This window comes from Melanostigma gelatinosum (assembly GCF_949748355.1).
Source record: "Melanostigma gelatinosum genome assembly, chromosome: 22".
Classification (NCBI taxonomy): domain Eukaryota; kingdom Metazoa; phylum Chordata; class Actinopteri; order Perciformes; family Zoarcidae; genus Melanostigma; species Melanostigma gelatinosum.
This window is the reverse complement of record NC_136655.1, coordinates 2,867,695-2,937,278: the sequence shown is the minus strand read 5'-3', so window position 1 is coordinate 2,937,278 and position 69,584 is coordinate 2,867,695. Positions and strand designations below refer to the sequence as shown.

At 42.9% G+C, this 69,584-nt stretch overlaps 5 protein-coding genes across 6 annotated transcripts; 3 read left to right on the top strand and 2 right to left on the bottom strand.

Moving 5' to 3' along the window:
* The first annotated feature begins 9,371 nt into the window (after window positions 1-9,371).
* tmem110l (transmembrane protein 110, like) lies at window positions 9,372-17,770 on the top strand. The gene is made up of 9 exons (XM_079294260.1): window positions 9,372-9,812; window positions 12,252-12,300; window positions 12,623-12,718; window positions 12,803-12,924; window positions 13,873-13,985; window positions 14,925-15,008; window positions 15,281-15,412; window positions 16,678-16,809; window positions 17,196-17,770. Exons 1-8 carry the CDS (start codon window positions 9,635-9,637, stop codon window positions 16,801-16,803), a joined length of 900 nt encoding a protein of 299 aa, XP_079150386.1. The 5' UTR covers window positions 9,372-9,634; the 3' UTR covers window positions 16,804-16,809; window positions 17,196-17,770.
* A 952-nt stretch (window positions 17,771-18,722) lies between these two features.
* itih5 (inter-alpha-trypsin inhibitor heavy chain 5) lies at window positions 18,723-28,403 on the bottom strand. The gene is made up of 14 exons (XM_079294059.1): window positions 28,145-28,403; window positions 28,026-28,070; window positions 27,202-27,365; window positions 26,500-26,601; window positions 25,919-26,178; window positions 25,585-25,754; window positions 25,214-25,330; window positions 23,669-23,840; window positions 23,221-23,530; window positions 21,122-21,804; window positions 20,714-20,767; window positions 19,813-19,929; window positions 19,352-19,729; window positions 18,723-19,181 (listed from the first exon to the last, which is right to left on the bottom strand). The coding sequence occupies exons 1-14, from the start codon at window positions 28,256-28,258 to the stop codon at window positions 18,922-18,924; spliced, it is 2,946 nt and encodes a 981-aa protein (XP_079150185.1). The 5' UTR covers window positions 28,259-28,403; the 3' UTR covers window positions 18,723-18,921.
* A 1,513-nt stretch (window positions 28,404-29,916) lies between these two features.
* Window positions 29,917-36,967, top strand: itih2 (inter-alpha-trypsin inhibitor heavy chain 2). The gene is made up of 21 exons (XM_079294050.1): window positions 29,917-30,014; window positions 30,441-30,473; window positions 30,735-30,773; window positions 31,186-31,358; window positions 31,434-31,538; window positions 31,617-31,779; window positions 31,858-31,965; window positions 32,076-32,204; window positions 32,293-32,409; window positions 32,576-32,744; window positions 32,834-32,959; window positions 33,077-33,258; window positions 33,591-33,776; window positions 33,863-34,002; window positions 34,216-34,388; window positions 34,810-34,965; window positions 35,078-35,191; window positions 35,287-35,485; window positions 35,572-35,744; window positions 36,613-36,724; window positions 36,802-36,967. The coding sequence occupies exons 1-21, from the start codon at window positions 29,919-29,921 to the stop codon at window positions 36,947-36,949; spliced, it is 2,841 nt and encodes a 946-aa protein (XP_079150176.1). The 5' UTR covers window positions 29,917-29,918; the 3' UTR covers window positions 36,950-36,967.
* A 257-nt stretch (window positions 36,968-37,224) lies between these two features.
* On the bottom strand, window positions 37,225-40,332 carry kin (Kin17 DNA and RNA binding protein). Its single transcript, XM_079294051.1, has 12 exons — window positions 40,102-40,332; window positions 39,933-40,027; window positions 39,794-39,837; window positions 39,578-39,700; window positions 39,012-39,196; window positions 38,868-38,916; window positions 38,736-38,787; window positions 38,527-38,653; window positions 38,318-38,443; window positions 38,133-38,232; window positions 37,916-38,016; window positions 37,225-37,361 (listed from the first exon to the last, which is right to left on the bottom strand). The coding sequence occupies exons 1-12, from the start codon at window positions 40,213-40,215 to the stop codon at window positions 37,302-37,304; spliced, it is 1,176 nt and encodes a 391-aa protein (XP_079150177.1). The 5' UTR covers window positions 40,216-40,332; the 3' UTR covers window positions 37,225-37,301.
* Window positions 40,333-40,726: 394 nt separating this feature from the next.
* Window positions 40,727-44,119, top strand: atp5f1c (ATP synthase F1 subunit gamma; the record flags this gene model as incomplete). 2 transcript variants are annotated; one of them, XM_079294681.1, is made up of 9 exons in its annotated part: window positions 40,727-40,808; window positions 41,335-41,369; window positions 41,766-41,897; window positions 42,013-42,220; window positions 42,445-42,588; window positions 42,679-42,743; window positions 42,839-42,994; window positions 43,490-43,586; window positions 43,989-44,119. In XM_079294681.1, the coding sequence occupies exons 1-9, from the start codon at window positions 40,768-40,770 to the stop codon at window positions 43,990-43,992; spliced, it is 882 nt and encodes a 293-aa protein (XP_079150807.1). In that variant the 5' UTR covers window positions 40,727-40,767. The 2 variants fall into 2 exon arrangements, with proteins under 2 accessions (XP_079150807.1, XP_079150808.1); XM_079294682.1 differs by lacking the exon at window positions 43,989-44,119 and having other exon boundaries at window positions 43,490-43,590.
* Window positions 44,120-69,584: the final 25,465 nt, after the last annotated feature.

Below are 69,584 nucleotides of genomic sequence, written 5' to 3'. Positions count from 1 at the left end.
TTCCTCCTCTTGATTCCTACAGTTTTCTTTTTTTTTAATGTGTACACAATGCAGCCTGTGTGCCTCATGCCCAATTACGACAGGCTGTGATGTTCACTGAGATCAGCTCGCTATAAAATGATGAAGTGCAAACAGCATAAAAAAACAAGGGGGGGGGGGGGGACTCCCTCGGCCCAAAGCGTTCTTATTTCAACATCAATGGCTGGAAACAACTTCCTACAAACACACACACACACACACACTTGTGTGTGTGCTCAACACTTAAAGCCGACCCAACCTGCAGCTTTGAGACTCTTTGTGTTTCACACACAGCAGAGGTCAAATCTGACATTTCAATAAGTCCTCCACCTTATTCAAATACATGAGGAGCTGGTTTGGTAGCTGAAAGACAGAGAGGAAGGAGAGAAAGACTGAGAGAGAGCGAGATAGATGGAGAAAGACAGAGAGAGAGACAGACATACAGACTGAAAGAAGGAGAGAAAAACAGAAACAGCGAAAGTGTCACGGGAGTTCACAGATAGGACCCAAACGCAAGACCACAGGAGACAGAAGTGAATGTTAAACAGGCTTTATTTATAGACAGGTGGGTGCAGGTGTGGAGCCCGTGGTCCGACACCCGAGTGGCAGATCGACAGTGTGATGTCCCGTGGCTCGACACTGGAGAGTTGACAGATCGACGGTGTGAGTCCCGTGGCTCGACACTGGAGGGCTGGTGAGTTGACGGCGTGAAGTCCCGTGGCTCGATACTGGAGTCGACAGAGTGTAATCCGTAGACCACAACGAGAGCAGAGCGGCAGAGCGCATCCACAAAACACAAGGAGGGCAGAGCGGCGAAGTGTAATCCACAGACACAAGGAGGGCAGAGGAGCGGAGTGTAATCCACAGACACAAGGCGGGCAGAGGAACCACGGGGTTTCAGCGGGAGAAGACGGTACGACCTGACACTCCCAGACTGCAGGACCAGAGTTTATATAGTGGCAGGCTACTCATTAAGGGGCCCTGAGTCTGGTGTGTCAGGCTGCAGGAGGTGATCAGCTTGAGTGTCCTCAGCCGTGCACGATTAAGGGTGCGGCCCTGGGAGGTGTCTGAAGGCAGAGGACAAACAGAGCACATGGCACACCACAACAGACAGGGGAATCCTGGATCCTGACAGTACCCCCCCCTTAAGGCACGGATTCCAGACGTAACACAAGACCCAACACAGGGCGGGTGGAGGGGGTCCGGAGGAGGGATGTCCCCACAGCTAGAAGGCCGACTAGGGTGGGCGGCGGGGGTCCGGAGGAGGGGTGACAGGATCTGACCCGCCACGGGGCCGCCGAAGAGCGTCGGCCCCCGGTGCTCCGGCGGACGGCCGGGAGGGCAGAAGGGCTCCGGACACGGGTGCTCCGGCGGACGGCCGGGAGGGCAGAAGGGCTCCGGACACGGGTGCTCCGGCGGACGGCCGGGAGGGCGGAAGGGCTCCGGCCCCGGGTGCTCCGGCGGGCGGCCGGGCGGGCGGAAGGGCTCTGGAGAATAGGATGCTGGTGCCGCAGTGGCAGGTACTGGAGGTCTCTGCTGCTCCGCGACGGCAGCGGGCACTGGAGGCCGCTGCTGCTCAGAGACGGCAGCGGGCACTGGAGGTCGCTGCTGCTCAGAGACGGCAGCGGGCACTGGAGGTCGCTGCCGCTCAGAGACGGCAACTGGAGGTCGTTGCGCCTCTGGGACGGCGGCCGGGTGTGGGAGAGGCTGCGGCACGGAGGCGGCGACAGGAACTGGAGCGGACTGCGGCGCTGAGGCGGCAGGAACTGGAGCGGGCTGCGGCGCTGAGGCGGCAGGAACTGAAGCGGGCTGCGGCGTAGAGGTGGCAGCGGCAGGAACTAGAGCTGGCGCTGCGGCGGCAGGAACTGGCGTAGAGGCGGCCGCGGCAGGAACTGGAGCTGGCGCTGCGGCGGGAACTGGGACTGCGGCGGCAGGAACTGGAGCTGCGGCGGCAGGAACTGGCGCTGCGGCGGCAGGAACTGGAGCTGGCCCTGCGGCGGCAGGAACTGGAGCTGCGGCGGCAGGAACTGGAGCTGCGGCGGCAGGAACTGGCGCTGGCCCTGCGGCGGCAGGAACTGGAGCTGCGGCGGCAGGAACTGGCGCTGGCCCTGCGGCGGCAGGAACTGGAGCTGCGGCGGCAGGAACTGGAGCTGCGGCGGCAGGAACTGGAGCTGCGGTGGCAGGACCAGCGAGCGGCTCTGGCTCCGCGGCCGCGAGGTCCGGGGATAGCTGCGGCTCCGAGACCACAGCTGGGACTGGAGGTCGCTGCTGCTCCGGGACGGCAGCGGCAGGACCTGGAGGTCGCTGCTGCTCCGGGACGGCAGCGGCGGGAACTGGAGGTCGCTGCTGCTCCGGGACGACAGCGGCGGGAACTGGAGGTGGCTGCTGCTCCGGGATGACAGCGGCGGGAGCTGGAGGTCGCTGCTGATCTGGGACGGCAGCGGCGGGAACTGGGGGTCGCTGCTGCACTGCGACGGCGGCGGCCGGGACTGGAGGTCGCTGCGGTACGGAGACGGCGGCGGCCGGGACTGGCGCAAGCTGTGCCGCAGAGGCGGTAGGAACCGGAGCTGGCTGTGGTGAAGAGGTGACAGGAACAGGAGCTGGCTGCAATGCAGTCTGACTACGGGGAGCCGGAGTCGGCCGGGCCACCGAGTGTTCCGCTACCCTTGCATGGCTCCGTCTCCGGCTGAGAAGGTGCTTGACCATATACTCAGAGTTCCCCAGAGGGTCAAAAACTCTCATCAGAGCAGTCACAAAGTCCACATACCCCACAGTATTAGGCTGGTCGCTGCTCACTGTGTACATGGCCCAGTCCAAAGCCCTTCCCCGCAGTAAGCAGACCACGTAAGACACCTTGGACCTGTCTGAGGCGAAAGTCAGGGGCTGTCGGTCAAACACCCGTTGGCATAGCAACAGGAAGCCTTGACACTTCCCCAGTGTTCCATCATAGGGACTCGGAACCGGCACGGGGGATTCCCAGACCGGCGGAGCGAGGACAGGCGGGAATAGTGCGGGTGCTGGAACTGGTGGAGACTTGACTGTCCGGGCTAGTTCCTGCAAGATGCGGCCAACCCCAGAGACCTCACCTGCCATGGATTGCAGGGCTTGACGCATCTCCATGAGCATCTGCTGGGGTGCCTCCAGCTGCGTGCTATGTCCGGCCAGCGTAGCTGCTCCTGTGGTTGCTGGGTCCATTATGGTCAGGTCGTTCTGTCACGGGAGTTCACAGATAGGACCCAAACGCAAGACCACAGGAGACAGAAGTGAATGTTAAACAGGCTTTATTTATAGACAGGTGGGTGCAGGTGTGGAGCCCGTGGTCCGACACCCGAGTGGCAGATCGACAGTGTGATGTCCCGTGGCTCGACACTGGAGAGTTGACAGATCGACGGTGTGAGTCCCGTGGCTCGACACTGGAGGGCTGGTGAGTTGACGGCGTGAAGTCCCGTGGCTCGATACTGGAGTCGACAGAGTGTAATCCGTAGACCACAACGAGAGCAGAGCGGCAGAGCGCATCCACAAAACACAAGGAGGGCAGAGCGGCGAAGTGTAATCCACAGACACAAGGAGGGCAGAGGAGCGGAGTGTAATCCACAGACACAAGGCGGGCAGAGGAACCACGGGGTTTCAGCGGGAGAAGACGGTACGACCTGACACTCCCAGACTGCAGGACCAGAGTTTATATAGTGGCAGGCTACTCATTAAGGGGCCCTGAGTCTGGTGTGTCAGGCTGCAGGAGGTGATCAGCTTGAGTGTCCTCAGCCGTGCACGATTAAGGGTGCGGCCCTGGGAGGTGTCTGAAGGCAGAGGACAAACAGAGCACATGGCACACCACAACAGACAGGGGAATCCTGGATCCTGACAGAAAGACAGACAGAAAGACAGAAAGAGAAAGACAGAACTGGTCCTGACCTCATAATTTCCTGTAAAGTGTCCTCTCTGTGTCTCTGTGGTTCCGTCTCTCTTTAATTCTTTGATTGTCTTTGAGTGGAAACATTCAGAACATTAACACACAATGCCTTCATCAAAAAAACTGATAAATGATCCAAAAAAAATGGCTGATGGGAGGTTCTTACAAAAAAAGGCAAACAGTCCAAACCATCAATAACGTATCAATACAGCAGGACTGTCATTGATCTCTCCTCGTGGAGGGAATAGATCCTATGTTTTACCACGCTTCCATTCATTCCCTTTAAAAGTGCTCTATTTTTGGGGGCAGGTTTTATTTGTCTTCACGCTGCCGCTCTCACATCTCCTCTCTCAGCTCCGTGGAAGAAATAAATGTATATTAGGACCAACAAGAAGTCTGAAAGCATGATTTATTCATTCAGCGTCGGCACCGTAACGCGCGGTCCTCATTGTTTCTCTTCATTATGATGACGAATTTAATCTGGAGGGACGGAATCCTCGAATAACGCAAAGCTGCATAAACCCCGGATTTGCAGACCGCCCCGCAAAAGAGAAATAATTAAACAGATATAAGCTACACACGCGCGGTTTCACCCAATTATCTCCGTAATCGTTGCAAATTGACCCAAAAGAGAAACAATAAACTGGTTGGAAAATAATAGCTGGTCCGACTGCGCAATCATCAACATTTTAATCTAAGATTACGCACCAAAACAAAGGTGGAATTAAACCATCTCGCTGTGTTTTGTTAGGAATAAAAACGATAAACGATATTAATCTGATATCATGCGCATGTGCTCGAGCATTTTTTTTGTTGTTGGATAAAAGTGAAAGAGGAAACGTTAAGTGCACATGAGGAAGATGAGGCTGTGAGGGGTGTAGCCGACCAGCAGGCTGGCTGACACTCCGCTCGTGTACTTTGCACACTCAAAAAACTGCAGCGGAAAAAAACTCCCACGGAAACGCCAAACGCACACTTTGGATTTAATTGATTACACCTCGTGTGTGTCCATCAAAAGAAACAGAACCGGGCGCGTTATCTGCCATAGTTTTATTTTTTCCTCGTTCAAAGATTTTGAAAGCGCAGTTTCTCTCCCCCCCCTCCCCACCACTCCTCTTCCTCCTCCTCCTCCTCCTCCTCCTCCTCCTGAACGCCATAACCCGCCATGTTGAAAGTGGCTTGACATTTTTTTGGCAGAGTCCGGTATTCTCCGATGGCTTTTACGCACCTTAGGGTGACGAAGGAAAAAGAAAATTCCCCCAAATGACTCATCTATATGTGAATGACTGCAATAAGTCACTGTGGAAACAACTTGGCGCGCGCATCAAACACACAATTATACACAAAAACACCTTAAAATAACGTGCCAACTGTCACTCTTGCAGATAATTTAAATTCACGTGATATTTAAAAACATGACAGACAAAAACACAACGCTATAAACCATAGAGTGCCACGAGACAGCGTCCTCTCAGCCCCAGGTGAAAGCTGTTAATTTACAGCGCGTGAGAGACACTTTGAGCAACTTGGGCTCGTGAACGAACGCTCGCGACTATCTTCTCGTTTCTACAGAAACCGCCTCGGGAGCACTTCGTGTTTTTTTTTTGATAAATTAACTCTCCCCGTGTTTATTCCGTCGACAGAACAAAAAACGCAGCAACCACGGGAAACCCTTCCAGGACCGCGCGTGCGAGCCGTCACCTGTCTTACCTGTCCAAGTTTTTTGTCGCCTCTCCGTCTCGAGACCCCCTCTGTTTTCTCTCTCTCTCGCGTGCTCGCTCTCTCTCGCTCGCTCTCTTCTCCTCGTTCGCGTGAGCCCGAGCACAGCAACGCGAGGGACGTCTTTCAGCTGCTGCCCCCGATTCAATATGGCATCTCGCTTCTGCGCATGTCCAAAAAAACCCCATCTACAGATATTTTTCAAGCCAACTCCTTCATGGACCTTTTTTTGTGTGTGGAGCAACAAAGAAAATGTCTCTTCATTTTGTTTTATATAAAATAAAAGGAAAGTAAAGTTCAGTCGCCAGTAAAACCCGGACAACTGTGATGCTCCAAAGATGCGTCATTTAGTTTTCTTATTAAAGGTTATTCTGATGCAATGTAAATATATATTTCAATCTAAATCAATTAGTCATTGTTGGCTGCTGAAATTAAATCTAATCTGTCACTTTGTGTGTTTACAGCTACTTCGTTGAGCCAATAACCACTAAAGTTGTATCATTAACAGGAGGAGAAACACTCCTAATCATCAACAAAACATGAAAGTGTTCATAAAATAAATATAACTATAGATGATTATAGCAGCAACACAACTGCCCCCTCATCTCAAGCTGCTTCGGTGCACCAATAACCCTGAAAAGTCAATAATTTATTATCTGTTTATAACCATTTGTCCTTTTGACTACTTCGTCTTGCTCCATTATTTTTTTTTTGGGGGGTTTTGGCAATCACTTTTCTCCAAACGGCTCTTGAGAAATACCCAAAGAGTTTGTTATATTAATGGGGCCATGTCTTATCAAAGTCAACAGTATCCTCTAGTGGTAGGAGCGCATTGCACCACGTTTAATAGTCATGCCGTGGGTTCAAAAGTCGCCACATATTTCCATAAACATAAGCCAGTCCCAGTGGGGCTGAACCACCCTGAACTCTCATGGAAATCTTTTTGGCTTCGAAAGTGAAACCTACATGATTACCGCCGGCACAACACGAGGTTTGTTTGGGGCATTTTCTAAAGGTTAAAGTTAAATAAAAGCATGTTCCTCTTAAAACATGGAAGTTGACTCTTGACATTTGAGAAACAGCATGTGTAACAAAATAAAAGCCAAAGGTTTATTGTCCACTAAACCTTTGAGTGTATATTGTTTTATTATTTTTCTGGGAATCCCCTGGAAACTTCACCAAAATCCCCCGACTTTCACCCTTATCTTCTTCTCTTAGGATCATGAAACTAAAAGGAAATATGTGACGCACTCATATTAATAAGTCAACAGAAATACCGTGATGCATTTCTGTCTGTTTGGCTTGATTTCACCTGGAATATAACGTGGCTACAACATATATGGATGTTGGAAAATACATGTCACGTATAAAAGTTAATTTTCTTTCGTGCATATTTCATAACTGAGAGTCTTTAGAGACATGGATGTTTGGCAAAATGGAAAACCTTAAACAGCGTTTGAAGATAAATAACATTACCTAAAAACTATTACAGCGAAATGAAAGAGGTCCCTGCGAGGTGTTTCTGATTATGGTTTTAAGAAAAAGCAGAAATCAATTCGTGGGTCAGCAAAATATGAGAGGTCGCCAGATGAATAAAATTAATATTTATTTTCCGCAAACTTCAGTTTATATTTTAAAGCTTTTCCCATTTTTTTGCTCTTTTCATGTGAAATACTGCATAAATTCAGCTTGAATAAACAACCTTCAAATTCAACAATATCAGAAGGATAAATGTGCTTCATTTTAAGGAAACAGGAGCCAAACAGGTTTAAGGAGAAAGTCGCCAAAGACTCCAACAAATAGGCTTCAAAACAAGTGTATAGGCTATGACACAGTGGTGCAATTTATTTGATCATAGCTGCAATACGGATTTTATTTTGAAACCTGTAACGGGAAGTCCAGCGTTGCATTTTGCGGCGGCGGATCTGAATCATAAAGACACAAAGGAACCATAAAGACCGGAGGAGAGGCGCTCGTGCCGGTGCGATGCCGCTGGAGGAACAGATGGTTGGAGCGTGCGCGCCCTGCTCCATTAATCTGCAGAGAAGAGGCTTTTCCAAGCACGCGCGAGAAAGGATTATGCCCCCCCCCTTTACACACACACACGCACACACACGCACACGGCGTGCAATTTGTGCATGAGACCGCAAACTGCACGACGCAGACAACCGGTTTTTCTTTTTTGTTTTGGCAATGATTCAAGTTTCAGAAGCAGGTTAAGCATCTTCTAAAGCTTCAAAGAACTATATAAAGCGGGAAACTAAAGATATTCTCATTCCTTTTATGTCGTTTTTGTAGTCAAATAAAGCAAGTCATTTATTAATTTAGGCCATCTATTTGTGCTTTAATCCCAAATCTCCAACAAATCTGGCGGAATAATGGTGATAATAATGGTGCATAAATTGCTAAATACAGCATGTGGAGTATTAAAAAAAGGTGTGAGGGTCAGTTAATAAATGAAATCATTGGATTTTAAGTTTCACTATGTCAAAGCGTTCTGTCTGCAGCTCAAGAGAATGTTAATGATGTTCATGTGAATAAATGCAGGTTTTTGAAAGTGTTTGCTTCTGCGCATGCGGCTGTGTTGTCATCTAAACAGTTGGATTTATATAAATCACATTTCAGAGCCAAACGCACTCCCATAAGAATGTATGTGGAATGATCCAAGTCAAAACTTTTTTTGACTTGGATCAAAACTATATTTTATACTTATTTAGTTAAATCAAAGCATTTGTCCGATCAATGAATAACCTTAATTGTCTTCTCTGAGTGACTGTTAGCCTCCACGTTGACTCACCTGCAAGGTTTCTAATCCTCTAAATTGACAATCAATTGATCATGTTGTGATTAATGATCCTCTACCTCTCTTCATTCATACATATAGCTTATTGACACACTTTGAATTGAAATATATCCTATATATTCACGTGAGGCAGAGATTGCCACAAACCAAAAAGGACCTCGCGCACTCTCAAGTGAATTCTGCTGCGAGATTCTGCGTCAAAGTAGACGAGCTAACAGGAAGTTAAGTCAACTTTACTTCAAAATAAAAAAGGGGGAAAACGCAGTCAAGATGGGAACAAAAGAATAGGAATGTGTGGATTATTTACTTTACTGTTTTTCATGTAAATCCCAAGCAAGACAGCAGCGTAAACACTTGAAATAAAAGGCAGCAGACAAAATAATACGCCTACTAAATCAGATAGTAAGAAGAAACAAGTATACAGTCAATTGAAATAGGAGTCATTTACCATAGAATTTACAAAAGTCTTGACTTTTGCCAGAAGTATCAGATTCCTCAATTTCTGTTGCAAACATAAGTGGCAGAAAACATGAAGGCTTTCTGTCCAATCTCTGGTCGTACATTTAGGCAGACAGCAGATGAACATATTTAGGGAAGAAATTAAAATATATATATAGGCTTTTGCCATCTTTATATTCAAGATTATTTTCAACAATCTTCCGCTATCTGCCCATAACTGTTTAAACTGAGTCCCTATGTTGCTGTCTGTCGTTATTTTACTTTGTTTATAACTATTTAATGATACAAAATGAATATAAATCAACTGAGCTCACATATCTAAACATGTTAAGGTTGTTTAAAAAAGTAGAAATTGTAATATGTAATATTTAGAGGACACATCGAGGAACAGATTGTCACAGTTTGTAATCCATCTCTTTGTTTTTCTGCCAAGCTGTTCCAAGAGAAACCGGAAGTTACTTTTATTTTTGAAATATTTAAACCGGAAGCAAGCACTTTTCTGCGTATCGTCGATGTCATAAACATGGGTGTGAGTCAGATCATCGATTCTCTTGTCCTCTTTTGCGTCACGAGATGGAGCATCAGCCTCTGGCAACATTGAAGAAAAACGTAACCTCGAATTAAAAACTGGAAATAGAAATCTGGCGGTTTGTTGTCCTCGAGTAAAGAAAGGTTAAGCTCGTCTTAGTGCTCCTTTTGTTGTTGTTGTTGTTTTATCCGTCAACATGGACATGTACGGATACAGCGGGGTGCTCCCGGTGAAAAGATTGGTGTTTGAAGTCACAAACATGTCCGACATCAACAAGGCGAGTCCTCGCGGCTGCGATAACGGAGCTCTGACGGACAAGTTCGGCGTCCTGATCCAGGGACTGCTGGCCATCGTCGCCTTCAGCACGCTGATGTGTGAGTACCTGAGGCGAACCTCTTTAACTTTAATATCACAGTCTTTATGTGTGTGTTATATGGGGAGAGTATGCATGAAACGCAACGTGCAGAAACGTGCTATTTAAAGGGCTGCTCGCGTCCACGTGGCGTTGTGTTGACGTTTGTTTCCTGCAGAGCTTCTGCGGCGTCGCACCAATTTCCATTGAAAAATATGACTTTATTATTGCTTTGCTTGTCGACTGAAAAATAAACCCACATTGAACACTTGTTAAACATAACTTGACTAATAAATCTTCTCCACTAACGTCGGCATGAATTGAAAACTGTAAACAAAACATTTTATGAGGAAAATGTATTTATTTTGTGACTTGAAATCGCTGCAAACATCTTCCACCTCCACAAAATAGACGCTATGCACGTTTCTTTAAGTACATATTGTAATACATTGACCCAAATTAAGCATACATGATAAGTTGCACACTGGTTTGTGAGGCTGAAAGCAAAGCAGCACCACAAATTGCCATATTTTGAAGGAAAGTGTCGTGATGGTCTCTCTCTATGGCGGGGTTTTGGTGACAGGGCTTCGTTGTTGATGCCCTTTAATGACCAAAACACCTGCTTACAACATGCATATTAAATCTCAGTGAAATTCAACATTGATTTGAACTCCAGATCTGTTTTCAGCCTCGTAGCATCACAGTGGAGAGAAGTTCAGCCCCTCACAGTGTTCTCGAGTGCCTTAACAGCAAAAACAAGCTGCTCCTTTCACAGCCACGGTGTGGATTTAATCTGAACAATGGCTGCTGACTGCCAAACAACTTGTGATTCTGAGGCAGCTGACTCTGAGAATGTCGGGCATCTGAACCACTTTTGGCACCACAGGCCATGTTCAACACTTCTGCAGCTGTCCCAGACTGGAAGGTGGGATTGAGTCAAGTAGGAACACTTGAGTCCTTTAGGAACTTATTGTGGTTTGCGTCAATGCACGTGCACTCAAATGCAACCTCTGATGATTTCCTGATGACTTCCTGGATTACATTTAAGAACACATTGACTTTATTCCAAAACCAGGTGTCTTGGCTCTCAGTTGATTGAAAAATATACGAATCAATTCACATATTTGAGCTAATTGTGTAACTATACGTGTTGTATATTCTTTCTTTTTATCTCAAATCAGAGCCAAAATGCAACATGAAAATGACATAAATGCAAACGCCTGTACATCGTGTGAAGCATGAACTTATTTCTTGAGTGTCGGCACATTATCTAATTATTAAAGTGTCGTTTAAAAAATGCAAGCAGCCAGTTTGAGAGCAGTAGAAGCCTCGGAGCAGTGCGGCGTTGCAGAATTAGGCCTCGAGTGTGACTGCGATCAATGAGCTCTAACCTCCACTCAGTTACTTATTAGAAGAGAAATCAATACCCCCTCCTCTTTCTTTCCCCTCCGCTCCTGTTCTCAGCATGCGTCTGTGTCATTCTTGGTCAAAGCACATGCGTCTGTTAATATTTATAGCACATTATTGGTGTGCAGCGGCGCATTCAGAGCCCTTCAGCTATGATCCCGGTGGCGGAGTCACAGCCGAGGCCGCCTCGTGCATCCCCGTCACTGACCTGTGTTTAGAGTCCTCAGAGCTGCTTCTGTGAGTTTCCTTCCATTGAGTCGTCACTAGTCCTGCACTCGCGTAATCCAGACGAAACGCTGAGCAACACAGTTCTTTCATCTTAAAAACAGTCCGATTTAAGCATTTTTAGTTTTATTAGTCGGCCTATTTTCAGAGCAAATGTTGAGAATCTTACTCTGATGTCTAATTTGTACAATGACTGCTTTTCCAAAGACTTCTGAGATCAATTTGACACACTTTAAATCCACTTCATTTGTGTGTCCAACATCCTCAACCTCTAAAGCTTTAAAAAATGTTTTACTTGTAAGCGATATAGGGCTGCAAACACAAATCCGATTCATAGATACATCGGTTATTCTGGAAAAAATAATAAAAAATGCCCGTCACATTTTCCCAAAGCCTTAAAGGACTTCTTCGTGGAACAAAACTCCCAAAATATTTCATTTACAATGACATAAATCAGGGAAAAGCTTAACTCTTAACTATTTTTGAGGAGCTGGGATCAGTGAATGCTGAGCTTGTGCTCGCTCCTGCCTTCACATGCCCAGTCCCGTTCTCTGACCTTGTTAGACGAGATGGAGGAACGGCGGGCGTCTGTTCGCCCTGAGCCCGGTGGGGAGGAGCCGAGTGTTGTGGCTACGTGAGAAAAAACACAATATGTCAACGTCTGTGTTTCGTCTGTCCTGCAGAGGGATGAGGCTCACGACGAAGATCAAACGAACCGCAGAGAAACTGCATTACATGTGTTGTTTAAAGTCTAGTTATAGTCTAGTTTAAAGTCTAGTTTAAAGTCTAGTTATTGATTCGTTGATTGACTTCCTCTATTTGTTTGCAGTGAAGAGGTTCCACGAGCCTGTAGGGATCAGACGACCGTGGAGGATCTGGTCAGACATGTTTCTTCTTCTCTTTTCTCTCCTCCTACGTCATCCTGTCCTTCATTCCTACATGTGACACACTTACGTAGACGAGTAAAGTCCCTTAAAGTAAAGAAAATGTTGGTTGAACCCTTAATTCCTCTCAAGGATTCATCAAAAGAACCAATCCGGACAATAAGAACCTTCACATTTCTCCTCCTATATTATCCTGCTGTCTAGTCTGTGACTATCATCCTCGGGGTTTCTGGGCTTTAAAATGTTGAGAAAGATAGAACGCAGTGGAATAAAGAAGTCAAATTCATTTTCAACACGGTCCATCTTCCTTTTCCAGGTTTTTTGACACGTCCAAGCAGGCCATCGGTGCTCTGTTCATCCACTTTGCCAACGTCTTCCTGTCCACGCTGACTGAAGAGGACCCGTGCTCCCTGTGAGTTGTTGATCAGCACAAACCAGTCGCGATACGACGTGAAGGGGTGCCTCACTGAGAACCTTTCCTTTTCTTTACTCCAAGGTACCTGATGAACTTCCTGCTGGACGCCACGTTGGGCATGCTGGTCATCTGGCTGGCGGTGAAGTTGGTGTCCAAACTAGTGGAGTACAAGCAGTGGACGCTGCTCATGTTTGGAGAATATGGTGAGGGAGAAATCAGTGCTTTTCTTTACGTCTTTCCGTTTTTTAATTTTCCCTTTTTTAAACATAAAATGCCCGAGAGGTTGTTTTTATGAATCGAATGGAAAATTACGCTGCAGCTGTGGTTTGTGCCACCGGAGGGCGCTGGAGACCCTCTGGAGCAGGACGGGGAGGAGAGCCAGCACCTCCAGCTGCAAACCTCTGGAAAACAGTCCCAGTGGCTTCAGAGGGGGATTATCATACATCGCGCCGCTGCTCTCGTCTTTTGCGTTCCTTCTTCGTGTGACTAAAAACTTCACTCAAACAACTTCTGAGTTCATATTTGATCAGTGGTTTGTTCCTTTCTTTCTTGTTTCACCCTCTAGTTCCTCTTCTTCTCTCTCCTCCCTTCTTCCTGTCTTAATGACAGACTGCTCCTCCTTTGTGTCTGCTGCGCTGAGACACCTGTGTGACAGATATTTTTGGAAATGTGTAGGTTTACGTCCTGCAAAAGATGCAGAATAGTTACTGCAGTTATTATTGAAATGCATTCTTCATCTTGGACGTAGTAGTTTAAAGTATTTGTTTACAGTGAAATTATGTTAAAGCCACAGAGTTATGTCTTGGATGTTGGACATATTACACTGAATGTGTCATGCAAACATGTGACATACAGGAGATCAAAATCTAAATAAATAAAATTACAAAACAAGAAAAAAATGTGGATGTGCCAAAATAAATAAAATTGAAATAAAAACATGATTCTGGTGGGCTAAAATAAATAAAATAATACATTTGTGTAGTTTTTCTCATTAAAATAATTCTGGTGTGCCAGAAGAAATGCATACAAAATATAAAATTGCATCTTTTAATCCTACTTTTGATTCCACCAGCATATGAAGAGCGACTGTGCTTGAAATCCTAAATCCTGAAGTGTTTGTATGTGATGTTCGTCCCCCTCTTGTTCTCCAGGTGACCCCCCCCAGGCGGCGGCATGGCTGGGTCAGTGTGGCGTCTACCTGCTCATCATGGTGCTGGAGAAAGCTGTGATCAGCCTGGTGCTGCTCGTCCCCGGATGGTCCAAAGTAAGAACTCCAGACGGAAGCTTGTGCTGCTATCGGGTCCGATGAAACACGAGGAAATGGTCGAATATGAGCACGAACCAGATTTTACCTCAACTAATACAGATTTTCAACCTTTTTACAGTTATCTTTTTTTAATATACCCAAACCAATCTTGGCCAGGTCAACCAGATTATAACAATCTTCTCTTATTTATATTTTGTCGTTTTAAATCCTCTGCTAGCACCGAGAGACGTGCGCCATCACGACCAGTGAGCGAAACCAAACAAGTGGAGGATAAAAAAACGACTTTCTTTCGATTCGAATGGAAACATAGACGCAGTGTTTACGCATTAGAAGGACAGTTTGTTTGCATGACACTGGGGATCATATTTGTTTATTCAAATTAGCTTTTTTCATAGCAGCCGATGCCCTTCTAAGGAGTACAGAGGCGTGTTATTTGTTTATTTCTCATTCATCCGTCTCCAGATAGAAGGAGTTTTGTTTCGTAAAGCTCTGGAGACACTAATTACTTTGTTTAGAGATGGTTTCCATGCTCTTTGGAACTCTGATTATAAATACCAGTATTATTAATAGTGACGCTAACTTATGCGGTGCAGAATGTAGTGTAGTCTCTCCGTACTTCAGTCTTCCTCTTTGTGTTTGTTCTACATGGTTATGGCCCATTTCAATCAGATTTAATGATATTGCATCATTGATATTCTTACGATGCAATCTTAATTGAAGTGAAATGAGAAGAATTCAGTTTTATAATCACATGTACATGGTGGTATTTAAACACTCTATTAAAATCAAGAGTTGGTTCATCTCATTAGAGCCTCTTCACTCGCAACAGCTCGTTGTTGTAGCTGAAGTCAGTGCATTAACGTCTCCTCCTCTCTCCTCCTCTCTCCTCCTCTCTCCTCTCTCCTCCTCTCTCCTCCTCTCTCCTCCTCTCTCCAGTTGCAGGAGGTGCTGCTGAGCTACATCGCTGACCCTCAGCTGGAGCTGGTGCTGGTCATGCTCATCCTGCCCTTCATAGTGAACGTGAGCAGCACTCTCATGAGCTAGCTGTCGAAGGGACAGTGCAGATTATTAGAAGTCTGGTTGAATGAGAACCAGCACGAGAGCAAAGTAATCTATTCCTTTGTGTTTAAAGTATGTTTTACTGCTGCTGGTACTCCCTCTACTGTCATTAATACACTGACTATGTAGAAGTACCTCATTCAACCCCAGCTCAAACAAGTCCTTCAAAGAGTTTTAGTCCACCTCTGCAGCGTCAGTGACCCCGGTCTCGTCTCTCTGGCTCTCCCCTGTAGTCCGTCATGTTCTGGGTGGTGGACAGCCTGATGATGAGGAAGTACAAGACGACGAAGAGCCTGGACGACTCCTGCGACTGCTCGGTGAAGAAGGCCGACCCGCTGCCCTGGGCGAGCAGCGAGGAGTCGCGGGTGAGAATGACCGATAGGACGGATGCTTTAATGAGCGCAGAGCAAAGTGAGCTCTTGTTTACAGCCGTTCACCGTTTTTTTTTAGTCTCTGACGTAATTAAATCACCGCTTTCGTTCTCGAGATCATCTCCGTTCGTGTTCTTTAGATCTGTAATTGGGAATCGAGACAAGGATCACATCCAAAACTACGCTTCAAGCTTTCTCATGTTTTTTGTTTTCCATGTTTTGATTGTTCAGTGTTTATTTAAATTCCAGTTGGCATTTAAAAGTCTGAAAGTTTTAATAATTAAACAGTCTAAATACTCTAAATAAGTCAAATGCTTGCTCACCAGACCACTTCGGAGCGGTCGGACGGAACGGTTTCGCTGGAGCCGTTTCCCAAACAAGAATGTGACTTTAAGACTGTAATGTGTGTGAAAATGGGCGTCGATGGTCGATGTACCCACACCGTCACGCTGGGTGTCAACCGCACCTGTTGTTTTGGGGGGATGAGCACAGCGCACACACACACACACACACACACACATACACACACACACGCACACACACACACACATACACACACATGATCTAATGAGAAATCAGTCCAAGAAACACTGAGTCAGGCTGTTCCCGCTTTCCTTCTTTGTTACAGTTGAGTTTGTGGATTCTGGTTTTCTGTTTCTGAGGTTTCATTCCACCACAACAATAAAAATTCGACATGTTTTTGTAATTCTTAGTTCTTTTGGACAGCATCTCGTTTATTCGTTCTCATGCCGAAAGTGCAGAAGCCCGTGAGGTCAGTCTCTGGACAAACGTAGAGCAGGTGCTGTCATGCTTTTAGATTTTTGAATTTCTTCTGCAAATTTAAAATGCGAGTTTGGGGGGGGGTGGTGGTCAGAACTACGGTCACAATGCTGCAGTTGTTGCTGCTGCATGTGACATCGAGGTTCTAGTGGAGACGATGATGTCACTGTTGGAGACAGTGATACCCTCTTTGTCTTCATCCCGATCTCTGAATCTGCTCATGTCAGCTTCCCCACATGTCCAACCCGAACACAAAGCAACATATGGAGGGATTTATAATGCCGTCAATGTTATACAGTTGTGGAATGTTGCTCATGTGGGACTTGAATCCCTGCTGCTGCAGGAGAGCCAATAAATGGATATTTTCCGCTTTAGATCGGGAATGCAGAACTGAGATATTTCCCAGAATGCAAACATAAAAGGGCCGACAACTACTCGACTGTACTTTGTCTTTTAGCTTCTTGTTCGTCTTCTCTCAGGTCCTGCTGGCCATGGAGACGGACACAGACGAGGCTTCAGAGGGGGAGGAAGACCCTGGCGACGTGGGACCAGTGACTGTGCAGTCCTCTGGAGGACCGCTGAGACCCAGCTGGGTGGCGGTTTAAACCCGGGTGATGTTACCTCCCACACGTCCATCCGCTATCCACACGCAACACACTCTCAAGAGCCTTAATATGAGCACAAACAACCACAACTGAACGAGTGGGTGTCTCTGTCCTCTGTCCTCTCTGCACGCTGGGGACTTTCTCTGTCCTCTGTCCTCTCTGCACGCTGGGGACTTTCTCTGTCCTCTGTCCTCTCTGCATGCTGGGGACTTCTGTAAATGATGTTGCTCTAAAGAGAGTAATTTATCTCGTATTCCAAAGAGGAGCGAGCGAGTGAAGTACAATATTTGACTCATATAATCACGTCAAATCCACCTTTTTAATTCAGGTTTGATTCTAGTCATTCCTCTGGCTGCTTATTTAAACCATGCAAATGTTATTTTTTTCTGCAGTTATGACGGACCAAACATGTTGAAAGAAGCGGTTATATGGAAAAAATAAATGCATATATGGAAATAGTTTCACGTCATGGTGTAAAGGACCAGGTCACGCTATGTTCCTGCAATGATTGTCATATTCGTTGTAAATGATGGAGGACTGGAGACAACACTGAGATTTTCAGAATAATGTCAGAATATTTTGAGACAAAGTTGCAAATATTACAACGAAAAACGTTAGAATAACCAAATTTTCCTGTCAGCTTGACACTTAAATAGTTGGTAATTTTGGGAAATGTGTTTCTTTGCTTTTTTTTAAACAGCCAGCTGCTGATTAGCTTAGCTTAGCATAAAGGCTGGAAACAGAGGGAAACAACTAGGCTGGCTTAGTCCAAAGGTAACAAAACATAGCACCGAATTAACACTTTATGTCTTCTTTGTTTTTATCCGCACAAAGTCTGAAAAGGACCAATTGGGGTTTCACGAGGGGTCACATGAGGGGTCACATGACTGACTATTTCTCTGCCGGGAGCAGTGACGTCCTGAACTTTCTACCTTTTGCACAGAGACTCGCTAGCTTGTCCCCCCCCCCCCCCCCCCCCCCCCCCGTTTCCAGTCTTTGCGCTAAGCTATGCTAACCATCCCCTGGCTGTAGCTTCATATCTAATGGACTGATATCAGAGGGGTATTGATTCCTATTTCCGAAAACGTCAAACTAGTCTCCTTTTAAGTGTTTTGGGATAAGAACTGACTTTTCGGTCGTGATATTTTTCAAAATACAAAAAGCCTTTTCTTGAAATGACGTTTAATTCTTGCTATCGTTCTTGTTTCTTATAAAATAAAGCCTCTAACTTACAGCTTTATATTATGAGACGGTAGCTGTGTATTCAACATTTGCAAGTTATGGCACATTTCTTTGATTTATTCCGCTCATATTTTACATGTACTTGACTTTCTATGTTGTGGTCCAATACGTGGTATCTACATTGGAATAGGACTTTTGAGAGTCCTCTCCAAACTGCAGGTGTTAAAACATTTAAATTCTCCTGTGAATATTTACTGCTTGAAAGCTAAAAGGTCTCCAGTTTCTACAGACGTTTTATTTTGTATTCCAATGTATCTTGTGTATTTTTTATGATTGTTATTATTATTATTATTATTATTATTATTATTACAAACCAAATCATGAACATGTGGATAATCATCAGCAGGCCGTAAAGTGCTTCTTTCTCTTTAATCTGCGCTGTGAATAAAGATGACTGACGCATGAACTGGTGTTTGGTGTTGAATTCCTCTGGGCGGGGGGGGGGGGGGGGGGGGGGGGGGGGGGGGTGGTGACAGACGACCTGGCCGGAGCACACCTGTGTGGGCGGGACCAGCAGCCCTGTGACCTCCAGCTGATGACAGGGGGGGGGGGTTATGGAGCTGTGTGTATTTGTGCGTTAGGTGTGCATCTAGTCACTGGCGCTGGTCTCTGTGCTGGTCTCCGTGCTGGTCTCCGTGCATTCCCAACAATGGTTGTCTCAGAATAACACCTCAGAAACAGTTACAAAATTATTGTAAAAAATAATACACATAATATAATAAAACCATTTAATTTTCATGAGCAATGATACAAAAATATATTCAAAAGAGAGCGAAAGAAAGCTGAAATGTGAAGTTTTGTCTTTTGGAAACGTCTGCTGGAACGTGATATGGATGCAGAGTACAATGAGTCCCATCGACGCTTCAGTTCGTGGGATCACACTCGGTTGGTCCCGTGTGGCCGGTCCCCCGTGTCGAACATGTGCGACGTCAAATAGTCCTCGTACTCTCCGTCGATCAGCTTGGCTGCGTTGTTGCGGGCGAACCAGCAGTCCACGCTCTGAGTCCCGCTGTAGATCCTCCTGCTCTTCTGAACCACCGGCACCGAGCGCTCCTTCACCTTCAGCACGGACGACGGCTTCGTGTCCCCTTCTGCCGGAAGCTCTGCCAGTCCCACTTCCTCATACAGGAACTGACCTGAAAGTAGACACGACGCAACGTTATGTTCGTCTCTGTTAAGCCTTCGAAGGCCAGCCAGCAACTCTAGCTTTTTGTGTTGATGTTAGGTCGTCAGAAATGGGGCCGTTTGTGACTCCACGCCTCTGTTTTTATGGAATTAACCCTTCGAGCCCTCATTAAAAACCTACCCAGCAGGCCGTGGCAGTTGTGCGACAGCCCCTTGCTGTTGCCGATGTAGAACCCCAGGTGGTCCCTCTGGTAGGGGGCCGGATTCTTGTACTGATGCAGCAGGATCACAAACACGATGTTCCCGCCGACCGTCACGGTCACGTTGGACTTTCCCGCGACGGACACCGACAGAGCGCCGCTGTCGACGGCGACCGTGGAGTGGCAGGGCAGCACCATTCTGTCCCGCCCGTCCAGGATGACTTTCTTCGGCGTCACCTCGATGTAGGCGCGTCTGGGCTGATCCACCACGATGGTGATGGTGCTGAAGTAGGTCCGCTGCTGCTTGTGGCTACCGGGCGGAGCCGCGGCGCCGATTAGCTTACCGTTTACTGTCACACCTGGAGACGAGTGGCATAAATAACCAACCCGAAGCATAAATTATGTGGATCTTGACTTGAAATAAGGTTGTTTTTTCTCTTACCAGAGTACTTGTGGTCGGACACCAAGCGCAGGATGTGTCCAGGCTCACCGTTGATGTTGAAGCACACGGTCAGTTTACTGAGCGGGAACTCCACCACAAAGTGGGGGTCACCATCCGCTGAGGTAGTTTAAAGGTTAGGAGAGAGGGGAAAGAAACAGGCAAGTGATGTTTTTAAGAGCTCAGTATAATTCTAATTCAGTTAAAATACACACTTAGATTTGAAATGGCCAGAAACCCTCAGGAACATGTTTGAGAAAACTCATCGAGTTACAGGTGCTAAAAGGGAGACAGGTGTGACTTTGGCTCTCTAGCTTACAAAGAAAACTAGTTAATTGTTCACGTCGTGTTGAATGAAACCTTAAAACTCAACATTTTAGTGAAACATCTAAAGAAAGACGACGCTTGATGAGCAGCTGTCTTTAATTTGTCAGTGTTTCTCAGATCTGATTTCATGAGACGGTGTGTGTACCTTTGAGCTTGTGAGAACCTGGCTGAGATGAATAGAGAGCAACCGTAATGACGGGGTCATTAGCCTCACTAACGGCCTCTGATGGGGTCCCTCTCTTTACTCTGACGCAAACTTCTCACCCCCCGACTCGGCTCCCATTCCACCACGGTGTGTGTTTTAAAGTGCCACTTGTGTCGGTATTTCAATTAGACCCTACGTGTTCCTTTTCAGGTCATGTTCAGAGGACCGTTCCCTCAGACTGTCTGACGAACATCCAAATTACAGGCCGCCCACACAGAGTGTAGAGAGAGGGTGTACTGTACATCCCCCTCTCGTCTCTTTCGGAGTCTTGTAGCCACTGCATATGTGCTCGTGGTGTTTTCGGATGCTATCAGATGATACAGGCTGCGGGAAAATGTACAAATGTTTACGCGAGAGAGAATGTGGAGTTACCTGATGTTTTGGAGAAGGTGATTGATTTCTCGGCTGGTCGTCTCTCAACTTTACCTGCGAGGAAGAGAATATTTATCGACCGCATTGAGTCAGAGGGCGGCCATTGTTTGACGCTTCCTGTTAAAGTCACATTAACCTCTGGAGGGTCTGAAGAGAGAGAAAAGCCTCATGGTCTGCATGTTCTCTAAACCAAAACCTCTGAAAAGGTTGTAGTTTGCGCCTTTTTAGAGGTCAATAGCTGAAGTTAGCTTGGAGTTACAATGGCTTCCAAAGGTGACTCAGTGAAGTGTCACAGTAAAACTTCTCAGATCTTCTCAGTTTATTCATTTGCAGTATTTTTGCCGGAAGCTTTGGACCTGACAGACTTTTCAGACACCCTTTAACCTAATCTAGGAGGCACAACCTCACCAATCGTGTTGCTCAGAGAGGAAGTCTGGCTTCCTGGCTTCCCGTTGGATGTCTCTGGCTTTCCGTCCTCTGCGTCGTCTGGCAGCTCATTGGCAGTTGACACAGCGTCGCCAGCCAACGGCGGGGTGGTGGGCGCCGGCGCCATGGTACCGTCAGCCAGGACCTCGGGCTTCTCCACCACCAGGTTGGTGAGCGGGGTGAGGAAGCGGTAGGTCAGAGACAGATTGGTGGCCTGCTGGATGTGGTCCTCCCTCTCCCTGCTGGTTTGGCTGCGCAGCCGCGATCGTAGCCCGTCCTTGACGCTCAGGAAACCCCACAGGCGTTCCACGAAGTCGTCCGCTATCAAACTCAAAGCGACTCCTAATCCCTGTGCGACCTCTGACCCTGGAGTCTTAGCTCCGGCCGCCATCGCCGCCGTGGCTGCCTTCACGTGTTTCTCGGTCTCCGTCTGTCGGTGGCGCAGCGGGACGTCCGTCTCCAGGACGATGCTCTTGTCGTTGTTGCTGGCCGTCACCTGGACGTGGAGGGATTCCGCGCTGTTGTTGGACAGCTTGCCGGCGATGACGATCTCGGAGCCGTTGAAGTAGTTGGGGAACAGATGCTGGGTGACGTACCGGGCCGAGTCCTCGGTGTAGTTGATCCGTATGTCCGACAGCAGAGGAGTTCCTATCTCATCGTAGAAGCTAGAAAAGGAACGAGGAGACATCTCTGATTCATACCGGCAAAATAAGTCGTTTGTCGTCGCCTTCCACAACGACCCGAGCTCGAGAACTGCCGATGTTGTTGCATCTACGGCGGGGGCAGTGAGTGGAGAACGGGTTGCCTTGTTCCTCATTGCTTACTTTTACACATTATTCTTGCAGTACAAACTTGACACATGCCTATTCTTCTCTGTTGATCATCAATCAGTAACCTGTTCAGTGCCTTTGCTCAAGGGCACATCAGTTGTTGAGCGTGTTATTGCAGATTTCATCAAATGTCATGCTTATTCAAACAGAGGCCACCTTCCGGCCATAAACCTGCTTGTCTAACCTCTCAAAGCTGATTCAACCCCACGTCAGAGTTTGTGCACACGTTCATAAAGGAGTGTGTGTAAAGCAAAGGTTGTGTGTGTGTGTGTACAAGTCCTATGTCCTGTCCTTGTTATCACGCTGCCGTAAACCTCCTCACCTCTTAACCAGCGTGTTTGTTCAAGCCGGACGAAGTCTATTATCTGTTAACCCCACGTACAAACTCAGATGCAGGTTTCACAACACACACACACACACACACACACACACACACTCGCATTCCTGCTCCACTGAACACACATCTTGTGTGTCCGAGTGCGGAAGAGAGAGAAGAGGGTTGTGTGTAAAGGATAAGAACAAAGAACCGTGTGAGAGAGAAAGGTGGCTGTTGTAGTCTGTGCTGTGCCATGTTGAAGTTGATTAAAGAGGACTGTTGTCAGCACCGTCACATTTGCGCTCTGCGTTCCCTCGCAGCTTGATGAGAGATGGACGGACGCGGGAAGAGGGGAGGGATTAAGGAGAGCTAATTGCTTAATAAGAGCCAGATTATACACAAGGAAGGGTATTAAAAGTAATAATCAACGATGTCTTCTTATGAATTAGGGATTCTTAGTCTTTTCTTATTTCATGTTTGAAACGGCTAATGTGTAGAAGGTGTTTTACGGGAAAATGTTGTTTGATTAGCGAGTGATTTCTGGCAAACGTAAGGATCAAACACGGAGACAAAAGAAAATGATATTGTCTGAAATATTTGAATCTACATCGAGGAACCAGTAGATGTAACATCCCATATGGTGGCCATATCGTGTATTTTTTAAATTAACAATCTCAAAATGTCTCAATAGTTTATCGTGTAGATGACTTAGTCAGAAAAAGGGACTTCTGGCCTCAAGCCACTGTTGAAATCCCCAAATATGATATGAAACATTCACCGTTCCTCATTTCTGTCAGATGTGAATCTTAAATGGACGAAATAAGAGACACGTTTGAAAATGCCTTTAGACCACTTCCAGACCACACTGTTAAGCCAGTCTTAGGCCAGTTCCAAGCCCTTTGGAAGACGTATTCCATCAACATATACTCTCTTACCCTTTGAGCATGGCGCTGGCGTCGGCGTCCTCGTGGATGCGTCTCATCATCCCACAGTTTTCCAGAGCCATGCGCTCCAGCAGCCGGTAATCCACGTCGTTCCCGAGCCCGATGGTGAAGATGCAGAACTTCTCTTGCACGGCTGAGCGGGTGTTCCCGAGGATCGCGGTGGACCGGATCTCCCCGACCGTGGGCCGTCCGTCCGTCAGGAATATAATGAGGGAGACGCTGTTCGGGCTGGCGTCGGGGCTCGAGAGGTAATCGCCGAGCAGAGTGGAGCCGGTCCGGATGGCACCATCGATATTTGTACCTGCAGTGAGGAGGATAAACCTTAAATATGTTCTCATATGCACTTAAAGTCTTCACTGAACCGTGCACACATGTTGCACCAGAGTCGCTTCAAGTTAAGCAATTGTTATTGACGAGCCAACGGGTAACAATGCCTCACCTCCAGTGGGCATCAGCGTGTAAATAAACTTCTTGGCGTCTCTGACGTTCAGGGGCGTCACCGGTACGAGGCGATTCGTCTGCCAAACTTTGATCCTGTTGGAGAAGCTGATGAAGTTAAAGCGATCGCCGGGTCGCAGATCCCTCAGAATGGTGAACAGAGCGTCTTTAGTCTGAGAAACGGAGAGAAATAAAGTAATCTCACTGCGTGGTCATGGTCTCTGTGGTGCAGCTGCTGGTTGTATCGTCACACTAGAGCTCCAGTGGAAACAAAACCATGACCCAGAAGAAGCCCAGCCCTCTGACCAGCTGTGATGTTTTGATCAGACACATTCAATGGGGTCAATAGTTATGAAAGTACACTCAAAAAAGTGTTGAAAAGGGCCGAGACCGAGTTAATCCGAACATGTTTTATGTCGATCCATCAGCTTTTTGGAGACTAAAAACGCTCTTTTTGTTCGTAGCTTGACTTTGATCCTGCATGTTTAAATGTATTTCGTGGATTTGACAACATTAGTTTGATTTTAATCTGAAGAAACGTGATTTTTTTTGTGGAACATTTGATATGTACGGTTTTGTCTGTTTGCTGATGATTCAGCATTTTACCCTTTTACCCAGTATCCCCTCCGCCGAGGAGGTGATAGTTTCTCTGCTGCCCTGAGCGTGGGTGCGATATGTGACGAGGCTCTGGGGGGTTTATAGATGTCTATACTGGGCGTATACATCAGGGGTCAGAACCACAGACTGAACCAGTCTATTGTGGAGCCACATCAAAGCACACTTGTTCTGTTCCTGCAGCCCACGATGGGCGGGGTAATGGGGTCGAGGGGTCGAGGATGCTGTTGTCTGGAAAGTTCCATTACCCCATCGACCTTCCTCCCTCACAGCACGGCCTTGTGTTGCATGTTTCCGCTTTCTGTTTTTCCTCTCCTCTCTGTTTCTGCACTCAAGGCAGCTGCAGAGATCAGCTCCGAGTCTGGCCGAGGGGATTATCGTGCTGTTGCAGATGGAGGAGAAAGGTCTGATATTGATATTCTAGTGTGGGAGTGACGAGGTGGGTGTCCGGTTTCTGGTCCAATACAGGCATTGAAATTCTGCTTCAAATCAGGGTAAATTTTCTCTGACACACTCTGGAAAAGTAAGAAGTTCATATTCTGGTCTGGTGGAAGTATTAGCTGCATTATGGAAGATTTAATGTTAAAATAGAGCAAACACACCTGGTCTTTCATCTCAATATAAAAAATTAATCTCTACCAGAGACGTATACGCCGTCTCGACGTCACTCCTCCTCATTCCTAATATGGTCGCTTCCCTTCACTGGTTACAAAAAACCAAGATGGCGACGGCCAAAGTGACGAACTTGAGGCTTCAAAACAGCAGTCCGCTAACCGATAAGTGACGTCCCGACGACTGCGTCCGCTTCTTATGTACAGTCTGTGATCACGGCCCGTATTTGCCTTTGGTGTTCGGCGGCTACAGTAATTATGACGCGAGCAAAGGAGGAAGTCAGGTGACCGACGTTCGAGTCCTGAGTGTGCTGCTTTACCTGTCTGATCTTCGTCCCCAACATGGAGGCGCTGGTGTCGATCACAAACACCACGTTCTTGGGCACAACTGGCAGGTCTTTAGGAGCAAAGTAGTGCACGAAATGGCCGTTTAAAACCTGGGAAAGAGAGAGGTTTTACAGGCAGTGAGTTTTTAGCAAAACGTAGTTTGGTTAGAGAGAGAGAGAGAGAGGGGGGGGGGTTTGGCAGCGGAGAGACTGCAGTGGCAGGAAACCAGCGGAATGAATCACTAACAGGTGGGTGGATGAGTGTGTGTTGGTGCGTATCGCTGGATGGGAAATATGTGTGCACACTTGCAAAATATGAAAATATTTCACAGTCTGCTTTTCATTATCCGTCTCTGTTGCGATACCTGAATGTCTCCGATCCCCATGTCTCTCTGCACGTCGTAGCGGATCACAAAGTCTCCCAGGATGCCGTTGGTGGAGATCTTGGCCTGCTGGACGATGTTGGGGCTGAAGGTGATCCTGCAGACGTTCTTTTCGATTTTGACGGCGGTGGTGACGGGAGGCTCGGGCTTGGCTGACGGCACAAAGACGGGAAGTGTGTTTGCGTTTTGACAGGCTCAAGAACAAAACTCTGGAACAAGTAGCAGCGTGTGCAAAATAACAGAAGTAGAGAAAAACAAAGCAAACTAAGAATGACAAACCACAAAGAAATGTGATAAAATGAACGGAATAATAAACCTGGAGTCTTGGGCGCGTTAGCGGTGTTGGTGCTCCGGCCGTTGCGGAGCGGCAGCACCTGGAGGTCCGTGACGGGCGAGTGGTCCACGATGGTGACGTCCAGGCTGAGGCGGCTGACCAGCTGCAGCGGCCGCAGGCTGGTCACGAGCTCGTAGCGTCCCAGCCGCCGCCGCAGGAGCTCCTCGTAGGTCAGCAGGAACACGGCCCGGTTCCGACCCGGGATGCTGGCCGCCATCCTGAACACCTCCGCCTCCTCAGGACTGGAGAGGAGAGAAAAAAGTCACTTTAATGTCAGTACTGGAGCACGACATCTTCCTCCCTCTGCTCTGCTCTTTAACAGCGGAGTCAGTGAGTCACCAAATCTCATTTCATGAAATGTCACTTTTCATCTGACAGCTTGGAAACGGGACGTCACTCCTTCCACATGTCACCTCTCGGGGTCACAGATTCACACGACGGATAAATGATCTCACTCGTCACACTCTCTCTGTTCGCAGCTGTTTAGTTGAGGTTTCGCTTGCAGAAATAGGAGCATTAGAGGTGATTAGGAGGCGCCACGCAAACGCTCCGGTTCCTCTTACCTTTCATCACCTGACTCTTTGTTCCGGGCTTTGCCGTTGTCCTGCTTGACCCTCTTTGCCTTCGGCGTGACCTCGCTCTGGTAGACACGCCCTCCAATGATCCTGGTTCACGGGGGGTCAAAGGTGGAGGATTAGAGCGCCCGCTAAATATTCAGGACCCATTGTCACGTTTCAACACGGCGCCCTCACACAAAAAGACAGAGTTTTTTAGGGGGGGGGGGTCCTCTTGTTACCTTTTTATGGGTGCACCAGATGAACTCTGGTCACTGTGTGTGTGTGTGTGTGTGTGTGTGTGTGTGTTAACAGCAGCGTGAAAGTTTCCACCCTTTTTTGTCTCCCATCGTCTCCATGGCAGCAGAAACATCATAAATCCTCCCAGTCAGACAGGATGATGCTATTTTGTATTTTAGTTCCAAGGATAAAAAATAAAGATTTAAATATTTTCTGTGAGTCTATTCTCTTGTTTTGAAGGCGATGAAGTGTCACAACAACAAAAGAGTTTAAGGTTTGGAGTCAGTGTTGTATCTTGAATCTCATTTTCTCTGAGTTTTATGTTTTAACATGTTGAAAGTTCTCATATTCTGAACCCACTGAGGAGATGCAAAGGTTTGCATGCACTGATGTAAAACCCCTTTGGTCCTAATGATCCTTTGACCATGTTATCATGATTGTTGGCTCCACTATCTGTGAGGTGGCTCTTACATGGTGAAGTTGGAGACGTAGGCACCAGCGGGGATCTGGAACTGGAAGACGCCCTCTGCAGCTGCGGAGTGCCGGTTGAGCATGGCGCAGTGCACCGCGGTGAAGGCGTAGCGGGAGATGATGGTGGTCTTGATGGAGAGCTCCTGGATGTGAGGCTTGGTCTCCTGCAGAGGTAACGTTCAAACGCAATCACTGCAGAACCACCCGCACCAATATATCAGCCGGATTCTAGATCAGTTATAAACGCTAATTTGGCACGATTTTACGCGGCACTGCTGCCCGTAACTACCCCCCCCCCCCCATTTTATTTCTGATTAGCAACGCTATCTCCTCAAAGACAGCCTGGATTTCCACATCGTTACAACAACCAAACGGAATTTGTTCCCATGAGCTCAGATCCAGTGCATTACAGAGACTCTGGCACATCTGCGCGCTTGGCGGATCTCCTGCGCGTCACGCCCAAACAAAGCGCACAAGTTTAGGGCGACAATAGACGATCCTGAAGAACAGAAACTAGGTCATGCTTTCTGGGTGACTTTTAAAAAGTATGAAGGTCTGTTTCATCAAATGTGTGCTTGATGACCGGGAGGTCAGTTCACCATAAACTCCCGAAGTCTCAGAGTACCGGCAGATTAAAATGCACCCAAATGTTGTTAATGTGCCAAAGTATCAAAGACGCCAGACGAGGACCTTCATTTTAAACTAATTTAATTTTAACACGTATTTAAAAGTTTTACTTGAACCATACTTTCTCCTTTAGCCTCTAAATGTGAAGAACATGGATTCAAAACATCGTCATATCTGTGCGATAAATGTGACTTTACCTTGCTGAGTATACTTTTCACCTGTCGTGGGACTCTGCGTGGCGCCTGTGTGTGCAAAAGAAAAGGAGTCGGATATGGAAATCCAATCACCAGAATGTACAACACACTAAACGTCTTACAATGTCGAATTCAAAGTCTGCGAGCTCGGAATCAATGTCATCTCCAAACTGGGATTCCTCCAGTTGTCCCAGTGCACTCGGGCTGAAGCACAGCAGCAAAGTCAGCAGCAGCATCTTGCAGTCCTTCTCCGGTAAAACTTAAAAAGATGAATGAGACATTATTCTGCAGCGCGCGGCGCGTCTCCGTGTGTCCGGATCAGAGTGGCCGGATCAGAGAGGGGACGCGGGGTGGAGGAGAAAATCCGCCCACCCATCTGGAGGAGAGAGACGCGGTGCTTTCAGGTCCTCTATGAGGGGCAATCTGGGCTGCTGCCTTCAGGGGGTGTCGGAATCAAGTAGCCTACGAGTTAAACACGGAAATAATTAAAATGTAGTTGGTTGAGGTGGAGCTCAATTTGAACCATTTTGGACTTTAAATTATTTGAAGGAAAAGAAACAAATCTTCACATTTGTGAATCTGAAACCATGAAAATATTCTAATCGACTAATCAGTTCAGCTCTAATATATACTGTTTGGGTCGTTTAATTTATAGCAAAACATATTCAATGAACAGAAATACTTGGTAAAGTAACCAAAGCTGTTATACATGTGGTTGAGTGGGAGTATGACGTGAATGCGTCTGATATTTGTGTATTTTCTATGTTCATCACGTGTGTGTTATTCACACCGTCATGGTCAAAGAGAGAAATCTATTTGAAAGTCTCCCACGTGCGCTACTTGTAGTCACCACTAGGGGGCGGACAGGAACCTTGTTGGCTCAAAATGACCCCAATGTTTGAAATTCTGTGTTTTAACAGGTGAGTTTTATGCATTCTGTATCTTTAGCGTTGAGTGTTTTAATTCATTATTATAGAGTATCGACATTAGATGGTTTCAGGAAAGGCAGAGATGAGGAGACGATTCCTTTATTTCACACTCGAGGAGCATGGACATACATATATGAGTATAAAGCCGGTTAGAAGGACGTGCATGTGCTGATTGAAGAAGTATTACAATGGAAAACCTCCATTTATGACTTTGTTAACGTTGACGAGGTCATTCTGCAGAAGAACGCGTCTTCTAAATGATGTAAGCACAACTCAGAAGAGTTCGGAGACCTTCGTTGTCTCTTGTTTAACCTCAGTTTTTATTATATTTATTCATTCACTATTTGCATTAGATTATTATTTTTTAAATAACCATGTAAACGAAAATTTCCCGAGAAATCAAACATTGAATCAACATCGAACTGACTGTAAAAACATCGACTCTTAGAATTACAAGAGGAGACAGAACTGCTTCTGCTGTTAGATCTACTCTGGTGCCATCTTGTGGGGACATTGCAACACAACATCTTTCTCTTGTAAACTATGGAAATGTGCTTTAAAAATGTTCATATTTTTACCTTTTGTAATGTTTAAAAAGATGCCTTCATATCAGAAACACACCACAAAGATCCACAAAGATATTTGACCCAAAGTGCACCAGAACGGTCAGTTTGTCACTTTTATATGCAACTTTGACATGAAATCTCTGAGAATGAGTCAAATCTGTTTTATTTACACACTGCAGGTCAAGTTACAAAGAGTCCTCGTCTCTGGCTTGACATGGAACACAACAAATATTGACCGGGACTGGGAGTTGATCAGTTCAGTGGATTTTAACCTTCAGTTTCCAGCTCGGCTGTGTCTCCTCGAGGCGCTCTGCAGAAGGACCGTCTGTCTCCCAACGCTGTTTATTCTTATTTATATGTGTGTGTGAGTGTGTGTGCGTGAGGGTGTTTGTGTTTGAAACATGAGGCGTCTGCTGCTGCTGCTTCTGGGGCTCCTGCTCCTCCAGCAGGGCCGCTGCTTTGAGTTTGTGATCGACGGAGAATGGGAGGAAGAGAGGGTGAGTCGGAGGCTGTCAGCAACCATTCTTTCCACTAATATCAATCTTAAAGGATTTGTTTCGATTTATAAATTGAAAGAAAGCTAAAATATACATTCATGAACAGATGTTGCATGTGTTGGTGGTTGTTTGTCCCCGATGACTGTCAAGAGGACATCACTTCCTTTTTCATATCATTGGTTTTTATGTGATTTTAGGATTTCTACAAGTTAAATTGAGACTCAATTCAACGAGAAAAAGTATTTTTTTTTCAGTGAATTAATAAATCTTATAAATCCTACCGCGCAAATTCTGCATGATGAATTTTCATCAATGTTACAACAAGCTTTCTTGTGTATGTTTTAGTTTTTAAATTAAATTAAGTCAATTTATAATTGAACAAAGGAAACAAGATTGATTGTATTTTCTTGTCCTCTCCGCCTCTAGTCAGATCTACGGGATCACCGGGAGAGACACAAGGTGAGGTCTCCTTCGGAACAAACTGACATTTCCTATTTATTTCACATTTTCTCGTTGGTGTTGCAATAACGCGTCATCGATCCACGGAGGGCAGCGTGTTCCTGATTACACAGAAAGGAACAAGGCGTCGTCAAAACCGAACCAACGATCCCGATTTGAATCCTGTGTCATCTGTTTCTTAATAACGGCGGTTTTTTAAAATGTATAATCTTCTCTCAGAGAGCAGATTCAGACCGAAGCTGACGTGTTTGTGTGTTTCAGAGAGCGATATTGACCAGCGAGGAGCAGCAAGACTTTGAGGTATGACTGTTTGTTGTTGAAGCCTCTCCACTGTGACAGAGTTTAAGCTTATCTAAGAGTCAATATGCTGCTGTTTGAAGAGATTCTCATGACTGACGGGTTATTGACTTTGTTCTGCACCGACCCTGCTCTCATTCTCTCCCCAACAAATCAAATCAGTTGATTTATTCATTTGTGGTTTTAACACATTTAGGGGAAGTGCATAAGAAATGTTCCACAGGGCGTCTAACATTCACGGTCATCATTTCAATCAACTCTTGATACAAGTAGATGCAGAATAGAATAGTTTGATATTGTCACAGCAGTGGCCTCTTTGCCAGCTTCATCTTGATCTCAACACACCTGTAAAGTTTCAACAGTAAAGAATTCTAAGCTAATCACTTCTTCTTCTTCTGTCTTTGCCGCCTCACAGGCCGTCCGCGGAGATGACATCACCGTCAAGAGTTACAAGGTGGAGAGCCGCATCACGTCGCGCTTCTCCCACACCACCGTCAGGAGCTCGGTGGTCAACTCGGGCTCCAAGTCCCAGAGCATCGGCTTCAACGTGCAGATCCCCAAGCGAGCTTTCATCACCAACTTCACCATGTGAGTCCCGCTTTCACAGCGTCCCACGCGGCCTCTTGTAGAGAGAGCGTTGACTCGGCACCGTCTGTGTTGCAGGAACGTGAACGGGATCATATTCGTGGGCTCGGTGAAGGAGAAGACGGTGGCCCGGAACCTGTACGCCCAGGCCAGAGCCAGAGGCAAGGCGGCGGGCATCGTCAGGTACCGGACCGGCCCTCTTGGAGCTCAATCCTCTCTGGAGCTCACCAGCGTCACTGTCAGATGTTTTCTGCTTTACAGGGCCAACTCCCAGGACATGGAGACGTTTAAGACGGAAGTCCACGTGCCTCCAGGCAGCAACATCGAGTTCGAGCTCCACTACCAGGAGATGATGCACAGGAAGCTGGGATTCTACGAGCACTCGCTCTACCTGCAGCCCGGGAGGCTGGTGCCACAGTTCCAGGTTAGGATGACGGGATGAATCCATGTGTTTGCCTCTGTGTCAACCGCCGATCGTCAGCTAAACCCAGAATCTCTCCAGGTGGACGTGTACATCTTTGAGCCGAAGGGAATCTCCACGGTGCAAGCGGTGAACTACCTCGGAGACAAGTTTGAAGAGCTCATCAAAGTTACATCGTCCAAAGACAAGGTGAGACACATTCAATTGAAGTCATCAGCAGAGATAAAAATACAGAGTTTTTACTTTAATGTGTCAGAAGGTTTGACGGTTTGTTTCATGAACTGTGTCTTTGTCCCCAGGCTCATATCGTCTTCAAGCCAAACCTGCAGCAGCAGAGGAAGTGTGACAACTGCACCGACAGCGCTATCGACGGCGCCTTGATGGTCAAATATGACGTGACGAGAGAGGGCAATGCCGGGGAACTGCAGGTGTCAACATCTAGTGTCTAAAGCCTCATTAATTAACTTTGACATCGCGTGAGGCTAGAAACGGTTTTCATTTTGCGTTGTCTTCCAGGTGTCAGACGGCCACTTTGTCCACTTCTTCGCTCCCTCCAACCTCTCTCCTCTTCCTAAAAACATCGTGTTTGTCATTGACGTCAGTGGATCCATGTGGGGAGTCAAGATGAAGCAAGTAGGTGGTTTGTTTACAAAGAGTTCTGTGCACTTTAGTCCCTGAGGGTCCAGAGTTTAGGGCCCAAGGGGGGACATTGGACCAATTCTTCACCACTCTCTTCGTGAAACGCTGCCCCCCTGTGGTCATTCTGCAGAGTGCATTTAATCGCTGACCTCTCTCACAGACGGTGGCGGCCATGCAGGCTATTTTGGAAGACCTGACCATAGATGATCAATTCAACATCATCGACTTCAACCACAACGTGCGCTGCTGGAGAGAGGATCTGGTCCCCGGCTCCTCCATTCAGGTCGCAGATGCCAAGAAATACATCGAGAACATCAAACCCAACGGAGGTGAGAGAGAATATTATTCTTCAATCGAGTATTTGACTGTTGTGATGAGGCTGCTCTGTGTGTTGATGACTCTACTTTACTGTCTCCAGGTACCAACATCAACGAGGCGCTGCTGAGAGCGGTCCAGACGCTGGTGAAGGCGTCCAACCAGGGGTTCATCGACGCTCGCTCCGTCTCCATGATCATCCTGGTGTCCGATGGGGACCCCACTGTGGGTAAGACGGACTGATCCAGCTGCTTGGTTTATCCACCCACCGGGGGAAAGAATGCACTGATTTAAAGAAAGTGAAAAACACATGGAACTGTCTCAGTAAGATGCTGATTTCTTGCAGGTGAGATCAAGCTGAGTACCATCCAGAAGAACGTGAAGCGGGTGATGAAGGAGGACTTCTCTCTCTTCTCGCTGGGCATCGGCTTCGACGTGGACTACGACTTCCTGGAGCGCATCGCCATGGAGAACAGGGGCATGGCTCAGAGGATCTACGCCAACCACGACGCTGCAGAACAGATACGGGTACGACGACCGGGGGGGACAAGTTCACCTCCGGCAAAACACCACGTCACTCAGATCAGAAAGCATCTTTGTTCTCTTCGTGGAAGAGGAATTGGCTTCAGTAACAACTAAGAGAAAAGATTAATATGAAGTCTTGGTCGACATGCAGCCATGATAAAACCGAGCTGACGTCATCTTATGATTTGCAATATATCGTATGCATTACTTTCACATGTTTAATTGTTACATATGAAAAGGTCATTTTCCATAAAGACTTAGCGAGATCAGGGTTTAGCTCCTTCATGCCCCTTAAAGATCAACATCTTCTACATCCCCTCCTCTTCGCCCTGCAGGCCTTCTACAGCCAGGTCTCCTCTCCTCTGCTGAGGAGGATCACCATCCAGTTCCCAGACGACACGGTGTCGGACGTCACCCGGAGCAGCTTCGACAAATACTTCGGCGGCTCAGAGCTGGTGGTGGCCGGGAAGGTGCTGCCGTCCGAGAGCAACACCCTGACCAGCTTCACCACCGCGTTTGCCGTGAGTAAAAACAAAATGCGGGCTTTGAAGGGTTCAAGGGAAGGGAATGGTGCTACCAGTGTCCTCTGTCCCATCTCGTCCTGCAGGCCCGCCTGGACCTCACCCTGGAGACGGAGGGGGACTTCGCGGAGCTGGACACGGAGCTGGCCAAGCAGCAGCACTCGTTCACGGGCTTCGCCAGACAAATGTGGGCCTACATCACCGTCAAACAGCTGCTCTCTGACAGGTGAGGGGATCGCGAGCGCACCGAGGGATGGAGGACTGTTGAAGACATAGCAGGGTGGTAGCAAGGTCCTGAATTCACCAACAGGATTTAAATAAAGAAATCAAGAAGCAAGAAACATTAGGGTCGAAATCAGGCCTACAGATGACAATTCAATCATAAGCATTGATGGTAATCTGGTCAGTATTTGACAGCTGCAGTGTTTCCCTCCCGCAGGTCTCTGGCTCCCACGGCTGCCAAGAAGAGGAAGATCACCCAGAAGATCATGGCGCTGGCCGTGGAGCATCAGTTCGTCACTCCTCTCACCGCTCTGCTGGTGGAGAGCGAGGACGGCAGCGAGAGGCTGCTGGCTGACTCGCCGAGGGACCCCAAGCAAGGCTGCTGCTCAGGTGCCCGACAGAAGATGCACCGCTATAGTGTTGATCAGGCGGCAACCTGCATTCTCTCTACTGACCACCAGGGCCACTGTAAATGACAGGTCTATAGCACGGTGTCCAAATGTGGTCACTTTTGTTCACTGGTTGCAAAAAAAAAAGAGATGGCGATGGCCAAAACTGCAGGTCACAAACCAATGGCTTCTATGGTGTTGATTGATGTCTAAACCTTATTTTTAAAAGTGTAGAGACTGGAAATAGGCCGGAGATAGAGGGGTAGGACATGGACAGGACAGATTTGAGCAAGATTAGATTTTTGATTGGATCTTTATCTGGCCAGAAAGGTGAATAAAATCTTCAACTTAATGGAGTCCGTTATGACGAGGCTGATCAAAACGACTCCTGCGTTAACTTTAAATATATCATGTGTATGTAGGCTCAGGATTAGGAGGAGGCGGCTCTCCGCCCAAGGGTCCGTCGCTTTTGACCTACAATGCTCCACCCTGGGTCCAGATGACCACCATGGCCCCCCCGAAAGAGGTTGTGAAGGGCACCGTGGAGTTGAGCCTGCCACCAACGCGCGTCATCTTAGGTAACACACACACACACACACACACACTTCTGATTTCTTCCTTAAAGTCACGAGGACTCTTCCAGCTGCAGTGCCAAATGTTAAAACGTTGCTCGATGCGTTTCTCCTTCAGTGGACAACGACCCTCACTTCATCGTCCACCTGCCCAGAGGAAACATGGACGTCTGCTTCAACATCGACTCCGCACCTGGACACATTCTCAACCTGGTGTCTGACAGCGGAACAGGTACTAAACGTAGTGCAATACATACAAACGCGGGTATCTGATGACAAAAGATGCTCAGTAATGTTTCACTCCTCATTGGAACTCCCGTCCTAAAGGCTTGGTGGTGAACGGTCAGCTGGTCGGCTCCAAGCAGCCGGTCAAAAGCAAACTGAGCACCTACTTCGGCGCCATCTCGGTCTACTACCAACCGGACGGAGTCGGCGTGACCGTCGGCACCGACAGCATCGCCTTCACCGACGGCCGGAACAACCACTCCTTCACCTGGGGCGCCACGGCTGGGATCACGCAGGACGGGTAAACCGCCGCGCGCTTTATTTACAGCGGCTGCCTCAACAACAGGCTCATTCTTTAAATATTCTCTCTTTGTTCCTGCGTTTCAGTGTGAGGATCTCCATTGTGAAGAACTCTCATGTTTCCATCTTCATAAATAACGACATCGAGGTGATGGTGCTACTTCACCGCGTGTGGAAGAAAAACCCCGTCAATGTGGACTTCCTCGGCGTCTACATCCCCAACGACAACCGGTACTCCCCTCTGGTCCACGGGCTCATAGGTACGGAACACTCGCAGCTGCAGAGCTTTACTGTGAGTCAGACATCGAGCCTCACGCTGCAGAAAAACACGGACGAAGTCACCCAGAGGCCCCCACATGAGAGGACGTCTTAACATATCGACTATGAAATGACATCACACAAAAGCACCGCGTTACATCTCGTTTACCAGAGATTTCTTGGAAATAAGTCATTCGGCATGAAAAAATGTCGAACCAAGACCAGTGTAGTTGGATTTTTGGAGCCAGCATCAAGTGGCCACGAGTGTCACTGCATCGTAAGGCACACAGACAATGGTGTTACTTTACAGCTGCTTCAGTAATATTCATCTGACAAGTATGAAAATATTATAAAAAGTACTCTTAAGAGACAATTTAAAGGGAGAAGCAGCACGGGAGCAAAGCAATGTACTGCTGTGGACGTATTTTAGTCACCTGAAACTGATAAATATCAGTTTAAATGTACGCTATATTTAGAATATCTTCACTTCTTTACCTTTCTGTCAGAGAACTGAAGATGTTATCTCTCTTTAAAGCCACCAGACCAGCAACTCGTGTGTTCTCCGAGGTAAAACGACGTGTTTTCGTTCATATAATCTTGAGGCTGTGAAGAGAGGTAACGGCTTCAGTTCCCCGTCTGAAAGGGCTCTTTCAGGGAAAGCTAAAGCATTGAAAAGAATCTTAATACAGGGTACACTTTTACGAGCATTGATTATTTGCAAGTGTCTATAAATCAGGAGTTAGAAACTGTCTTACTTGACTTTGTGAAACCGGCAAATCGGAGCCAATAACACGCTTGTTTTATCTGACGCGCAGGTTCAAAATGTCCCTTTTAGCTGTTTGAGCTGAACGATGTGTGTGATCTCTTCAGGGCAGTTCTCCAGAGAGCCTGAGGTGAGCGTGTACGACGTGCACGAGGGAGTCGACCCTCTGAAGAAGGAGGCCACCATGGAGGTGAAGGGCAACAAGCTGCTCGTCACCAGGTACGTTTAGACTGATATGAAAGATATCAAACATCCAAACACGTCTCTTATTTAAACCATGAGCTCGTGTGTTTCAGGGGTTGGCAGAAGGACTACAGGCGCGATGAGAGACGCGGCTCCAGCGTCTACTGCTGGTTCATACACAACAGCGGGAAGGGCTTCATCGACGGCCACTACACCGACTACATCGTCCCAAATCTCAACAGCTCCCTGCAGACGCACTGAGACACGTTCACGTATCACACGCGTTCAGAACCGAGCGAAACACAGCAGCCGGGAGAACGATGGGAACACAACTCTCCCACTGCTGTTCATGTTTGCAAGTTTCTCTTCTAATTGTTTTCCAAAAGAACGCCGGAATCTTTTTTTCATTGAGTTTATTTGGACAAAATGTACATCTGCAATGTGAAGATCAACTTGAATATTAATACAAAATAAAAAACTAATTGAACACGTTGCTCCTCTGTGATGACTCCCCGGGACGACGATGCGTTTATGTACAGGCGACAGCTCGGGGGGGGTAACATGAACTCTGACACAGTAGAGTCCCTGAGGTTTGAGCGGGAAGGTTGTCGGTTCAGGCCAGTTTTGAGAAATCCTCATAGGCGACGTCCACTCTCTTCCCCTTCTGTTGACCCTGAAGACGAGAGAAGGTGAGACTTTAATGACGAAAAATAACTCACGCAAGTTCTTACAACTCAAGTCTCACATTGTATAGATTCGTCACCATGAATGTAGTCAGAAGATGTTAAAACAATCTCTAGAACCGTCACTTGAGCCGCGTTAATCAGCATTTGTTTTCAAATATTTTAGTCCAAGTTGGATTTTCGGGACTTTTTGAAGTTTATTCCCACGCGGGAGGAAAGCAGAACACTCTTCAGTCGAACGTGGTGTGAATACAGAGCAATAAGTTCAAGTTCACCACTCACTGACTGGTTAAAAACAGATTTTCTACCTTACATGCATATGAATACATCTGGCCAGGTTTTAGTTATGGTGCTAATATTACACAAACAAAAGTTTCAGAGACTTGTACAGCAAAACCCAAACTATCTGCATGGTGATAACCCGAGCGGAAAATGAGAATATGCTTTTTTATAATTTGGGTGACGCTGTTGAGTTGGCAGACGTCAGCAAAAGAACAAGACGGACAGTAGATTAACTGTGGGAGGAGCCTCTGGACACACTTACAGACTCCAGCGTGAGTGTTGCGCTGAAGTTCTTCTCGTCTATTCCCTCCAGCAGAGCCTCCGTGTCTCTGTGCGGACCGTTCAGGATCAAAACCCGTTTACCTGCAGGAAGTTTGACAACAAGAAGCTGAGGAGGATAGAAAGACGCAGCTGAGGTACAAGATGTTCTCAGCGCTGACAATCTGTAGAGCGACTTTTAAAGCGCTCCGGTGGTTCACCTGGTGCAGGTATCACCGTCTCCACGTGATTCTGGTCCAGTTTCAGTTTGTCTCCGGAGTCGATCATCTTCACCACGGCTGCATATTTGTCTCGCACCTCCTGCGAGAAAATAAAACACGGCTTTCAGCGACGCACATCTCCAACGCAATGCATAAACACGCCTTCAGCTGCTCGGCGTCATTACCGCGATGACGGCCTTCTTCTTGTGGTACTTCTCTCCCAGTCGCTTGGTGACGACTTTCACCACAATGTTGGGCTGCAGCCAGTAATCTGTTCTGACCGACTGCTTCTTCCTCTTCTTCTCCTCCATCTGAACGAGACGCATCGCAAACCGGGGTGAGTACAGACTGAATGCAGACACGCGTAAGAGGACAAAAACATCATCTTCTCTACCTCCATGATCTCCTCCAGAGCAGATTTCTTCTTCTTCTTCTCGCTCCGGGTGTCTGAACTGGTGTCTTTCCTCTTGGTGGAGGACGCTGCTGCTGCTGCTGTGAGGGCACTAGCACCCAGAGCAGAGCTACAGGGAGACACGAAACGATTCAATTATACTTGCTTGATAATTAGCCGGCACAATTAGCAACGTGCCAAGACGTCTGTACCTCGATTTGGAAGGACCAGCGACAGATGAAGAGGCGCCCATGTTGAAAGCAACTGCAGGAAAACAGGTGAGGGTGAGTGGAAAGAAACGAGGGAAATGTGACTGATCACAAAACGAAGCAAAAAAAACAAACCTTTTTCTTCTTCACTCTCACGTTTCAGCTCTGTGAAAACTGGATTTTCCTACAAAATAAAATACAGGAACAACATATTTTGACTTTGAATCTACTGATCTACTGAGCACGTGCGAGGCTGAAGTCCGTGTTGCCAGCACTCACCTCGATCTCTTTGCCGTCGCGGCCTCTGCGGACCTGCTCCTCGATGAACTTGGCGCTCCTCTCCTCGTCGTCCAGGTCCTGCTTCTTCTTCCTCGCCTGCTCCTCTTGGCGGCGGATGGTCTCCGGGTCGCGGTCGATGTACTGGACGTACCAGCCTTTAGGGGTCTCGTCCACCTTGCAGAAGCCTAGCAGCAGCATTCAGCCGATTGTCACATATTTAAAATGATGTAGCAGTAACTGGTTTCTGAACATTGTGTCTGATGGTTAACTTTATACATTTACAAATAATAGAAATCCAAAAATGTAAACGTCTCCTCCATTTTCAACCAATCACATGAGCGAGATTTTTTTTAATATAAATCAAATGCATTTGGTGATATTGAGACTGATATCTGACCCCACGGTTAATATTTACATATGTACTTCATATTGTCATTCCAGTGCTCCCACATCTGTCTACTATGCAAATACAGAAGCTGTTGCACATCTGTTTGTCCGAGAAGAGAAGTTCCTCTCCTAAATGTTTCATTGTGGAGTGTAGAACTAAAAGGTGCGCAGCAGTTCACCTTCTCTGCCCAGCCACTTGGTGAAGTCGGTGAGCGTCTCCCACTGTGTGGAGTTCATGTGCACGTGTTCTCTGTGGCTGATGTATTCATTGTAAATGATGTTGTTGTGCACTCGCTTGGTCCCTGCCGGTAGAGGAAGAAAAACAACTTCATGACACAGCTGCTGTCGAGCAAAACATCTGGATGTGTGTGTGTGTGTGTGGCATCAGGACTCACCGAAACGTCTGCTGAGCAGCTCAATGAAGTCGTTTTTGAACTCACTGGGGGGGAAATGAAACATTAATGAACTCTTCCATCTGAAGAACTCCACTTTATGTGATTTATTTATTTATTTATGAGCCATAACGGAACTTACTCAGAGAAGTAGTCCATGAACTTGTTTGGGTCCTCTGAGGCCAGCAGTAGCTGCCTCTGGTGGGACTCGGCCATGCAGTGACATTTGAAGCCATTCTAGAAAAGACAAATAAGTTTTAAAAAAAAGAATCAAATCCACTAAATCAGACGGATTTAACCGAACAGCTCACCTCATCTCGGCATTGCTTTTGACACATCTGACAATACCATCTCAGCTTCTGGAGCCCTTTTGATTTTATCCGGTTGGCTATCGCCTTCGGGGAGAGAAAATCAGCTTTCCCCATTCTGACGAGCAACAACAAACACAAAACACCCGCTACGTCTTTATTTATAACGCTTAAAGTGAGGGAAAAGTCTCCTCGAATCCCGGCTACACCATGAACAACCACCAGCTGCTAACGTAAACCGTTTCCGCATGTCGAACGTCATAATCTCGCGCGAAAGCTTTAATCACGCGAGAACTGTAGGTGCATTCAAGGACTTGTCTTAAGCTTCGGATTTAACCAATATTAAGTAAACCAGCTTTTACTGTACATATACATGTGAGTTGGACGTAGTGCGAGTACTTTGATGCTGATACATTTGTACAAGAGTACAATTTTGAAGACAAGATTTTTACTTGTAACATAGTATTTCTGCACTGGGAGTAAAATATCTGAATACTTCTTTCATTACAAGGGTTCATTTAAGTGCGAGACATTGCGGCATCGTTCATGAGTTGTGGAGCTAAGAGTGCTTAACGACATATTTGGCAGCTCCTGAACGCATCATTCGTCCATTTTGCCTTTAGTTTGCGCGTGCGCAGTCGTGCGTGTCTGACCTTCATAGCAGTAACCATGTTCGCCAGGACCAGCGCGTTGGTGTTCTTCCCACAATGGTAAAGTCAAATGCATTTAAATACTTCCACAGCAATATTTGCTTGTATGTTATTTGTATGCACATCATGTGATATTTGATTCGAGTAAATGTGTAACTTGTTGTCTGTAAAACGTGCAGTGATTGAATGCAAGGACGTGCTAACGTGGAGGCCGCGGCTAATGAATGACAGCGGTGTGTCTCTGAGTTCAGAGAAGCTAATGCTAGCGTAGTTTACTAGCTTAAACGCTCTGACATTGTGCGAGAAACAAGTGAAGAGAGTAAACATTTAACCAATGAATGATTTTAAATGATTTTAACTACATTGTGCAACACAGTCATAGAGATATAACGTTAGCTTGCTAGGGCTAACTGTCAAAGCAGCTACTAAGCTAACTGATGCTAGCAAACAAAGTGAACTTTTCAAGTTAAAATGAGTCAATGCTAACGTGACATTAGCTGCTGTTAATGTTAGGCTTTGTTGGTAATGCTGTAACGTGTTGACAATGCTTGCAGCTGAAGCTCACATGCAGTATTTCTCTCCACAGTGGGCAGGTCAGGAACATGGCTACCTTGAAGGACAGTAAGTACTAGCCTCTTAATATGCAACGATAACAGCACAACAACCTGTTGCAGACCATAAACTCACACTAATAACACACCAGATGCAAAATGGTCTCTGCTAAAATACATTCTGAGTATATTCAGATCTGTAAGTTTCCAAGTTTTTAGAGTCTTCAAAACATGGTTTTAATGTATTTGTATTAAACCATTGCAATGTTTTACATACAAACAACAATAAACAACTTAATAACAGCTGATCTTAGTGATTCACAAAAGGTCATCTCTCAGTAAAGTGTGAGTCTTTGCCAGTAATAAAGCATCAAGTTGCCACATAGGTGAACAGTTTAATGTGCCTTTAACCACATTTGTATCATCAGTTGTCTGACTTAGTAATGTCCTTTTTTCTTTTCTTTAGTCACCATCCGGTTGAAGTCCATCAAGAACATCCAGAAAATCACAAAGTCCATGAAAATGGTGGCCGCTGCCAAGTACGCTCGTGCTGAGAGGCAGCTGAAGCCAGCCAGAGTGTACGGCGCTGGTGCTCTGGGTATGTACACCTGTCTTGTTGTCTCTTCCTCTGTATTATTTTTACCTCTGATAGTGTGTTTTTTAAATGTTTTGACACGGATCTAAGTTTCCACCGTTTCCTTTCTGCTCTCAAGCCCTCTACGAGAAGGCCAACATCCAAGCGCCGGAGGACAAGACCGCCAAGCACTTGATCGTTGGCGTGTCTTCCGACCGTGGACTCTGTGGTGCCATCCACTCCAATGTGGCCAAGGCCATTAAGGCCGAGATCGCCGTCCTGACCGGCGCTGGCAAGGAGGTCATGGTGATCAATGTGGGAGACAAGCTGAGAGGCATCCTGCAAAGGTACCAATGGAAACATTAAATATTAATATAATTATAACATTTAATGAAAGACACAGGTTCACTGATGTTGCTGTTTATTTGTGGCAGAAATTTTGTGATATTTATCGTCTTGTGTTAGGTTTAGAATAACTAATAAGTTGCTAATTAGATGACTTGTAGTTTAGAATAAGTGTTCAGGTGATTTTTGAGTTACTGTACCAATAGCACCCTCTGTTCCTGATCAGAACTCATAAACAACACATCATTATGAACTGTAAGGAAATGGGCCGCAAGCCCCCGAGCTTTGGTGACGCTTCAATCGTCGCCAGCGAGCTGCTGGACTGTGGCTATGAGTTTGACCAGGGCTCCATCATCTTCAACAGGTTCAAGTAAGCTGCTCAGTTTTTACTTTTTCCATGTGGCATGAGCAAAATACACGTCGTGTCGATCATTAAAATGAATCCGTTTCTCTGATGCAGGTCTGTTATCTCATACAAGACGGAGAAGAAGCCGGTGTTTTCCACAGAGACGATTGCTAACTCAGGTATAGTGTGGTTGTAAAGAACCAAAATGGTTGCGCAGATCCTCGGGCGTCCCTTACAGAGAGATACTGAACATCTCGTGTTCCTCCCATGACAGAGAGCATGGGCATCTATGATGACATTGATGCTGATGTGCTGAGGAACTACCAGGAGTTTGCTCTGGTCAACATCCTCTACATGGCCATGAAGGAGTCCACCACCGCTGAGCAGAGTGCCAGGATGACCGCTATGGACAGCGCCAGCAAGAACGCCTGTAAGAACACATTTTACATTCCCTTCTTTCAGGAGTGTGCTCTTGCTATAAATCTCTCATGAGAAAGAATTGGGTCTAAAATGAAGTTGTCGACAGAAAGTAAATGCATTTATTTAGCGCCTTCCCAGTCTTCCGACCGCTCAAAGTGCTTTACACTAGATGTCAACGTTTAACCCGTTATGTATTTATAGGCTTGTTCGAGATGAGCCCGGCCTGCACAGAACCGATCACAGGGACGCCGGTTCGATTTGTGTCCAACTTGCTGTGACAACAGTTTTCATAGCCAGGGCATTTTAAAACAAATGTGTATTCCTTTTTGTTTTTTTTGTAAACGTCCGTTATTCAGGCGTAGCGTTTTGGTCCTATATTCAGTGTTGGTTTGATGTGTTCACCATCACTTTTCACATACGTTCAGGGCTGCATTCGATTTTCCTGTTCTGAAGTAAAGTTTAACATTTCGACATCGACTGACGTATTTGTCTCCCGTTCCTTCAGCTGAGATGATTGACAAGCTGACCCTCACCTTCAACCGTACCAGACAGGCCGTCATCACCAAGGAGCTCATTGAGATCATCTCTGGAGCTGCTGCTCTGTAAGTCTTTTCACTTGCACAGATTTTCCCCCAGCGACTCTCACCCTCTTTCATTATATTCCTCTATCATTCGCTTATGAGTTATTCTCTGCCCTGCATAAGATGCTCTCACCTATGCATGTCTTTTTATAATGTCCAAAATCCATCACCTTGTTGTGTGACTAATTGTCCTCTCTGAACCAATCTGCTCCTCCTCATTCTCTGCTGAACTCAGAACCTGAGGCATGTTTTAACAGAGGAGGTAACACTGTAATGTTTTGTGTAGCATTAATTCTTTGATAGAACAGTCTAGATGCCCTTTAGGTTTTAGAGTATCTCCAGAGGTTCATCTTGTCCCCATCCAAGTTTAAAGAGCTGTGTGTGTTCACTTTCTCACCTCTTTTTATTCTTCTTTCTTTGCAGATAAACTGACGAGATCTTCGTTTCCATTACCGATTCAAAGTACTTCAGACACTGTTGTGTCGTCGAGTCGATGAACGTTTGTGCTTCTATTTGTAAAATATATGGAGAAAATAAACCTCTTACAGAACCTTCATGCTTTTCATCCCTGTATCTGTCTTTCCTCCCAATAAATATGAATGTCGATGCTTCACTCTTGTGGAATTTTAAAGGCACACCCATACAGTTTGTTTGATTGATTCATTTGTCAAAGCAGCCTGGTTGCACAGTAAAGAAATACACTGACTCTGGAGAAGTACTTCCCTTTAACTGGTAACTTTTAAAGCAGTTGAGTTATCTGCTGATGTGACAGATCCACATCAGTTTCTTTGTCTGTGTCGTGAAGATGGTCTAGAGTTATTCTTAATGTTCATCATCGGAGCCACCGGATCGTATTCTGGTGAAATCGGATGAAGTCATGCAGGTTCATCAGAAACTCCTTCAGCTCAGACCGGTCCACCGTGGACAACCAGGAGCGAGAAGAGCTCAGCTCCCGGCAGCAGCAGCATCTCCACCAGGAGCAGCGCTTCTCCTCTCTGGGAGTAAACACCACGCTGCTAGAGATCCAGAACCTACTGCGCTGCAGTAAAATAAAAGGTTTTCTAAAGGGACTCCACCCCTTTTGTGTATAGGATCTGCCAAAATTGACTGAGTCACAGTATAGCATGTCGAAAGTTTCTTGTAATACCACAGTGTAGAAATACTGTTACAAGTAGAAGTCATGCATGACTTTACTTGAATAAAAGTCATAGTATAGCCAGATATGGGCAGTATTTCTATTACTTTTGAGTATTTTGTAACAAAATACATATTGTATCTGTGTAACATGTTGACTATCTATACGTATAATTTATGTCTGGGTCTGGCTACATAGCCTATTGTATAAACATTGTTATAATATCAAGCTAGCGATCGATGCTAACATGCTAATGACGCTAGCATGCTGTCTAGGCTAGTGCATAGCAAGTTAACTTATCAGTTGAGTAGCTTGCTATGAAGAGGGAGATTGGATGTTCATAACCTTATCAAGAGACGTCTGGCCATCTAATCTTGCACTGTACTACAAGTTATGCTGTATCTTGTGAATGTCATAATGCCATATCAATGACTGGCAGATAATATAGTTCACAGTTAGCCAGGCTATGACAGTTGATGTCCATTTGTCAAAAAAAACAAATACAATTTTTTTTTTTAAAAGGCATATTATGAATCTGTTTTATTATTTCATACATTCTACAGTTGGCCAGGTGGACAACATGTCTGTGACTGTTCTTCCTTTTTGTGGGGTTCACCAGAGCTTTGTGTACATTATATAGCCCAAACCTGAATGCTCTGCTATACCAAATTGTGAGAAAACGAAAGATCCAGAAAAAAGTATTTCCTATATTTTAAATACAAAATACATGTATTGTATTTTGTTACATTTTCTGGCACCAGTATTTAGCATTTCATTTTAATACATTTATTTGAGGGGTATTTTGTATCAAAACACGTTTTGATGTATTTTTGCCCATCTGAGTACAGCGTGTCAAAGAAAGTCATGAAAAAGTCAAAGTATAGTGTCACGACCCGGCTCAAAAAGTCTAAACATGAGGAAGACTAGTCAAAAGTAACAAACAACCAGCCAGCCAGGTCCTCGAAACAGGCGGCTGAGAGGAGATGAGCAGAGAGGAACACAGCCAAAGAAGAGGGGCAGCCTTTATAGCTGGGACCAACCCAACTCAGGTGTCCCCCATCAGTGGCCGATTAACATCCTGGAAGACATCCTGAGAGGAAACAGACACAGACCCCTGGTGGAAGGGAGGGGTATTCACAATAGCATGTCGAAAAAAAGTCATGAAAAAGTCAAAGTACAGCATGTCGAAAAAAGTCATAGTATAGCATGTCGAAAAAAGTCATAGTATAGCATGTCGGAAAAAGTCATAGTATAGCATGTCGGAAAAAGTCATAGTATAGCATGTCGAAAAAGTCAGTGTAATATGTCGAAAAAAGTCATAGTATAGCGTGTCGAAAAAAGTCAGAAAAAGTCCGAAAAAGTCATAGTATAGCATGTCAAAAAAAGTCATAGTATTGCATGTCGAAAAAAGTCAGAGTACAATATGTCGAAAAAAGTCATAGTATAGCATGTCGAAAAAAGTCATAGTATAGCATGTCGAAAAAAAGTCATAGTATAGCATGTCGGAAAAAGTCATAGTATAGCATGTCGAAAAAAGTCATAAAAAAGTCATAGTATAGCATGTCGAAAAAAGTCATAAAAAAGTCATAGTATAGCATGTCGTAAAAAGTCATAGTATAGCATGTCGAAAAAAGTCATAGTATAGCATGTCGAAAAAAGTCATAGTATAGCATGTCGGAAAAAGTCATAGTATAGCATGTCGAAAAAAGTCATAGTATAGCATGTCGAAAAAAGTCATAGTATAGCATGTCGAAAAAAGTCATAAAAAAGTCATAGTATAGCATGTCGAAAAAAGTCATAAAAAAGTCATAGTATAGCATGTCGGAAAAAGTCATAGTATAGCATGTCGAAATAAGTCATAGTATTGCATGTCGAAAAAAGTCATAATACAGCATGTCGAAAAAGTCATGAAAAAGTCACTTTACAGCATGTCGAAAAAAGTCATAGTATAGCATGTCGAAAAAAGTCATAGTATAGCATGTCGAAAAAAGTCATAAAAAAGTCATAGTATAGCATGTCGAAAAAAGTCATAGTATAGCATGTCGAAAAAAGTCATAGTATAGCATGTCGGAAAAAGTCATAGTATAGCATGTCGAAAAAAGTCATAGTATAGCATGTCGGAAAAAGTCATAGTATAGCATGTCGAAAAAAGTCATAGAATAGCATGTCGAAAAAAGTCATAAAAAAGTCATAGTATAGCATGTCGGAAAAAGTCACAGTATAGCATGTCGAAATAAGTCATAGTATTGCATGTCGAAAAAAGTCAGAGTACAATATGTCGAAAAAAGTCATCGTACAGCATGTCGAAAAAGTCATGAAAAAGTCACAGTACAGCATGTCGAAAAAAGTCATAGTATAGCATGTCGAAAAAAGTCATAGTATAGCATGTCGAAAAAAGTCATAGTATAGCATGTCGAAAAAAGTCATAAATAAGTCATAGTATAGCATGTCGAAAAAAGTCATAGTATAGCATGTCGGAAAAAGTCATAGTATAGCATGTCGAAAAAAGTCATAAAAAAGTCATAGTATAGCATGTCGAAAAAAGTCATACAAAAGTCATAGTATAGCATGTCGAAATAAGTCATAGTATAGCATGTCGAAAAAAGTCATAGTATAGCATGTCGGAAAAAGTCATAGTATAGCATGTCGAAAAAAGTCATAGTATAGCATGTCGAAAAAAGTCATAAAAAAGTCATAGTATAGCATGTCGAAAAAAGTCATAAAAAAGTCATAGTATAGCATGTCGAAAAAAGTCATAAAAAAGTCATAGTATAGCATGTCGAAAAAAGTCATAGTATAGCATGTCGAAAAAAACCATAGTATAATATGTCGCAAAAAGTCATAGTATAATATGTCGAAAAAAGTCATAGTATAGCATGTCGGAAAAAGTCATCGTATAGCATGTCGAAAAAAGTCATAGTATAGCATGTCGGAAAAAGTCATAGTATAGCATGTCGAAAAAAGTCAGAGTATAGCATATCGGAAAAAGTCATAGTATAGCATGTCGAAAAAAGTCATAGTATAGCATGTCGAAAAAAGTCATAGTATAGCATGTCGGAAAAAGTCATAGAATAGCATGTCGAAAAAAGTCATAAAAAAGTCATAGTATAGCATGTCGAAAAAAGTCATAGTATAGCATGTCGGAAAAAGTCACAGTATAGCATGTCGAAATAAGTCATAGTATTGCATGTCGAAAAAAGTCAGAGTACAATATGTCGAAAAAAGTCATCGTACAGCATGTCGAAAAAGTCATGAAAAAGTCACAGTACAGCATGTCGAAAAAAGTCATAGTATAGCATGTCGAAAAAAGTCATAGTATAGCATGTCGAAAAAAGTCATAGTATAGCATGTCGAAAAAAGTCATAAATAAGTCATAGTATAGCATGTCGAAAAAAGTCATAGTATAGCATGTCGGAAAAAGTCATAGTATAGCATGTCGAAAAAAGTCATAAAAAAGTCATAGTATAGCATGTCGAAAAAAGTCATACAAAAGTCATAGTATAGCATGTCGAAATAAGTCATAGTATAGCATGTCGAAAAAAGTCATAGTATAGCATGTCGGAAAAAGTCATAGTATAGCATGTCGAAAAAAGTCATAGTATAGCATGTCGAAAAAAGTCATAAAAAAGTCATAGTATAGCATGTCGAAAAAAGTCATAAAAAAGTCATAGTATAGCATGTCGAAAAAATTCATAAAAAAGTCATAGTATAGCATGTCGAAAAAAGTCATAGTATAGCATGTCGAAAAAAACCATAGTATAATATGTCGCAAAAAGTCATAGTATAATATGTCGAAAAAAGTCATAGTATAGCATGTCGGAAAAAGTCATCGTATAGTATGTCGAAAAAAGTCATAGTATAGCATGTCGGAAAAAGTCATAGTATAGCATGTCGAAAAAAGTCAGAGTATAGCATATCGGAAAAAGTCATAGTATAGCATGTCGAAAAAAGTCATAGTATAGCATGTCGAAAAAAGTCATAGTATAGCATGTCGGAAAAAGTCATAGTATAGCATGTCGAAAAAAGTCATAGTATAGCATGTCGGAAAAAGTCATAGTATAGCATGTCGAAAAAAGTCAGAGTATAGCATATCGAAAAAAGTCATAGTATAGCATGTCGAAAAAAGTCATAGTATAGCATGTCGAAAAAAGTCAGAGTATAGCATATCGAAAAAAGTCATAGTATAGCATGTCGAAAAAAGTCATAAAAAAGTCATAGTATAGCATGTCGAAAAAAGTCATAGTATAGCATGTCGGAAAAAGTCACAGTATAGCATGTCGAAATAAGTCATAGTATAGCATGTCGAAAAAAGTCATAGTATAATATGTTGAAAAAAGTCATAGTATAATATGTCGAAAAAAGTCATAGTATAGCATGTCGGAAAAAGTCATAGTATAGCATGTCGGAAAAAGTCATAGTATAGCATGTCGAAAAAAGTCATAGTATAGCATGTCGAAAAAAGTCATAGTATAGCATGTCGAAAAAAGTCATAGTATAGCATGTCGGAAAAAGTCATAGTATGGCATGTCGAAAAAAGTCATAGTATAGCATGTCGAAAAAAGTCATAGTATAGCATGTCGAAAAAAGTCATAAAAAAGTCATAGTATAGCATGTCGAAAAAAGTCATAGTATAGCATGTCGGAAAAAGTCATAGTATAGCATGTCGAAATAAGTCATAGTATTGCATGTCGAAAAAAGTCATAATACAGCATGTCGAAAAAGTCATGAAAAAGTCACTTTACAGCATGTCGAAAAAAGTCATAGTATAGCATGTCGAAAAAAGTCATAGTATAGCATGTCGAAAAAAGTCATAAAAAAGTCATAGTATAGCATGTCGAAAAATTCATAGTATAGCATGTCGAAAAAAGTCATAGTATAGCATGTCGGAAAAAGTCATAGTATAGCATGTCGAAAAAAGTCATAGTATAGCATGTCGGAAAAAGTCATAGTATAGCATGTCGAAAAAAGTCATAGAATAGCATGTCGAAAAAAGTCATAAAAAAGTCATAGTATAGCATGTCGAAAAAAGTCATAGTATAGCATGTCGGAAAAAGTCACAGTATAGCATGTCGAAATAAGTCATAGTATTGCATGTCGAAAAAAGTCAGAGTACAATATGTCGAAAAAAGTCATCGTACAGCATGTCGAAAAAGTCACAGTACAGCATGTCGAAAAAAGTCATAGTATAGCATGTCGAAAAAAGTCATAGTATAGCATGTCGGAAAAAGTCATAGTATAGCATGTCGAAAAAAGTCATAAATAAGTCATAGTATAGCATGTCGAAAAAAGTCATAGTATAGCATGTCGGAAAAAGTCATAGTATAGCATGTCGAAAAAAGTCATAAAAAAGTCATAGTATAGCATGTCGAAAAAAGTCATAAAAAAGTCATAGTATAGCATGTCGAAAAAAGTCATAGTATAGCATGTCGAAAAAAGTCATAGTATAGCATGTCGGAAAAAGTCATAGTATAGCATGTCGAAAAAAGTCATAGTATAGCATGTCGAAAAAAGTCATAAAAAAGTCATAGTATAGCATGTCGAAAAAGTCATAAAAAAGTCATAGTATAGCATGTCGAAAAAAGTCATAAAAAAGTCATAGAATAGCATGTCGAAAAAAGTCATAAAAAAGTCATAGTATAGCATGTCGAAAAAAGTCATAGTATAGCATGTCGGAAAAAGTCACAGTATAGCATGTCGAAATAAGTCATAGTATTGCATGTCGAAAAAAGTCAGAGTACAATATGTCGAAAAAAGTCATCGTACAGCATGTCGAAAAAGTCATGAAAAAGTCACAGTACAGCATGTCGAAAAAAGTCATAGTATAGCATGTCGAAAAAAGTCATAGTATAGCATGTCGGAAAAAGTCATAGTATAGCATGTCGAAAAACGTCATAAATAAGTCATAGTATAGCATGTCGAAAAAAGTCATAGTATAGCATGTCGGAAAAAGTCATAGTATAGCATGTCGAAAAAAGTCATAAAAAAGTCATAGTATAGCATGTCGAAAAAAGTCATAAAAAAGTCATAGTATAGCATGTCGAAAAAAGTCATAGTATAGCATGTCGGAAAAAGTCATAGTATAGCATGTCGAAAAAAGTCATAGTATAGCATGTCGAAAAAAGTCATAAAAAAGTCATAGTATAGCATGTCGAAAAAAGTCATAAAAAAGTCATAGTATAGCATGTCGAAAAAAGTCATAGTATAGCATGTCGAAAAAAGTCATAGTATAATATGTCGAAAAAAGTCATAGTATAGCATGTCGGAAAAAGTCATAGTATAGCATGTCGAAAAAAGTCATAGTATAGCATGTCGGAAAAAGTCATAGTATAGCATGTCGAAAAAAGTCAGAGTATAGCATATCGGAAAAAGTCATAGTATAGCATGTCGAAAAAAGTCATAGTATAGCATGTCGAAAAAAGGTATAGTATAGCATGTCGGAAAAAGTCATAGTATAGCATGTCGAAAAAAGTCATAGTATAGCATGTCGGAAAAAGTCATAGTATAGCATGTCGAAAAAAGTCAGAGTATAGCATATCGAAAAAAGTCATAGTATAGCATGTCGAAAAAAGTCATAGTATAGCATGTCGAAAAAAGTCAGAGTATAGCATATCGGAAAAAGTCATAGTATAGCATGTCGAAAAAAGTCATAAAAAAGTCATAGTATAGCATGTCGAAAAAAGTCATAAAAAAGTCATAGTATAGCATGTCGAAAAAAGTCATAGTATAGCATTTCGGAAAAAGTCACAGTATAGCATGTCGAAAAAAGTCATAGTATAATATGTCGAAAAAAGTCATAGTATAATATGTCGAAAAAAGTCATCGTATAATATGTCGAAAAAAGTCATCGTATAATATGTCGAAAAAAGTCATAGTATAATATGTCGAAAAAAGTCATAGTATAGCATGTCGAAAAAAGTCATAGTATAGCATGTCGGAAAAAGTCACAGGATAGCATGTCGAAATAAGTCATAGTATTGCATGTCGAAAAAAGTCAGAGTACAATATGTCGAAAAAAGTCATAGTACAGCATGTCGAAAAAGTCATAGTATAATATGTCGAAAAAAGTCATAGTATAGCATGTCGAAAAAAGTCATAGTATAATATGTCGAAAAAAGTCATAGTATAGCATGTCGGAAAAAGTCATAGTATAGCATGTCGAAAAAAGTCATAGTATAGCATGACGGAAAAAGTCATAGTATAGCATGTCGAAAAAAGTCAGAGTATAGCATATCGGAAAAAGTCATAGTATAGCATGTCGAAAAAAGTCATAGTATAGCATGTCGAAAAAAGTCATAGTATAGCATGTCGGAAAAAGTCATAGTATAGCATGTCGAAAAAAGTCATAGTATAGCATGTCGGAAAAAGTCATAGTATAGCATGTCGAAAAAAGTCAGAGTATAGCATATCGAAAAAAGTCATAGTATAGCATGTCGAAAAAAGTCATAGTATAGCATGTCGAAAAAAGTCAGAGTATAGCATATCGGAAAAAGTCATAGTATATCATGTCGAAAAAAGTCAGAAAAAAGTCATAGTATAGCATGTCGAAAAAAGTCATAAAAAAGTCATAGTATAGCATGTCGAAAAAAGTCATAGTATAGCATGTCGGAAAAAGTCATAGTATAGCATGTCGAAAAAAGTCATAGTATAGCATGTCGAAAAAAGTCATAAAAAAGTCATAGTATAGCATGTCGAAAAAAGTCATAAAAAAGTCATAGTATAGCATGTCGAAAAAAGTCATAAAAAAGTCATAGAATAGCATGTCGAAAAAAGTCATAAAAAAGTCATAGTATAGCATGTCGAAAAAAGTCATAGTATAGCATGTCGGAAAAAGTCACAGTATAGCATGTCGAAATAAGTCATAGTATTGCATGTCGAAAAAAGTCAGAGTACAATATGTCGAAAAAAGTCATGGTACAGCATGTCGAAAAAGTCATGAAAAAGTCACAGTACAGCATGTCGAAAAAAGTCATAGTATAGCATGTCGAAAAAAGTCATAGTATAGCATGTCGGAAAAAGTCATAGTATAGCATGTCGAAAAACGTCATAAATAAGTCATAGTATAGCATGTCGAAAAAAGTCATAGTATAGCATGTCGGAAAAAGTCATAGTATAGCATGTCGAAAAAAGTCATAAAAAAGTCATAGTATAGCATGTCGAAAAAAGTCATAAAAAAGTCATAGTATAGCATGTCGAAAAAAGTCATAGTATAGCATGTCGAAAAAAGTCATAGTATAGCATGTCGGAAAAAGTCATAGTATAGCATGTCGAAAAAAGTCATAGTATAGCATGTCGAAAAAAGTCATAAAAAAGTCATAGTATAGCATGTCGAAAAAAGTCATAAAAAAGTCATAGTATAGCATGTCGAAAAAAGTCATAGTATAGCATGTCGAAAAAAGTCATAGTATAATATGTCGAAAAAAGTCATAGTATAGCATGTCGGAAAAAGTCATAGTATAGCATGTCGAAAAAAGTCATAGTATAGCATGTCGGAAAAAGTCATAGTATAGCATGTCGAAAAAAGTCAGAGTATAGCATATCGGAAAAAGTCATAGTATAGCATGTCGAAAAAAGTCATAGTATAGCATGTCGAAAAAAGTTATAGTATAGCATGTCGGAAAAAGTCATAGTATAGCATGTCGAAAAAAGTCATAGTATAGCATGTCGGAAAAAGTCATAGTATAGCATGTCGAAAAAAGTCAGAGTATAGCATATCGAAAAAAGTCATAGTATAGCATGTCGAAAAAAGTCATAGTATAGCATGTCGAAAAAAGTCAGAGTATAGCATATCGGAAAAAGTCATAGTATAGCATGTCGAAAAAAGTCATAAAAAAGTCATAGTATAGCATGTCGAAAAAAGTCATAAAAAAGTCATAGTATAGCATGTCGAAAAAAGTCATAGTATAGCATTTCGGAAAAAGTCACAGTATAGCATGTCGAAATAAGTCATAGTATAGCATGTCGGAAAAAGTCATAGTATAGCATGTCGAAAAAAGTCATAGTATAGCATGTCGGAAAAAGTCATAGTATAGCATGTCGAAAAAAGTCAGAGTATAGCATATCGAAAAAAGTCATAGTATAGCATGTCGAAAAAAGTCATAGTATAGCATGTCGAAAAAAGTCAGAGTATAGCATATCGGAAAAAGTCATAGTATATCATGTCGAAAAAAGTCAGAAAAAAGTCATAGTATAGCATGTCGAAAAAAGTCATAAAAAAGTCATAGTATAGCATGTCGAAAAAAGTCATAGTATAGCATGTCGGAAAAAGTCATAGTATAGCATGTCGAAAAAAGTCATAGTATAGCATGTCGAAAAAAGTCATAAAAAAGTCATAGTATAGCATGTCGAAAAAAGTCATAAAAAAGTCATAGTATAGCATGTCGAAAAAAGTCATAAAAAAGTCATAGAATAGCATGTCGAAAAAAGTCATAAAAAAGTCATAGTATAGCATGTCGAAAAAAGTCATAGTATAGCATGTCGGAAAAAGTCACAGTATAGCATGTCGAAATAAGTCATAGTATTGCATGTCGAAAAAAGTCAGAGTACAATATGTCGAAAAAAGTCATGGTACAGCATGTCGAAAAAGTCATGAAAAAGTCACAGTACAGCATGTCGAAAAAAGTCATAGTATAGCATGTCGAAAAAAGTCATAGTATAGCATGTCGGAAAAAGTCATAGTATAGCATGTCGAAAAACGTCATAAATAAGTCATAGTATAGCATGTCGAAAAAAGTCATAGTATAGCATGTCGGAAAAAGTCATAGTATAGCATGTCGAAAAAAGTCATAAAAAAGTCATAGTATAGCATGTCGAAAAAAGTCATAAAAAAGTCATAGTATAGCATGTCGAAAAAAGTCATAGTATAGCATGTCGAAAAAAGTCATAGTATAGCATGTCGGAAAAAGTCATAGTATAGCATGTCGAAAAAAGTCATAGTATAGCATGTCGAAAAAAGTCATAAAAAAGTCATAGTATAGCATGTCGAAAAAAGTCATAAAAAAGTCATAGTATAGCATGTCGAAAAAAGTCATAGTATAGCATGTCGAAAAAAGTCATAGTATAATATGTCGAAAAAAGTCATAGTATAGCATGTCGGAAAAAGTCATAGTATAGCATGTCGAAAAAAGTCATAGTATAGCATGTCGGAAAAAGTCATAGTATAGCATGTCGAAAAAAGTCAGAGTATAGCATATCGGAAAAAGTCATAGTATAGCATGTCGAAAAAAGTCATAGTATAGCATGTCGAAAAAAGTTATAGTATAGCATGTCGGAAAAAGTCATAGTATAGCATGTCGAAAAAAGTCATAGTATAGCATGTCGGAAAAAGTCATAGTATAGCATGTCGAAAAAAGTCAGAGTATAGCATATCGAAAAAAGTCATAGTATAGCATGTCGAAAAAAGTCATAGTATAGCATGTCGAAAAAAGTCAGAGTATAGCATATCGGAAAAAGTCATAGTATAGCATGTCGAAAAAAGTCATAAAAAAGTCATAGTATAGCATGTCGAAAAAAGTCATAAAAAAGTCATAGTATAGCATGTCGAAAAAAGTCATAGTATAGCATTTCGGAAAAAGTCACAGTATAGCATGTCGAAATAAGTCATAGTATAGCATGTCGAAAAAAGTCATAGTATAATATGTCGAAAAAAGTCATAGTATAATATGTCGAAAAAAGTCATCGTATAATATGTCGAAAAAAGTCATCGTATAATATGTCGAAAAAAGTCATAGTATAATATGTCGAAAAAAGTCATAGTATAGCATGTCGAAAAAAGTCATAGTATAGCATGTCGGAAAAAGTCACAGGATAGCATGTCGAAATAAGTCATAGTATTGCATGTCGAAAAAAGTCAGAGTACAATATGTCGAAAAAAGTCATAGTACAGCATGTCGAAAAAGTCATAGTATAATATGTCGAAAAAAGTCATAGTATAGCATGTCGAAAAAAGTCATAGTATAATATGTCGAAAAAAGTCATAGTATAGCATGTCGGAAAAAGTCATAGTATAGCATGTCGAAAAAAGTCATAGTATAGCATGACGGAAAAAGTCATAGTATAGCATGTCGAAAAAAGTCAGAGTATAGCATATCGGAAAAAGTCATAGTATAGCATGTCGAAAAAAGTCATAGTATAGCATGTCGAAAAAAGTCATAGTATAGCATGTCGGAAAAAGTCACAGTATAGCATGTCGAAATAAGTCATAGTATAGCATGTCGAAAAAAGTCATAGTATAATATGTCGAAAAAAGTCATAGTATAATATGTCGAAAAAAGTCATCGTATAATATGTCGAAAAAGTCATCGTATAATATGTCGAAAAAAGTCATAGTATAATATGTCGAAAAAAGTCATAGTATAGCATGTCGAAAAAAGTCATAGTATAGCATGTCGGAAAAAGTCACAGGATAGCATGTCGAAATAAGTCATAGTATTGCATGTCGAAAAAAGTCAGAGTACAATATGTCGAAAAAAGTCATAGTACAGCATGTCGAAAAAAGTCATAGTATAGCATGTCGAAAAAAGTCATAGTATAGCATGTCGAAAAAAGTCATAAATAAGTCATCGTATAGCATGTCGAAAAAAGTCATAAATAAGTCATAGTATAGCATGTCGAAAAAAGTCATAGTATAGCATGTCGGAAAAAGTCATAGAATAGCATGTCGAAAAAAGTCATAAAAAAGTCATAGTATAGCATGTCGAAAAAAGTCATAAAAAAGTCATAGTATAGCATGTCGAAAAAAGTCATAGTATAGCATGTCGAAAAAAGTCATAGTATAGCATGTCGGAAAAAGTCATAGTATAATATGTCGAAAAAAGTCATAGTATAGCATGTCGAAAAAAGTCATAGTATAGCATGTCGGAAAAAGTCATAAAAAAGTCATAGTATAGCATGTCGAAAAAAGTCATAAAAAAGTCATAGTATAGCATGTCGAAAAAAGTCATAAAAAAGTCATAGTATAGCATGTCGAAAAAAGTCATAGTATAGCATGTCGAAAAAAGTCATAGTATAATATGTCGAAAAAAGTCATAGTATAGCATGTCGGAAAAAGTCATAGTATAGCATGTCGAAAAAGTCATAGTATAGCATGTCGGAAAAAGTCATAGTATAGCATGTCGAAAAAAGTCAGAGTATAGCATATCGAAAAAAGTCATAGTATAGCATGTCGAAAAAAGTCATAGTATAGCATGTCGAAAAAAGTCATAGTATAGCATGTCGAAAAAAGTCATAGTATAGCATGTCGGAAAAAGTCATAGTATAGCATGTCGGAAAAAGTCATAGTATAGCATGTCGAAAAAAGTCATAGTATAGCATGTCGGAAAAAGTCATAGTATAGCATGTCGAAAAAAGTCATAGTATAGCATGTCGAAAAAAGTCATAGTATAATATGTCGAAAAAAGTCATAGTATAGCATGTCGGAAAAAGTCATAGTATAGCATGTCGAAAAAATTCATAGTATAGCATGTCGGAAAAAGTCATAGTATAGCATGTCGAAAAAAGTCAGAGTATAGCATATCGGAAAAAGTCATAGTATAGCATGTCGAAAAAAGTCATAGTATAGCATGTCGAAAAAAGTCATAGTATAGCATGTCGGAAAAAGTCATAGTATAGCATGTCGAAAAAAGTCATAGTATAGCATGTCGGAAAAAGTCATAGTATAGCATGTCGAAAAAAGTCAGAGTATAGCATATCGGAAAAAGTCATAGTATAGCATGTCGAAAAAAGTCATAGTATAGCATGTCGAAAAAAGTCATAAAAAAGTCATAGTATAGCATGTCGAAAAAAGTCATAGTATAGCATGTCGGAAAAAGTCACAGTATAGCATGTCGAAATAAGTCATAGTATAGCATGTCGAAAAAAGTCATAGTATAATATGTCGAAAAAAGTCATAGTATAATATGTCGAAAAAAGTCATCGTATAATATGTCGAAAAAAGTCATCGTATAATATGTCGAAAAAAGTCATAGTATAATATGTCGAAAAAAGTCATAGTATAGCATGTCGGAAAAAGTCATAGTATAGCATGTCGGAAAAAGTCATAGTATAGCATGTCGAAAAAAGTCATAGTATAGCATGTCGAAAAAAGTCATAGTATAGCATGTCGAAAAAAGTCATAGTATAGCATGTCGGAAAAAGTCATAGTATAGCATGTCGAAAAAAGTCATAGTATAGCATGTCGAAAAAAGTCATAGTATAGCATGTCGAAAAAAGTCATAAAAAAGTCATAGTATAGCATGTCGAAAAAAGTCATAGTATAGCATGTCGGAAAAAGTCATAGTATAGCATGTCGAAATATGTCATAGTATTGCATGTCGAAAAAAGTCATAATACAGCATGTCGAAAAAGTCATGAAAAAGTCACTTTACAGCATGTCGAAAAAAGTCATAGTATAGCATGTCGAAAAAAGTCATAGTATAGCATGTCGAAAAAAGTCATAAAAAAGTCATAGTATAGCATGTCGAAAAAAGTCATAGTATAGCATGTCGAAAAAAGTCATAGTATAGCATGTCGGAAAAAGTCATAGTATAGCATGTCGAAAAAAGTCATAGTATAGCATGTCGGAAAAAGTCATAGTATAGCATGTCGAAAAAAGTCATAGAATAGCATGTCGAAAAAAGTCATAAAAAAGTCATAGTATAGCATGTCGAAAAAAGTCATAGTATAGCATGTCGGAAAAAGTCACAGTATAGCATGTCGAAATAAGTCATAGTATTGCATGTCGAAAAAAGTCAGAGTACAATATGTCGAAAAAAGTCATCGTACAGCATGTCGAAAAAGTCATGAAAAAGTCACAGTACAGCATGTCGAAAAAAGTCATAGTATAGCATGTCGGAAAAAGTCATAGTATAGCATGTCGAAAAAAGTCATAAATAAGTCATAGTATAGCATGTCGAAAAAAGTCATAGTATAGCATGTCGGAAAAAGTCATAGTATAGCATGTCGAAAAAAGTCATAAAAAAGTCATAGTATAGCATGTCGAAAAAAGTCATAAAAAAGTCATAGTATAGCATGTCGAAAAAAGTCATAGTATAGCATGTCGAAAAAAGTCATAGTATAGCATGTCGGAAAAAGTCATAGTATAGCATGTCGAAAAAAGTCATAGTATAGCATGTCGAAAAAAGTCATAAAAAAGTCATAGTATAGCATGTCGAAAAAAGTCATAAAAAAGTCATAGTATAGCATGTCGAAAAAAGTCATAGTATAGCATGTCAAAAAAAGTCATAGTATAATATGTCGAAAAAAGTCATAGTATAGCATGTCGGAAAAAGTCATAGTATAGCATGTCGGAAAAAGTCATAAAAAAGTCATAGTATAGCATGTCGAAAAAAGTCATAAAAAAGTCATAGTATAGCATGTCGAAAAAAGTCATAGTATAGCATGTCGGAAAAAGTCATAGTATAGCATGTCGAAAAAAGTCATAGTATAGCATGTCGGAAAAAGTCATAGTATAGCATGTCGAAAAAAGTCAGAGTATAGCATATCGGAAAAAGTCATAGTATAGCATGTCGAAAAAAGTCATAGTATAGCATGTCGAAAAAAGTTATAGTATAGCATGTTGGAAAAAGTCATAGTATAGCATGTCGAAAAAAGTCATAGTATAGCATGTCGGAAAAAGTCATAGTATAGCATGTCGGAAAAAGTCACAGGATAGCATGTCGAAATAAGTCATAGTATTGCATGACGAAAAAAGTCAGAGTACAATATGTCGAAAAAAGTCATAGTATAGCATGTCGAAAAAAGTCATAGTATAATATGTCGAAAAAAGTCATAGTATAGCATGTCGAAAAAAGTCATAGTATAGCATGTCGGAAAAAGTCACAGGATAGCATGTCGAAATAAGTCATAGTATAGCATATCGAAAAAGTCATAGTATAATATGTCGAAAAAAGTCATAGTATAGCATGTCGAAAAAAGTCATAGTATAATATGTCGAAAAAAGTCATAGTATAGCATGTCGGAAAAAGTCATAGTATAGCATGTCGAAAAAAGTCAGAGTATAGCATGTCGAAAAAAGTCATAGTATAGCATGTCGGAAAAAGTCATAGTATAGCATGTCGAAAAAAGTCATAGTATAGCATGTCGAAAAAAGTCATAGTATAGCATGTCGAAAAAAGTCATAGTATAATATGTCGAAAAAAGTCATAGTATAGCATGTCGAAAAAAGTCATAGTATAATATGTCGAAAAAAGTCATAGTATAGCATGTCGAAAAAAGTCATAGTATAGCATGTCGGAAAAAGTCACAGGATAGCATGTCGAAATAAGTCATAGTATTGCATGTCGAAAAAAGTCAGAGTACAATATGTCGAAAAAAGTCATAGTATAGCATGTCGAAAAAAGTCATAGTATAATATGTCGAAAAAAGTCATAGTATAGCATGTCGAAAAAAGTCATAGTATAGCATGTCGGAAAAAGTCACAGGATAGCATGTCGAAATAAGTCATAGTATAGCATGTCGAAAAAGTCATAGTATAGCATGTCGAAAAAAGTCATAGTATAATATGTCGAAAAAAGTCATAGTATAGCATGTCGGAAAAAGTCATAGTATAGCATGTCGAAAAAAGTCAGAGTATAGCATGTCGAAAAAAGTCATAGTATAGCATGTCGGAAAAAGTCATAGTATAGCATGTCGAAAAAAGTCATAGTATAGCATGTCGAAAAAAGTCATAGTATAATATGTCGAAAAAAGTCATAGTATAGCATGTCGGAAAAAGTCATAGTATAGCATGTCGAAAAAAGTCAGAGTATAGCATGTCGAAAAAAGTCATAGTATAGCATGTCGGAAAAAGTCATAGTATAGCATGTCGAAAAAAGTCATAGTATAGCATGTCGAAAAAAGTCATAGTATAGCATGTCGAAAAAAGTCATAGTATAGCATGTCGGAAAAAGTCATAGTATAGCATGTCGAAAAAAGTCATAGTATAGCATGTCGAAAAAAGTCATAGTATAGCATGTCGTAAAAAGTCATAGTATAGCATGTCGAAAAAAGTCATAGTATAGCATGTCGAAAAAAGTCATAAAAAAGTCATAGTATAGCATGTCGAAAAAAGTCATAAAAAAGTCATAGTATAGCATGTCGAAAAAAGTCATAGTATAGCATGTCAAAAAAAGTCATAGTATAATATGTCGAAAAAAGTCATAGTATAGCATGTCGGAAAAAGTCATAGTATAGCATGTCGGAAAAAGTCATAAAAAAGTCATAGTATAGCATGTCGAAAAAAGTCATAAAAAAGTCATAGTATAGCATGTCTGGTTTACATCTTACCTCAGTGACAGAAGTTTCAATGTCTCTGTGGGTGCTTTTGTGTCTGTTACCTCTCCACTGTCTTGTGGTGTACCGCAGGGCTCGGTTCTGGGGCCTCTGTTATTTTCACTTTATCTGTTACCTTTGGGACCGATCATAAAAAGCTATAATGTGTCCTATCACTTATATGCAGACGACATCCAACTTCATCTGTCATTCAAACCCAGCGAGGCATTCACATTAACTAGGCTCCTGGACTGTGTCAATGCCATCAGAGACTGGACGGCAGAAAACTGCCTGCAACTCAACGACTCTAAGACGGAGGTCCTAGTTATTGCTCCAGAGGAGTTTGTCCCCATGATCAGGCAGATTATTAGTCCTCTCTCCTCTGCTTCCCATTGCAACCTGCGCAATCTTGGGATTTTCTTTGATCGCTCCATGTCATTTGACCCTCATGTTAAGCAGCTGTCCAGGTCATGTTTCTTCCATCTAAGAAATATCAGTAAACTGAGATCTGTATTATCAACGCCTGAATTAGAAATGATCATACACACATTTATCTCCTCTCGCATTGACTACTGCAACTCACTTTTTACATCACTCAGTGTATCTGCTCTTAACCGTCTGCAGGTCATCCAAAATGCTGCCGCCAGATTACTCACCAGGACAAACCGACGGTCTCACATCACCCCCGTACTCCGATCTCTCCACTGGCTTCCTGTAGCATCTCGGATACACTTCAAAATTCTCACCATCACTTACAGAGCACTTCACGGTCAGGCTCCGACTTATGTAGCTGATCTACTTCGCCCCTATTCACCCGCCCGCACTCTCAGGTCAAATGCTCTAGGTCTTCTGTCAGTCCCACGCACACGATTTAAGACCCGTGGTGACCGAGCCTTTGAGGCAGTGGCCCCGAGGCTCTGGAATGCTCTGCCTGCAACTCTACGCCTCGCCGATACTGTGGATACTTTTAAAAGCCAGCTAAAAACCCACCTGTTTAGGCTGGCGTTTGTGTAAAAGTAAACCCATGTCCTAGACCTGCTCTTAACATTTGTTTTACATTTTTATTTTATTTTTATTTTATTCTTTAACATTTTTTATTCACTCTGTGTATGTAATTTATTGACCGTAGGGTCACATTGTGTTTTTTATGCTTTTAAATGTCTGCTCTGTTAAGCACTTTGTGATAGTACTGTCTGTGAAAAGCGCTATATAAATAAAATTCATTCATTCATTCATTCATTCATTCATGTCGAAAAAAGTCATAGTATAGCATGTCGGAAAAAGTCATAGTATAGCATGTCGAAAAAAGTCATAAAAAAGTCATAGTATAGCATGTCGAAAAAAGTCATAGTATAGCATGTCGGTAAAAGTCATAGTATAGCATGTCGAAAAAAGTCATAGTATAGCATGTCGAAAAAAGTCATAGTATAATATGTCGAAAAAAGTCATAGTATAATATGTCGAAAAAAGTCATCGTATAATATGTCGAAAAAAGTCATCGTATAATATGTCGAAAAAAGTCATAGTATAATATGTCGAAAAAAGTCATAGTATAATATGTCGAAAAAAGTCATCGTATAATATGTCGAAAAAAGTCATCGTATAATATGTCGAAAAAAGTCATAGTATAATATGTCGAAAAAAGTCATTGTATAATATGTCGAAAAAAGTCATCGTATAATATGTCGAAAAAAGTCATCGTATAATATGTCGAAAAAAGTCATAAAAAGTCATAGTATAGCATGTCGAAAAGGTCATGAAAAAGTCACAGACTACAAGAGGCCCATCGTTTGCAGTTCATTAAGAGTCCACCGGGCGGCGCTGTCTGATAAGAAATGAGAGGTCTGCCGGTCTTCAGCAGCCACCTGCCTTTAAGAGAAAATCGAAGGGACCAGCAGTGTGAAACGACAACACAACACATTCTTCTGTATGACAGAAGGGTTTAGTTCTGGTCAATTGAGCCACTGATTCAGATTCAGCATCTGATCCGAGTGCAGTCTTTTTGCACAGATCTTGTGGTTTCTCATGTTAATGCTGTTTAGGTTTCTGTGGACAGTTACTGTCAAATAAAGACAGAAAAACAAGACAGAAGGTGGTTGTGGTTTGCATTTATTGTTGTTTGTGTGTCCAGAGTGTATGCTCTTGTGCATCTGTGTGTGCATATTGACGTGCGCGCGTGTGTGTGCATACATGTCCTGCAGGCCTTGTTTGTCTATTGTATTTGTGCTTGTTATTGTTTACTCCTGAGGGGAGTGGGGAGCGATTGCATCTGAACACTGAAATTACAGCGATGCCAGACTCCGATAAACACAGTCGGAGAGCAGCAGCCTTCCCATCTCCCCCTCGCTGGCGAGGCCCAGCAATCCAACTTCACATGGATGTGGGTGAGGGGAAAGGGGGGCGGGGGGGAGGAGGAGGAGGAGGAGGCCTTTTTTCATTTTGGAAATTCTGCAGAGCCTATGTCACAATTGTGAAAGCTGAAGCAGATTGTCTGTTTATTTTTGGCTGTTTTTAATATGTATTCTGTGGAAATGTCAGTGGGTCCAGGTGAAAAGAATAACCAGGAAGTCCGTTTAAAAAGCTTGTGCCAGACAGAAACATCATGGTGGTTTATTGTCAGGATAGTACGAAGTCTGGAGAACAGCGGGTCTCCGCAGTAATAATTGTCTTCTCTGTCTCGATGCTTGGAAGGCAAACAGTAAGTGATGAAATCAGATACTCCACCTGGTATCAGAGCTGTTTTTAAGGCGTGATGATGTGAAATAATAGTCTTCGTGGTTCCCACCCCCTGCTGTGGACTGATGCTATCGGCCTTGGGTCATTTTCCACCAGGCCTGCAAGGAAACAATATAATTTGGCCAAAAAACAACATTCATTTTGTAACTTTATCCATCATTTGTGTGGCAATTACCTTAAATTATCATTATCTTATCATAATGATGGCACAAAACATGGAAAATAAGACCCAAGTTATGTCAAATGTTGAGTGCAGAGAGGAGGAGCTGGCTCTCGGGTATTTTGCGATAGCAGGATTCAAACCAGCAGCTATACTACTTCCAACAAAGCCGAGACAAAAAACCACAACGCACCGTTATTCTTCTTTCATTATGTGTTACGATGAAACTGTGTGTAAAGTGTGTAACTGTAATGTGAGGATTTGGCAGTTGGCGCCCGAATATAATGGCTCCAACAGTGAGTGACGGAAGAAAAAAAAAGACAAAATGTGTGTGTGTGTCTGCCTTAAAGGTGTGTGTAAAGGTATAAAGGTGTGTGAGTGTGCAGAACGAGTGAAGACATCTGAACACTGTGTTCGGGGGGGGGGGGGGGGGGCACCGCTCTGTATTAGCTTCACCTCGTTATCGTTATCGCCCTCCTCCATTGTGGCATGAAGGGCGGAAAATGATTAGAGGAACAGGTGACAATGGAGGCAGAGATTTCTGCCTTTACCCGGGGCAGCGCCTCTGTCAGGTACAGCGGCGTTACGCTCAAAAGAAAAGAAGAGGGGGCGCCGCACAAAAGAGCTCCTTTCTTGCTTTAAAACACTCACGTCTTCTTCGGGAGCGCAGAATGGGTGTTCGTCGGGGGCCAATTGACTTCCTCCATCCTTCTCTCAGGTTATCACAGAGAGGAAGATGAGCGCTCTGAGAGGGGAAAAAAGACTTTTCTACTCCTCCTCTTCGCTCTTAACGCCCTTCTTTTTTTCCCTGATCCGGGAGGGTAGGAAGAAAAGAAGGTAAAGATAGCGGCGAAGGAGGGGAAGACAGGAAGCGAGGCCGAGGCTCTTTCCCACGGCGGCGTCTGCTTCGCGACATGGACTCTGATGTAGTAACGCCAGGGCATTATCTCATTCAACCCCCCTCTTCCTTCTTATCTCAATGCGTCCCCCTCGCTCTTTTCTCCCCCCCCCCCCCCCCCCCCCAGCCTTACACAAAGCTATCAGCTCTGTGGACTTTTCTGACTATTTATGTCGGACAAGGTCAGGATCGTTTAAACCGCTCTGCCTCTCTCAGCCCCTGCAGATGAGATAGCGCGGGAAAGGAGGGAGAAACGATCGATTCCCGCCGCCACGCAGATTTATTCCCCTCCTCCCCCCCGCCTCTTTCTTCTCCCTCATCCTCCCCCAATAGGGTTTTTTTTTTTTTGCACAGATCCAGGAGGGAGGGTCGCCATTGCCATTCGACGCCACCAGGCTCATCAGTCTCTTTAACACCCCGTGGCTTTTAAAATACAGTAGCAAAAGCCCTTAAACTGGGCCACTTTTCTCCCGGTCCAAATGAGCGGCGTCCTCCCATCAATCTGAGCGGCTCGGGGTTTCAGAGGGGCGTGAATGGTGAGGCCTGTTGGGAGGAAGAGATTTAGACGGGGGAAGTGGCGGTTTGTATCATTCGGGGGTGTTTTACAAATGAAGCGGGGCACTTACTCAGGCTGAAGGCTTGATTGTGAAGTGGGCTGGGAAGGGGGTTTACATGGGTTTTTCTAAAGGCCAATAAAGACCCTGATATAAGCGGCTGACAGCTGATATTTAGTGCAACTGTTCGGTATCTGTGACATGGTAATCCTCATGTCAGTCAGCTCCTTTAGTCACGTGTCCTCTTTTCTTCAGATGTCTTGGTAGTTCTGCTCAGATTTAGTTTTTGTATGTGGTGTTTTTGGTCTGTTCAGCCATGAAAAGAGATCCTCCAGGGTCCGCTATACAACAAGCACAATGAGTGTAACCTGATCGCCCGTGGTAGCCAAGCTAGCTAGAGCTAGCCCTGGTGTGCTAGCCCTGTCAGCACAAAGACCACAATCAGCTGAAGGTTTGACGTTGTCATTAAAATTGGGAGAATCCTATTGGTAGAAAATATGAAGTCAATAAGCATAGAATTGGTTAAATAAATGACAGGAAGGTGAACAAATAAAGGGAAACCTAACCTTTGACTTCTCTTCATTATTCACTGATGCGAGTCAGAGATCTGGAATCAGGAAGACTGATCTTCCGATATATTTCCTTCCTGAAAACTTCTGTTACGGACCACCTTGGTAGCCAAAGCTAGCCACACAATCACCACGTCCCGGGTTCGATACCGGCCTTGGCACCTTTGTTGCATGTCATGCCCTCTCGCTCAAACAAAGGCAAATTGACAAAATACTCCTCCTAAAACTCCTGATACACATTAGGGCGGACAAATAAAAACACTGCACAAGACTGTTCTTTGTGATTTCTGTGTTTTTAGAAGAGGTACACGGATACCTTCAACCGCTCCGTTGCTCTTGTGAACTCTTGCCTCAGTCATGAACACTAAAAAAAACACCAAATATTTACATTTAAGAAGCTGGATCCAGTGTTCATTTTTTGCATTTATGCTTAAGAAATTACTTAAAACGATGTTGCAGATTAATGTGTGTGCTTCGCCTCTCATTTCTTTAAACATATTACAATTTTCATGCAAAGTGTTGCCCCAAAAAAATCCTAAATATTGTGTTGTTTTAAAATCTTGTCAGGGCAGAAATAATCATAATCATTTGCGACCGCAGGACACGGAACGCCTCCTTTGAAAGCCAGGATGCCAACAGTAAAACCCATTCATCCGTACATGTGTGGAATCTGATGAAAATGTCTCATTGCATTCTGCTCATATCGAGGGTTCCTCAAAGACAGCCGGTGAAGCGTGATGTGGTTGTTGCTGGCTTTGTCTGAGCGAGTGTGTTTTGTTTGTGAGAATACTTACATTATGTCTTCTTCACTGTGTGTGTGTGTGTGTGTGTGTGTGTGTGTGTGTGTGTGTGTGTGTGTGATACCCTGCCACTCATGTCTTGGGTTACTGTGTTTCTGGCTGAATGATAGATGGCTCAGCCCAACCTCAGAGCCCCGATCCTGAGCTGCCGGACAACATGTCACTGCCAGTTTCCGCCCAACTGAGTGTGTGTGTGTGTGTGTGTGTGTTTGAATATGAGGATGCCAATGATTCTGTGTGTGTGTGTGTGTGTCTGTCCGGTTCCGACCCCCCACCGCAACAGGATAGGTGGGTGAGGACGGCCTGGCAGTGTGTCCGCATGTGTGTGTGTGTGTGCAGTGTGAAGTGCCTGAGGTCCGTGTCCCGCTGAGTGTGGCGGCCCCAGCCCTTTCCTGTCCAGACCACACGTCTAACCAAAACCCAATGTGTGTTTAGGTGTGTGTGTGTGTGGGTGTATTCACGAGTGTGTGCAGGACACTCATTCATAATTCCATTTGAACTATTTTCCTCATCGTTTCATCGATTTAAAAATCTTGTTTTCTGATTATTTGATGAATGATTTAATCTATAAAATGCAAAAAAATTGAGGAAAATTCAGAAAGTGACATCTTTAAAAATGACTTCTTTCGTTCAACCAAACAATTCAAGTTTCCAGAGTGACATTGATTTATCTATTGATGATTTTTTTGTTCGAATGAATCAATTAATTGTCACCATTAGCCTGAGGTGACATCTTTAAATTGCTTGTTTTGTCTGACCAACAGTCCAAAAAAAGATAAACAAGAGCAGTAAATCCTCGTATTTGACGTCCTAAAACAAGCAATTAAATCCTTCTTTAATTAGATCTTGTGATACAATCCATTCAGCTACGCAATGGATTTGTGGTGAGATTTCCTTTTGATGTCAGACGTTGCTACCAGGGTCAAAATCTAAATCTCTATCTTAAGCTTTAAACCAACGCGAGTTGGTTTTTTAGATTAAGTACGTTTTGCAGAATACAGTCAGAATTTGTGATATATTTTAATAACGGATTAAAGAAACAATTATTTCTTTATCAGACAAAATAATTCACAGTGACAATAATATATATTATAATTAATCTTTGTTTATTGTGCGTTTTGTCTCCTTTTTGGCAAATAAATTACACAAAATATGAGTGTGGAGAGAGAGTATAACTTTTTGTATGAAATGATTAAAGAGGTGCTGGATTATTTACACAATACTATCATGTGTGTATTATTCCCATGATAATAATGAGGTTATTGTCAATACCGGTATCGTGACACAGCGTCTAAGAAGTCCATCTTCTGACCAACAGCTGCAAGAAGAGCCACTAAATGGACCTGCTGGTGACATTTGTTTTTTTGCAAGTTGAGGAACTTTAAGGATTCGTGATGATAAACTCTCTTAAAGATTGAAACAAATAACAGATTATCAGAAAGTGAGTCAATGATTAAATTGATGAATCAGCGCTTTGTTGTCTCTAGAACGTTGATCTCATCGGCGCTTCTTCATCAACCTTTACCTTTATCTGATAATATCATTTTAAACACCTTTTTACTCCGGTTCTTGCGCACCAACTTCTCCAATCTGTGACTTTTTCTTAAAAATTCGCAGCAGATAGCACACAAACGAACGGCACCGGGAGAAGGGAAAAGAAGCAGCCCCCCTCCTCTTCCTCCCTCCTCTTCCTCCCTCTCTCCAGTGCTGCCAGCAGACAGTGTTTCTCAGTGTAGTGGAGATTATAGCCGGGAATGACAAGCACGCCGTCTGATACCATATCCGCTCTGAATTACAGATCAGCCCTTTTTAAATGATATTTTAAATACTTGCTGCAGGCTGCGAGTTTTCACAGGGTCTTATTTCATTGTTATTATACTAGTACCATATTTTTGTTAGAAAATCAGTGTTGGCGCTTATTTAAATGAGAGAGTGGAAGCCGATATACACTCCAGTGTGTTATTTTACTGCCACTTTGGAAAATCCCCCTCCCCGCGATACTTCTCACACACACCCACCACCTCCCTTCTGCTTTTTGTGTGTTCTTGGTGGGAATTAAAAGGGAGCACTGTGAAGAGGACAAAAGAGAAAGGAGAAATTGTAATGAGTTTGATTTTGTGTGTGTGTAGTGCGCTTGGCTGTGAGGTTGGTGAAGCCCATTAAGGGTTAGATTCCCACACAGAAAGAAGACTGCGGCTTTGATTACCTCTCTCATGTGTTGGAGGAGGAAGAGGAGGAGGGAGGAAGGGGGGGGGGGGCAGTTTGCTCAAAAACCGGGTGCGGATTTGACTTGTTTCAACGTCGCTCATTTTGATCATTGAATTAAACTGTGGGACGGCAAAAATGCCCCTTTAAAGAAATGGAGACAGGCAGGTCAGGAGTTAGAGGAAGAGGAAGAAGAGGAGGTGCAGTACGCGCGGCGGCGTGCTGGGTGGCGCTGTTGCCCCAGCGATGCTCCCGCTCTCTTCTTCTTCTTTTTTTTGGGATTAAAGGTCCCTCGGTTTCAGTCGAAGGCTCTGAGCTCTTTGTGCTTTTGCGTTTCATGATGGGATTCTCTGGAGAGCAGAGGATGGAGAACGACACTCCTTCCCCCTCTAACCCTCTCTCCCCCTCTAACCCTCTCTCCCCCTCTCTCCCTCTCTCCCCCTCTCTCCCCCTCTCTCCCTCTCTCTCCCCCTCTCCCCCTCTCCCCCTCTCTCCCCCTCTCCCCCTCTGCCTCGCTCTCATGCCGGAATACACCCTAACCTTGACATATTGAGAATGAAAACGACGGTTCCACATCCCATGCTCGCTTGTTGACAGCGTTAACACTCTTTTCATGTGTGTTTTGATTGCTGAAAATGAACCATATTAGAGTGTTATGAGAAATTATGTTTAGTGTGTGTGTGTGTGTCAGGACATGCACCGCCTTACGTGAATCTG

Excerpts from the sequence above, each read along its gene's own strand:
- tmem110l (XM_079294260.1), top strand. The coding sequence starts at position 9,635 with ATGGACATGTACGGATACAGCGGGGTGCTCCCGGTGAAAAGATTGGTG. Across the intron at positions 12,925-13,872 it reads GCTCATGTTTGGAGAATATG|GTGACCCCCCCCAGGCGGCG; the intron begins GTGAGGGAGAAA and ends CTTGTTCTCCAG. Across the intron at positions 15,413-16,677 it reads CGAGCAGCGAGGAGTCGCGG|GTCCTGCTGGCCATGGAGAC; the intron begins GTGAGAATGACC and ends GTCTTCTCTCAG.
- itih5 (XM_079294059.1), bottom strand. The coding sequence starts at position 28,258 with ATGCTGCTGCTGACTTTGCTGCTGTGCTTCAGCCCGAGTGCACTGGGA. Across the intron at positions 26,179-26,499 it reads AAAGAGTCAGGTGATGAAAG|TCCTGAGGAGGCGGAGGTGT; the intron begins GTAAGAGGAACC and ends TCTCCTCTCCAG. Across the intron at positions 19,930-20,713 it reads CACCTTCTCCAAAACATCAG|CGGATGGTGACCCCCACTTT; the intron begins GTAACTCCACAT and ends AAACTACCTCAG.
- itih2 (XM_079294050.1), top strand. The coding sequence starts at position 29,919 with ATGAGGCGTCTGCTGCTGCTGCTTCTGGGGCTCCTGCTCCTCCAGCAG. Across the intron at positions 32,410-32,575 it reads GGGGAGTCAAGATGAAGCAA|ACGGTGGCGGCCATGCAGGC; the intron begins GTAGGTGGTTTG and ends CCTCTCTCACAG. Across the intron at positions 33,259-33,590 it reads ACGCTGCAGAACAGATACGG|GCCTTCTACAGCCAGGTCTC; the intron begins GTACGACGACCG and ends TTCGCCCTGCAG.
- kin (XM_079294051.1), bottom strand. The coding sequence starts at position 40,215 with ATGGGGAAAGCTGATTTTCTCTCCCCGAAGGCGATAGCCAACCGGATA. Across the intron at positions 40,028-40,101 it reads AAAAGCAATGCCGAGATGAG|AATGGCTTCAAATGTCACTG; the intron begins GTGAGCTGTTCG and ends TGTCTTTTCTAG. Across the intron at positions 38,788-38,867 it reads TGAGAGTGAAGAAGAAAAAG|TTGCTTTCAACATGGGCGCC; the intron begins GTTTGTTTTTTT and ends GTTTTCCTGCAG.